This window comes from Heterocephalus glaber, unplaced genomic scaffold (assembly GCF_053883595.1).
Source record: "Heterocephalus glaber isolate CG9 unplaced genomic scaffold, H.glaber_assembly_v1.0 deba00001509, whole genome shotgun sequence".
Taxonomy (NCBI): Eukaryota; Metazoa; Chordata; class Mammalia; order Rodentia; family Bathyergidae; genus Heterocephalus; species Heterocephalus glaber.
The window spans coordinates 33,090,374-33,151,321 of NW_028258325.1; the positions used below are offsets into that span (position 1 = coordinate 33,090,374).

Here is a 60,948-nt window from a genome sequence, read left to right on the forward strand (position 1 = left end):
ACAAGCTCACTTAGCCCTGAGGCAGTGTTATCAGTACTAAAGGTGGCATCTTAACATCTGGCTTTCTCTTCTATTCTTTTTTTTGGTACCGGGGATCAAACTCAGGATCTGGCGCTTTCCAGGCAGGCGGCAGAACCACTGAGCTAAATCCCTGGCCCTTTCTTCTATTCTTAACTTGTTCAGAACATGGGTAAGGAATAGAGAGTGACTGATTGGGCAGCTGACCCTAATGCTATGATCAGGCGCGCGCGCACACGCACGCACACACACACACACACACACACACACGCACGCACAATATGCACACATTCATACGTGGTACAGTGAGACCCCTGACTGCTTGCAGCCTTTAACTTGCTATTCCCAAAACTCAACCTTGAGCTCAAGTGTACCAAGGTAGAAATATAAATCTCATACTCAAGCAAAGGAAAGAAAAACAGTCTTAAATGAAAGCCAGCACTGAAAACCTAGGGCAGTGCCTCTGTCACATTACAAAATTACCCAGGCATTGTGGCACTCACTCTACCTTTCAGGTCTCTCTGGATGGCATCTTCTTGTGGCTGCTCTGCTTTCTATCCCCACACCGCAGAGCCTGTGCTTTCTTTCTTTTTTTTGGGTGCCAGGGATCGAACTCAGGACCTTTCGAGGCAGGCGGTGGAACCACTGAGCTAAATCCCTGGCTCAGCCCGTGCTTTCTTAAGCCCAGGGTGCATGCTTCCCAGGAGAAGATGGATGTCAGAGGACTCGTGGGGCTGCCCTCTGGGTCTGAGCTTGAGGAGTTCATTCCCCAGAAGGGTCCTGAGTCCCCTTGATGACACTGTGGTGGGCGCCAGGAGGCAGTGGGGCAGAGGCTGCATTCCAGTCCTTGGAAGGTGCCAGCTCCTGAGGGACAGAGATGCCAAGCACGGGAAGAAAGTAAGTGCCTTGATCATGCGTGAGCCGATGGCTGAGGAAGACGAGGTCCTGGGCTTCCTAGTGAGAGAGAGGCTGAGAAAACCTTGGTCAGGGGGCCTCTCCTTTTTCCTGACAAGGCTCTTCTTTCCCATTGTTCATTTCCTCCCTGTTAGTGCACTTCCCCCTGGGCTGTGTTCACGACTCGCAGGAAACTATCCAATTCTTCCTGTATTTTCCATCTGCCTGACCTGAGTGGCTGGTTGGCAGGTTGCTTGGGCTGTGGGAAGCCCCTCCCCCACCCCCTTTCTCTTTGCTTTTTCTCCCCTCTGTGGTTCTGCAGCCAAGATGAGTAGGAATTTAGTCTAATGGAGGGAATTTTACTTCCCTTCAGCATTTGACAAGATAAGCTAGAGAGGGAAGCCACATCAAAAGAAGAGCGGGCTGCCACCATTAAGTGTCTGAGTGCGAATGAGTCAGCCGAAGCCTTTGTTTCCATATGGGCCTGGAGTAAGAACACGGCCAGTTAATTGTTTCCATTCACAAAGATATCCGTGACCATCTTATGGTGTATGTGTAAGATGCCCCATGACACAACATCATCCACACCTCCTTGTGTTGACAAATCAATCCTGGGCACAAAGTAAACTTTGGTCTGACTGCCACCAGAAAGATCTAGACCCATTCTTTAACCAGTGGACACTATCTCAGTAAGTAAAAGCCAGGGGGTCAGGTGACTTGAATTTAAAACCCTGAATAATTTTCTAAATATCAGTTTTCCTGTCTTGTAAAAATCATAATTTTTATCAGGCAAGATAATGCTAGTACCGAAGTCATGACATAATTATAAGGCTTGAATGAGGTAATGCCTGTGTACTTAGCACATGGTTGGGCCAAATGGAGACTCTAAAAGGCTCACCTCTGTGGTTTCTGGAGTGTCCTCAGTCTTGCAGGTGAAGCAAAATAAAAGCGAATGGGGAGATGTGTAACTCAGTTGAAAATAGGTTGTCCAAGGTGCACAGACTACTTAGACCCCAAGCTAGACTTTTCTCCCATTCCTTAAGCTCCTGGGGAGTTGGGTAAAGGCTTTCAAGAAGGGAAACAGAACAGCTGCTGTCTTTCTCCTGCTGGAGGCAGGAGACAAGGGTGACAAGGGAAGAGCCCTGTCCCCAGTGCTTGAGGCCAAAGCACCCACTGGAAGATGACAAGACCTTGGTGGGGGGATGGGGTCTGAGGCCAATTGTTGGAGAATGGATGAAAAGGAGAGAAAATGAAGATTGAGTTGGATACAGAAGGTTGGCACAGCCCTCATCCTCTGGCCCAGTCTCCCTCTTTCTGTCACCTCCTTGAAACTGGTAAGGACATGCTGCCTGGCTAGGTTGGGGCTGGTGAATTATGGCAAAAGTCTCATCCCTAAAAAATCTGCAGCCCTTATCTACTTCAGGAGAGAAAATTCTTTGGAGAAGGCCATGACCAAGAATGCACAGAAGGCTCTGGAATCGCTGTTCTCACAGGATAAAGTCTCAGGGGCTGGCAGGAAATCCGTGGGGTGCGGCTGCTTTTAGCATCTCAGGGAGTTGGAGGAGGGTGAACCAGCCACTTAGAATGGAGGATCTCTTCTCCTCCCCTGGATTTCGGCGGATTTAACCAATTAGACTCTTAAATGCAAGTGGGTTGTCATGGTTATGCTGGTTTTAACAGCAAGGCTAAGTGGCTTCCCTCAGGCCATGCTGATTTTAGCTGCTGACTTTGAATTTTAATTTCTCCTCCTTGGAGACCCTGCTTTGTTTGGGGGAAGGAATGGGAGACAGGGTGTTCTGGGAGCCGTTGGGAAGGTGGGTGAACGTGATTTGCAGTGATTTATGCTTTGTCCAAAAACAATAGGGCTTAGAGTCAGGTAGGTAAGACTGAATCCCAGTTTTGTCTGGTAACACCTAATGTGACCTCTGGCATATTGATCCTACGACTGGGAGGGTTGATGTGGTGCTGCTGTGGCAGCCATGGCTCCCAGTGAGGACAGGTGTACCAGGTCGTTTCACTTGTAGTATCTCAAGGGTACCCAGGAAAACCCCGGATGCTGGATGTCAATGCCATCCTGGTTTTCCAGAGGAAGGAACCCAGGCAAGAGCTTAGGGACTTCCTACACCAGCCTTTAGGATTGACATGTGCCTGCTTCCCCCATTTCATTTTGCTACTCTGTGTGGTGGCCACCGAGTTCCCTGTTCCTGGCTCATGCAGGCCACTTACTGTCCCCTCCTTTTGTGACATCCTCCCCTGGCTTTTCATGAAACTATCTCCTTCTCTTTGGGTTTCTGCTGGGGTCACCTTATGCAGGGGACTGGTCCTTTTCTAATCACCCTAGTCAATCATCCTAGTTACTTTATTTTCTTTAAATGACTCATTATCATCCAAAATTACCGTATTTATTATCAACGACCTCCATGTGAGCTCCTGTATAAATCTGCTTTCCTGCTAGGTTTCCCTGAATTTTACTCAACCCAGGAGCCTCTGGGGTCTGTGGATGGAATTTGGCTTCCATGAATTTGCACAGAAAGAAAATACATATATCTTGAGGGCTGGGGATGTAGCTCAGTGGTAGAGTGCTTGCCTAACATGAACGAAGCCCTGGGTCCAGTCTACTGCCACAAGAAAACTACAAAATTACATCTTTCTTTTCATTAACCCCTTACTAAAACTTAGCATTTCCTTCTATCATGAATATAGGCAATAAACTACAGTAGTATTCACCGACTTTGAGACTTTATTATATACTATAGTTTTATAGGTATCTTGAAATATCATTTATGTTGATCACTAATATGAAATCACAACATTTTTAGATCCCCTGATAGATCCTGTTATTTAATGCCATAATAAAGAAAGATGTGTGTTGCTAACCCTCAATTTTAAAACATTTTGGTAACAATTTCAACCTATTTGATTTTTTTTTAATCATCTTTTTTATTTTATGCATTTAAAAAACCTCAGCCTGAGAGAAGGTCTACAGGATTTGCCAAATTGCTAACAGGATTTATGGTACAAAAAGCTTAACTACTTCTGAGGCCAGAACCCTGCCTGGCACATAATAGAAGCTTGATAAAAATGCTTTTTGAATAAATCAGTTGGTTAGGTGGAGGGAGGTAGGGAAGAACAAGCTGTCCTAGGTGGAGGGACTGGGGAGTTCCTTTCAAGAAAAGGAAAAACATGTAGTTTGCACTCAGAGAGCCAGAAAGGAGTGGGAGAAGCTAACCAGGAAGTTGATTGGCTTTATCCTGTGGTAGTGGGAAGCCAGTGGAAGGGATGGTATTAAGCAGGGACAGGAATAATTACATTTTGGCTTTTAAAACTCTCTTGGGCTGCTGAGAGGAGAGAAAAACAAGAGAGCAAATGTGGACACCAATTAAGAGACTCCAGTGGGCAGGTTGAAGTAGGCGGGTAGTGGTGAAGGTAGAAGTGGAGGAATTTGAGAGTAGTTTTAGAGATGGACTAGACACTCTTTGAGCACTAATTACACATGAAGGCTAAGGGAAAACAGGATGTATAGAATGGCTGTGGCTTTCTTACTGGGTTTCTGAGTGGATGGTGGTTGCTTACTGAGAGGGAACACAGGCCTGGCAGCCTGCAAGTTCAGTGAAGTGTTATTATTTTCTTGTCAACGTGGCTTTGGCAAAATACCTTGGACTTAAATGATGGGGATCCAGGTTATTTCTGGTTCTGTCACTGCCCTAAATGTTCACATCTCCCAAATTTGCATGTTGACATCCTCACCCCCAAGATGGTGGTGTTAGGAACGGGTCTTTGGGCGGCGATCGAGTCATAAAGGTGGGATTAATGCTCTTGTAAAAGAGGTCCCAGAAAAGATCCTTGGCCTTATCACCTTGTGAGGCCACAGCAAGAAAGCACTGTTTGTCTATGAACTGGAAAGTGGGCCCTTAGCAGACAGAGACTGCCAGCCCCTTGACCTTGGGTTTACCAGTGTCCGAAACTGAGAAATAAATTTATGTCACTGATAAGCCTCTGATCTGTGGTGTTTTGCTACAGCAGCTCAAATTGACTAGGAGGGGCCTCTTTCTCAACATCTCTGTCCTTTCATCTGTACCGTGGAATTTCTGATATTGGTTCCACACACTTCGTAGGCTGGGGTGAAACTCTGTCCCCTCCTAACCTCCGCAGGTGACGTGCAAAGCATATGTCTTAGTTACTTTCTTGTAGCTTGGACAAATTACTCAACCCCCACAATTTAAAGTAGATGTTTATTTTGGCTCACTGTTTGTAGAGATTTGTTTGTAGTCGACTGGCTCCACGGCAGAGCAGCATGGCAGAGGGACACGGCAGAGGAGAAACAGTTGAGAGTGGGCAGGCAGGAAGCAAACATCAAGGGAGGTGGAGGGATATATTTATACAGCCTTCAAGCCCATTCCCACACTGACCCACCTCTTCCCAACAGGCTTCACCTGCCAGTATCACACCAGCTCTAAACCCGCCGGTGGACTAATGCAGTATCACACACTCATGATCCAAGCAACTCCCAGTAGCCCTACCTATGTGTGCATGAGGCTTTGGGGGGACATCTTGATATAAGCCATAACATTCTGCTACACTCCCCAAAAGACTCATGCACATCCCTTTATGCAAAATGCATTTAGTCCATCTTTAAGAGTTGCCAAGGTCCTAAGTTTCAGCATTGTTGAAAAGTACAATTCTAAATTCTCCTCTGAAATTTAAGGCAAACTTTTAGCTGTGAGACCCCATATACATGAAAAGAAAGTTAAACACTTCCAACATATAATGGCACAAGATAAACATTCCCATTCCAAAAGGTAGAAATAGGGGGATAGAAAAGAATGGGAACAAAGCAAGACTAAAATCTAGCAGGGCAAACATTAAATCCCATTGTTCCAAGTCCAGCATCCAGGGCAGTCTGTGACAAAATGTGAATTCCTAAGGGCTTGGGTGGCTCTGCCCCTACAGCATTACCAGTGGTTATAGCCCTCAGCCCTCTCTCTTAGGCTGGTTTTGTGCAATTGTGACTTTCCTCAGATGATCCATGTTCCTCACTTCTCCAACCTTCTCAGGTCTCCACTGCATTTTTGGCTACACTCACAACTTCACACGCTGTCCTCTCAGGGGTACGTTGCCTGGCCTCCCAGGCCTTCTTCTGAAATCTGTGGAAGCCTTCCTGACCCCACAACTCTTACATTCTGCATGCACCTAAAACCAGCACCACTTGGGTGATGCCAAGGTCTGCTGCCAGCTGGAGTAGTAGCCAGATGTACCAAGGTCAAGTGCTTGGATGGCTGAGCCCTATGAACCCAATCCAAGGGAGCAAATTCCTAGGCTGTGCCCATTCTGGAAAATTGTGCTCTGGGGTTCTCTTCTCAAAGCAAAGTATTACACCTTTGCAATTTTGAGGCTGCAAAAAGTGGAGTCCTTCTTATGGTAGCCTCAGGCCATTTTTTTCTATTGTTTTATTCCAAAACACTTAGCTTTTTAATGCTCATCTTTTCAGCAATCAAGTTCTTCTCTGCTCCATCTTGGCAGGCTGAAACTTTACTGGAGCTTCCTTTCTGGCCAAACTCAAAACTTTTAAAGTCATTCCGCTGGGGTGTTTTTTCTTGATGTTCAACATACAGCTAGCTAAAAGCTTCCAACAGTAGTCATGCCGCCACTTTAACATTAGACTTGAAATTTCTTCCACCAGATTAATTAGTCTACTACGCTTAATCTCAGCTTCCCGCAATATCTCTGGACATGAGCAAAATGCAGACAAATTTTCTGCCAGAGTATAACACTTGGCCTGGAGTCCAATTGCCAATGGAAACCTTCTGAGCCTGGTCTTTACTGGCTCCATTACACTCAGAATTCTGCTCTTCTGAGCTCTGACCCAAATCTCCCATCAAGCTTGGCTCACAGCATTTTAGGGCTTCTTCTCCAGACAGCATCTCCAAATCTTTCTAAACTCTTTCCACAAACCAGTTCCAAAGACTTCTGAACTACACAGTCAAGTAGTTACAGCAATGTCCCCGCTTCTCTGGTACCAAAATGTGTATCAGTTAGAGTTCTCTGAAGTAATATATATATTTCTTTCTATCTATCTATCTATCTATCTATCTGATACACATTTTAGTAACATATATATGTGATTTGCAAAGTGGACTTACAAAGGCTGCCTGCAGATTCAGCTGTGGAAGGTGCAAAAAGAGCTGAATGACACAGTCAGAGGTGAAAGACCTCGAGCTCACTGCAGAGTCCTAGTGGAATCTGTGCCAGGAAGCTGAAGAGTCTCTGTTGGAAGGCTAAAGGATCTGCACTGGAAGCCTGGAGATGGACATTCAAAAGCAATGGAGAAGACTAGAGCTCCTTTGAAAGAAACAGAAGCAAGCCTCCCTTCTTCTTTCCCTTTTTATTCCATCCAGGCCTACTGGTTGGTGCCACCCACGCTCAGGGTGGGTCTTCTCTCTTCAGTAGGTCTATCATGCAGTCATACCCAGAGCTATGCTAAGCTAACCAGCTGAGCATTTCTTACTCAAGTTGATACAACAGTTAACTATCACAACATATGAGCATATAACTTTGCCAAAAGAGTCTTAAAGTTGGATATTTTTGAATAATAGTTTGGATTTCATATTTATATTATGAAAAAATTAGTATTATCATTAATAATAAAAGCTAATGCTTCTTAATCCTCCATTATATGTCAGGCACTCTGCAAAGTGCTTTGTATACGTTATGCCTTTAACTTCTCCATGATAATGCTATGAGGTAGATATTACTACACCCAACTCCCCAATAAGAAACCTGAGGCTTAGAGTCCAAATAACTTCTCTGAAAGAAAAGAGATAAGTTGGAACTTGCACACACATACTCTGTACTCTTAACAACAATATCTTCCTGCTCATAGGATTAGTCACCCTGCTTGGTCCAGGCAGCTATTGGAGTCACCCCACCCTCTACAATCATCCCTGTTCCACATTCTTGAAATTTCCATGATTTCAGGAGAAGGTGAGCTCCCTTGCTGTGGGAGCTTTCGTTGGAGCTCCTGTTTGTATGGCTCTATCCAGTCCTCCATTCATCCTGCATGTATCCTCCCTGGTCTGTGCTCTTGGCCCAGCTGTGCAAACCAGTCTCTTCTTGTCATTTCTATCAAGTTTTTCACTCCCACAAGGCCTTTATGTTTGTAACAGATTTTTCCCCAAGTAAAAAAGGGGAGGTTTATCTGTATAGAAAAGGCAAATTTTAAAAATTGAGTGAGACTTATCTTTATTTCTCAAAATTCCCATAATGATTTCTGCTATCATAAGAGTTAAGATGTAGGCTAAATTGCCGAAACAACAATATTCACCTCCCACTCCCAAAAGACTACCAGAGTGTTATCTCTCTCTACCAGGCCAGAACTGAGCAGTCCAGGCTGTGTGGAAGCTGTGCTCCTCACAGTTACTCAAACCGCAGCTCCTTCTATCTCACTACTTTGCCATCTCCTGGGAGTGACTGTGTCCTCACCTACATGGTCAAAGTTGGGTCAAATCACATGTACATACAGCCCATCAGAAGGAGAACAGAACAGAAATGGAGGCAAGAACTTCCTTCTATGGAAGCAGATGTGCACATCACTTCTCTTCTCATCCCATTGGCAGGAATATGGTCACATGACCACACTGGCTGCAGTGCAGCCTGGGAAATGGAATCTCTAAGTCCCTGTATGCCCAGCTAGGGTACCCGCCTTTATACAAGCAGGGAAGGTTTTAGAATAAACAACTGGAGGTCTCTGCTTCAACCAACCTGGGTCCAGCCTTTGCCTACTCTTGTGTTCTCTCTTCTTTCTCCTTTCCTTTTAGCTCTATCCTTCTGTACCCTGTCCTATTCTTATTTATTTCTCAAGCACAACAGTTAAGTATCTCTCAGTTTTGCCTCTCCTGTTCTTGGTCTCAGTTTCCATCCCAAATGACCTATAAAGTTCTTGTCCTAAGCAAAGACTTTTCATACTCAAATTGGGAGTCTGGTGTTGGCTGTTAAGATATTTTTTCCTATCCTACTACATGGTAAAAATAAAGCCAGACATCATTTTAAGACACTTTCTCCAAAACACTGATTTAAGATTCAAAGAAATCCATTGGTCTGTAATGTAAACATCCCTCATCATAAGTGATTTAACAAACCCTCAAGAAACACAGGCTGTTCATTGCTTAAAATGAAACAATTTCACACTGAAACAAAGTGTAAAATCTGGACTTCCAAGAAAAGGTTTCTGATGGGGCAGCTGTTACTCTTGATGACTTGAAGAGTAGAAAAATCTCAGTGAGAGAGTTCTATTCTCCTTTTCCCCACTTTGCTAGGGCCCACCTGCTCTCACTTTAGCCAAACCACACAGACATTTAAAGTGTCTTCTATGAGTGGCGTATGTCATGTCTACTGGCATGTTAGTAGGCAAAGCCAGTTATGTGGACAAGTCCCAAATGAATGGAGCAAGAGCTTTTCTACTCCTTGACTTGAGGGGCCTGCAAGTCACCAGACAAATGATGTAGATGTATAACTTAATTGGGGGGCAGGGAATGAATACTGGGACACAATAATCAACTTAGCAGTCATTAGAGGTAGGACCAGGAATAGAGATTGAAGCCAAGATCTCTGAATGCTAGGCCATGTAAGGTCTTTATTAGAGATCTACATGGAATTATTGGAAGATTTTAAACAGAATAATGACGTTATCAGAGCTATGCTTTAGGAAATCCATTTAAGACCACAACCTGCCCCACGTTCTGAATCCATCACTGTGAGAGAAGTGTGGTGTCGTGGAATTAGTAACGCATTACAAATCGGCACTCTACTCTGTCTCTAGATAACTGGACAATGGAGCAAGCCACTGCATTGGGGTTCTCCAGATAAACAAAACTAATGGGATAGATCTGTATTTATTGCTACATTTAGACCTTATATATACATCTACATCAATATCTATCTACCTATTTATCTAGAAGTATTTATTTTAAGGAATTGGCTTACATGATGGTAGGGTCTGGAAAGCCAGTATTTGCAGGAGAGGCTGGCAGGATGGAGACCTGTGAAGCATCCTTGTTGCAGTTTAGGATGGAAGATGGTCTGTAGGCAAACTTCCCTCTTCTTTGTGAGGAATTAGATTTGTTTTCTACTACGGTCTTCAATCGATTGGATGAGGCCCACCACATTATGAGAGTAATCTGCTTTACTCAAAGTCCACTGATTCAAACATTAATTTCATCCAAAAATTCCTTCACAATGAAATCCAGGCCAGTATTTGGCCAAGTTTCTGAGTACTGTGACTTAGCCAAGTTGACACCTAAAATTAACCCCCACAGCCACTCACTCTTTTGTTCTCTTTATCTTTAAAATGGGCATCAGTTTGGCTGAGTAGTGGAATTGTCCAACAGGTGACTGGCTGCTGGGAAAGTCGTCAGTATGAACGCTGGACTGTGGGATCCCTGTCAGGATGGACATCGCCGGAGGGGGCCAGGCCTGCTTCTGCGAAAGCTCTAAGTGGGGAATCCTTTCTCAGAGACAGCACCAGTGAAGTGTTCCAGTGGCCCCACTCCTCCTTGCTGCCCAAGGTCGAGCTCTGTGGCCTTTTCCCTGCTTTGGAACATTTCCTTCTGATGCTTTGGTTTCTCCTTTTAAAGTGCTTCCTTCTGTGCTGTTCTCCTCAGACTTAACATCCTCCCTATGGCACCCATTGCATTCCTGACAGAGGCAGAGCACACTGGGCCCCAACACCTGCCCCAGCCTGCTCCAGTAGACCCATCCCTGGTGGCCTTCATGCTGCTGGATATCTGTCTCCGTGTCCCCTCCTTGGGACATCTTTGGGGGAGAAGTGTCCACTACTGCTCCTGCACAGCTAACATAATTTTGTCTACTGATTTACTACATTTTTTTTATTTGAAGAAAGGATTCCTTGGTGAGGAAAAAAACCCTTAAAGCATATTCTTTTGGTAATACCAAACTGCTTATGGTTTGTTATCTTCACCATGGTATTGGTCACTTCTGGGCCTTCATTTCTGCCTGTGGGAATGCCCATCTTTCTATCCTTGGGATTTGCCCATCCTGGATAGGGGCTGAATGTACCTCCCCTTTCCTCCTAACTCCTAATGTGATGAACTAGGAGCTGGGGCCTTTGAGAGATACTTAGATCCTGGGCATGTATAAGAAGAGGAAGGGACAGGAAGGCTCTCCCCCTGCCACCAGCACTCCCACCCCATCATGTAGGAATACAAATAGGCATCTGTTTGCCAGTCAGAAAATGGGTCCACACCAGACTCTAACTCTATCAGCGCCTGGACTTTAGACTTCCAGCCTCCGAAACTGAGAAATGAATGTCTGTGGTTGACGTTGCCAGTCTATGGTGTTTTGTCACAGGAGAGGAACCTCTGAAGACATTTTCTAAGAAACTCCACTTCTTAGAAGCTGCTCTTACTGTAGGTCATGGTAGGCTAGCATGCTGTGCACCCACTGAACCCTTACAGGGTGCTGTATGAATGTATTCTCATTAAATTGAAAAACTACTTGATAATGTGTATGCTTTGTCCATTAGGAAGTAGACTCCAGAAGACAAGACAAGAGTGGTGTCTTGATTCCCTCAGCAGCTGTCATAATTGGAGAGAGGGAGGGAGGGAGAGAGGGAGAAAGAGAGAGAGAGAGAGAGAGAATGAGTGTGTGTGTGTGTGTGTGTGTGAAAAGTGAATGATCATGGAAAAGGAATCTGTTCTCTTATGTCTACTTTTAGTGGCACCACCTCTGAGAAGCCTACCATGACTGCTTCTGCCTTCACTGCCTCCATCTTACCATTTAATCAACATCTATAACATTTTGCATATTTACACATGGCCAAGTGTTAATTCATCCTCCATCTTAATTTTCTCAGAACTAAAAATTTCAAGTCAATTTTTAAAATATTGAACCCTAAAGACTTAAAAATATTAAAATATTTTAATATTATACTCATAATCCTCCCATCTTTGCAATAACTACTGTTTTTTAGATTTCCCTTTATGGTCTTGAGTGAAGTGATTTTTTAAAAAAAGCAATGAAAGGGGGCCAGGGATTTAGCTCAGTGGTGCCACTGCCTGCCTCGCAAGCACAAGGTCCTGAGTTTGATCCCCAGTACCATAAAATAAAATAAAATAAAATAGCAATGAAAGAAATAAATGTTCATTATAGGATATGTCAAAAATATAGAATATAAAAGAAAAAATTAAAAAGTATCCATAATTTGCCAGGCATGGTAGTGCATGCCTATAATCCCAGCACTCTGGGAAGCTGAGACAGAAGTTTGAGCTCAGCCTGGGAACCTCAATAACTTAGCAAGACCCTGTCTCAAAATAAGAAATAAAGAAAGGACTGGAAATGTAGCTAGTGTGAAGGTCCTGGGTTCAATCCCAAATACTGAAAAAAAAAAATCTATAGTCCTGTGACCCAGAGATAGCCACATTAACTCCTTGGTATCATTTCTTCCAGACTCTTCTCCACATGTGTATGTGTATGTGTGGATTTCTGTAATACCCAGTGCTTGCTGAGCATGCTTTATTCTATTGCTGTAAGTAGTCTAAGCATTTCAACAATCCTTTGAGGAGCGTATTATTAGCTCCATTTTAGAGATGACAAAAGAGAAACCATGAGGTTAAGTTATTTGTTTCTGGTGCATGCTTAGCAAGACAGTGGAGTCCTGTGTGGCTGTGTGTTTGTATATGTAATATATAAATATCGGTATAAATACCTGATCTGGAGCTGCCAAGGGCTGTCACTTTTACATCCACAAGTGCTGAGGACAAAGTTAGCTCTAGGAAACACTTAGCAGGTGGCTGATGGTTAGCAACATTTGCATTGCTATTTTCCAGCCCAACATGCTGGAGCAGCCAAGCTCCAGGCTCTGCTTCGGGTTAGCTCCAGTCCTGCTTCCAAGAGCACATCAAGGGGCCATTCCTCCCAAAGTGTCCTCATTTCTGACTGCGGAGGGAGCTACCGAGTGCTTCTCAGTCTTGTTCCAATGCAAGGCTCTCTAGCCAGCCTTGGGGAACACTTGCAGTGACTCCTATTTCCAGTTCTTGTTACCACATTAGTTTATAATAAATTAATAAAAATGATCATTGCAAAACAAAGATATTTGATAAGTGCTGAACAATAATAAATTGTTATGTATTATGGAAATACTGTAACTGCTAAATGAATAGTTCCTAATGATAAAAAAAAAATCAATAGTAATATAAAGCTCATGGTAACTAACCATGATCTATAAGTGAAACCTTGTGAAATATGCTGAAGTGTTCTAGGTATTTATTGCAGCACCCCGCTTCAGATTCAGAAGAGACTGGGAGCGTTCAGGGTGGTGTGGCCGTGCACACCATTTCAGATTCAAAGGCACAACACAACCACCATCTTTGGCTGACTGAGGGTCAGAACCTGCTTCTCACGTGGGGTCTCTGATGAGACCAGTCAGATAGTGACAGAGGCTGGATCATCTCAAAGGCTGGCTCTGAGGACCAGAACATTTATACCTGGCCTCTTCATCTCTTGGCTTCCTCCGACCCTGGCAGGTAGGGGTGAAGAGTAAGCATCCCATAAGGACCCTTTTATTCTGTAGCTTTGGAAGTCACGTGGTTTCCCAGTTCTTGCCCCATTCAAAGGTCAAGGAATTGGACTTCACCTCTTGATAGGAGCAGTCTCGAGGAGCTTACAGACTTGTTTTAAAGTCATCACATGCAGCATTTCTGCAAACTTTGTGGCTCACACCGGAGAATGGCTGCTCCCCAGTTCAGTCCCCACAGTGGGCTCATTGTCTGAAAAGTCCTGGTTGCACACAGACCTGCAGCGCGCTGACTTGTTCTCAGAGGTCTCCAAGTTGCTTCACTGCCTTTTACGACAAACAGCTCTATGATGCCATCTATCTCCAGGATTTTGTCACTGTCTTCAAAACTTCCTGATTGTTCTGAAAGTGCTTTGTGAGACCTGCCATAAGTCCCCTACAAGCAGCTCTGAAAGGAAACAATTGTCACAGGAGGGTGAGTTCTTTTGTCCTGTGGGCTTCCTCTCCTTAGAGCAGGTGCAGAGGGGAGGCTGAGGGGACTTGGAAGGTGGTACCTGAAAAGAGAAGAGGACAGCCACTAGAGGAGAAAAGAGGGGGTGAATCCATCTTTTGGGCCATGATTATATTGCTAATAATATTTAGCATTTATTGAGCTCCTCCTGCATGCAAAGTATGCACCCTGCTTTATCTCATTTAACTTATGTTCTTTCTAGTCCAAAATAGTGGACATTATTTTCACCTTCTCTTTATAGATAAGAAAACAATGTCCAGAGTAATAAAGTGACTTGTCTGAGGACACACATTTACTAGTATAGAAAGTCTGGATTTGAACTCAGGTGGTTCTGACTCAAAAGGTCACACCAGAGTTTATGTGTAAGAACATGGGGATCAGAGCACTTGGACTTGATTCTTTGCTTTTGATTCTTTGATCTTTGCTTTCACCTTGGCATGTGTTTCAGTTTTCTCAAGGGGGAAGGGGGTTCAACACACATTTCATAGGGTTTTTGCATTAAGTAGGATGAGTCACTGAAGGTATTTAGCACTCGACAAATGTTAATTACTCCTCTGCCTCACTACTTGTGTCTGTTGGGGATGGTGATTACTCAGTATATACCACCAAAGCAGAGGTCTGAGGAAGTGTGGGATGAGGAAGCTGGCAGAGATTTGCACCAGACCCCAGTATTCAGCAACTCGTGTCCATTTCTAGAGACTCAAATCTGCAACGTGGGTGGAGGCTGGGACTTGTAAGGATACATGAAGGACTTAAAACCCTTCACTAAGTATTCAGTCCTTTATGTCCAGGCCAACCATTCATCAAACCAAATACAAATGATACATAACAGAAAGTGATTCAGAACTCAGAGGCCAAAGGAGGGATGGTGATAACTGCTCTCTACCTTCTTGCTGGCTCAAAACACCATCCACTGCACAGAGCAGCCAGACATGGGTCTCGGCTTTTGGTGTTGAACTCTGGACAGTGTGGGTACTGCAGCCACACTGTGTGGTCTCCAGCAGCAGAATTTTAGGGTGGGGTAGGCAAGGTGGCCCACCTGGTCCATTGAGGGTTGCTGGTCTGAATCAGCACTGGCTTCTGAACGAAAGAGGCTGGCAGGTTTATACCAGGGCCCCGTGCTTCTGTGTGCAGTCACACCCCTCCCTGCAGGCGGATTTGTGGGTGTGCTGAACCCCGCTGCACTGGCAATGAAACCACAGGGCTCTGTTTTGTTCCCCACCGGATACACCTGCCTGAAAGGCAGGGCTCACTCAGGCTGAAGGCTCATTTTGCTTTACTTTTAAAAGATTGTACTCTCCAGATAAACCCGAGCATGCAATTGCCTGCACTGAGGCTGAACAGTCATGAAAACCACTTTCTTTTATTTTCTTTTGGGGGGTGCAGGATGATTGTGTGCAATGTTTGTCCTTCACAAGGGCATTCTCTATGTTCACATCAGCCATTTCTCTGCAGAACCTGCTGTCCAAGAGCATTTTAGGGACACGTGGACACGCTTCAACAAGAGTATCGGGTCACCCACTGAGAAAGGCAGACACTTCTCTTTTTGTCGGTCTTTTTGATCAAGAAAAAGATCTTTGTTTGAAGCCAGTATATTTTAATATCTAATAGTTGCTAATCCCCCCCTTTACTTTAGAAAACAAAAGTAAAATGAGGCCTGCAAGGAAGCAGATGTCACAATGGTGTTAGATGTGCAAGAGATGTCTGAGGGGAAAGAGATGTCTGAGGGAAACTTGAGGAGAATCAAGAAGAAGAAACAGCAGAACATGCAGAAAGTTCTGACAATCACTCTGACAGGAGAGGAGGAGAGGAGGAAGGAGATTGGGTGGGAAACATCTAAAAGGGCAGCACAGTTACAAGAAAGCTTTAGCCAGACTGGTGAGGGAGGAGTACTTGCTCAGTATTCAGTCGTGGTTGGGAGCAGCTCACAGGAAATATGGGCCTCCGGTGAACACCGTAGTAGGCCCAGAAGGGCAGCATCGAGCAATAAGTCATGCTCTCCACAGCAGGGGATCCAAGTGGCACATTTTCATTGTGTCCATGCATATCTTCTCCATTTTACACATGACAGAGTCTCTTCCCGCCAGTTTTTTACCACTAACTACTCAGTCATTTTGTCCCAGAGAGAGGTTGATATTTTTCACAGCTAAAAGTGAAGTATCTAAAGGATACTTTGACCCACACCACACCAAAATCATGGCCAATTCATGGATTTGTTTTGCTTCAGTGCCTAACCACAGGCCAAATAAATGACTTCCTTTGAAAAGTCTGTCTGGATCACTTCTCTTTATTAACCCCATTTGCCTTTTAGCTCTAATTCTGGCTTGCAAAAATTTTGCATTTCAGGCTGAAATTTAAGTGCAATTGACACTTTCATGCAAATTAAGCCTAATATGGGGCCCTGAATCGCAGTTACTGGGCCATATCCAGTTCACAGGTATGTTTGGCTTTCAGTGTTTAAATACATTTTTTTTGAGTCAACGTGTTAAAATTAGGAGATTTCACAGGTTTAAAGAGATTGATTTCTGACTCCTCTTTTTTTCTGACTCCTTTTGAAAACCAGCAGATTTGAACCCTAAGCTTAAGTATTTGCATCATGGTGTTATGCGCTCTTCAAATGGGGCTCTTCTGTTTGGTCCACACTCCATCACCTACACAACATATGAATATGTCCTTGCACTTGGCAGGACTCACTGATTTAGTGTCCTGTGCAGAGAGTCCTAGCTGTCTCCCAATATTACATTATCACCTTCTCATACCTGACTACCTAGGACTACATTTCCCAGACTTCCTTGTAGCTACAGATGGCCATGTGAGTAACTTCTGGCCAATGGGATGAAAGTGGAATGAATGTTTGGAATTTCCAGGCTGTATTTTTAAGAAAAACAGAATGTTTTCTCTTGTTCCTTTTCTTTTTCCTGCCAGGTGGAAAATGAACAGGATAGTGGGAGCTGGAGCAGCCATCCAACATCACAAAATGGATGAGAATAACAAAGCAAACAGATAACAAAGCAAAATGGTCGGAGAAAATTGGGTTCCCAAGAGCACAAAGCTTCCTATCAGCTCTGGAAAGCTTATGCTAAGACTCATATCAGAAAAATAAGATTCTATTTTTGTGTATTTATTTTTAACCATGGCCTCAACTATCTTAACTAATACATATGTTTGCAGTTGTGTTGGTGGTTCATGGCTTAGACCAAGAAACTCTGAAACTGAAGTATGAAGGAAAGGAGAACTCATGATTTTCTAGTTTTTTCCCATGCAGGCAGCATCAGGTTACATTGGGCTAGAGCTGAGAGGAAGTGTAATCCTCTTTATGGCAAAGGCAACATTGGAAAACCCTTTCTACATGTTGCAAGCTGTGTTTGCAAGTTGCACACAGCAGTTGGCTGTGAGCAGGTTTGTAGAAATGGCCCCTAAGGGGCATGGTTCCCCATAACCCCAGGTCTCTAGTTCACAGGCTGCTGTAGCATAGGCTCACTTCTTCTCTCTCCACCTTATCTTTAAGGCCACACAAGAGCAGATGGCCCTCCCACCTCTTCTCAGTAGTGCCCTCTGAGTGGAAGTGAAGTAGAAACTTCTCGCTTGGCACTTTTTGGTTCTCAAGGGGTCGGCAGAGGCTTTCTGGTGTTAAGCATGAATCCACTGAGAATCCTGATGGTATCAGTCTGAGAAGCCTCTGCTGTATTATGTGAGTGTAAAAGGCCAGTTACGAAAATGATCTGTGACAAAAAGATGTTACTGTCTCCCCCAGAGGCAGGGGCTGGAAGGATGTGCTGTTGTGTTCCTTAGAAGGATGAATGAAAGTACTGAATGAATTTGAGTAACAATAATACTGAACTATTTAGTGTAGCCTGTACAAAATCCCTTCTGAGGCAGGACTATTTTCAGGAAGAGATAGGAAAAAAGAATTACTTGGTGAATTGTTTTTTTTTTTGTACTGGGGATCAAACTCAGGACCTTGCACTTTCGAGGGAGGTGGTGGAACTACTGAGCTAAATCCCCGGCCCTACTTGGTGAGTATTTAGGGATCATAAATCTTACATTCATTTTCTCCTCTAGTCTTCTCAAAAAAATCCTATGAAGCAGGCATATAACTAATTAAAACAACAACAATAACAACAACAACAAAAACAACAAAACAGAAATTCTAGCCAGACATAGTAGCACACGCCTGTAATCCCAGCACTTGGAAGGCTGAGACAGGAGGATCATGAGTTTGAGGCCAGCCTGAGCTACATAGTGAGAACCTCTTTCAAAAAAACAAAAACAAAACAGAAAGACAGAAATGCTAAAAAAAAAATGTTAAGAAACTTGACAAAGATTGCATAACTGGCAAGTAAAAGGCCATGATTCTGATGCGAATCTAGTGACCTACGTTCATGCCATACTGTGCAGACTATTGCCTTCTCTAAGGCTGGGCTAATCGGAGGAGGGGGCGAATGAGCTTGTGGTTAAAACTGGCAGAAAAGGGCTGGGTGTGTCCCTCAGAGGGAGAGCACTTGCCTAAATGTGCAAGGCCCTGGATTTGTGCTCTATCAAACAAACCAAAATCCAAAAAACCTGCCAGGGGTGGAAGTAACTGGATGGCAAGGTAGACTATAGTACATGTGGGAAATAAGAAAGTGGGAGAGAGACATGTTCAAAAGCATTTACATGCATGGGATCATCCTAAAGCCCCAAGGTAACAGAGTCAAGACAAGCACAGCTCGAGGTCTCTGAGAGAGGGGATTGCACAGGTGGCAGGCGGCTGATAGGCCTGGGGGGCTGATGGCAGGAAGATGAGCCCAGTGTGAAAACTAAAATTGACAGCATGCTTTACACTGAAGAATCTTGGTGAGTTACTGTAGATATGATACGGAGTAGAGAAGCAATTACAACTTAATATTTAGGCAGAAGAATTAATGATTCTATGTATTTAAATAAGTGTACTTTTCCCACCCCTGGTAAATTCCTTCATTTTTCCCACATAGCCAGGTTATTCTTTATAGAAATAGCCTCTATGTCCAGTTATACTGTTTGGAAAAAGCAAAGGAGAAAAAATAATTCCCAAAGCAATATTCTGGGATACTGAAACATCAAACATCAAGAAAAATTATGTCAGCCTTCCTCTTTTAAAAAATTCTCTCCTACGTTCTGCCTCCTCAGAGAGGCAATTCATCTTTATTTCCATTTAGTGCTAAATATTTTCTAATAGCATCAGCAAAATTCCATTCCAAGTCAATAGCTGGCTTTTCAGACAAGACAAATTCCTGTTCTGTTTGGCATAGTGACTGCAAGCAGATATTTTTACGTATTTCTTTCTTGCTGCCATCGATGGAAGCCTGAGCTTTCTCGATGAAGTGAGACAGATACGGTTCTTGGAAGTGGAGCTGCTCTCTGTGATATGGCCGTTCACACCGGGGTGATGAGGGCTGGGCAGCAGGGGCCCCGGGCATCTATGTTCAGACTACTCCTAGCCAGCACGATGCTCTCTCTCCTTGGCCAATCTATCCCGGCAATCAAACCCTTCCTGCAGAATGAGCGGGGCAGCTGAATGTCATTGTCTAGGCAGGAGAGGGGCAGGACTTCGGGCAGAAAGGGCTGAGGCAGAGCAGTCCCCCAAGGCCACCAGGAGTTCTGCAGAGCTCCTGTATGTGCTGAGCTGGAGCAGGCAAGGTCCAGAGATGAGGCCTGCAGGGCACCGTTCCGAGGAGGACAGGACATCTGATTTTCAGCAGGCTTCTTACTGATTTCATCCTGAGTGAGCTTGCAGAGCTGGTCTGTGGTTGGGAACTGAGTTTCGTTTTGTCTTTTTGCCCTGCTGTTCTCCATACGTGGCTTCCATTTTGTGATGTCCCAGGGTGGTGAGGGAATAGACCAAGGTGACTTCCCTGTCATTCCTCACCAGTAACGCCAACAGGTGGCCTTGTTCATGACAGCATGGATGCCTGCCAGAGTGAGTGTCGGGAAGGAAGACAAGAAATATGACCAGGTACTGTCACATGGAAGCTAGAAAACTCACTTACCGCTCAGCCCCCAGTCTCCTGCCCACCTCGAAGGGTCTGAGATGGAAAGATATTGCCGGTGCCCTGGGAAAGAGCCCCCATCCCTGTCACCTGGGGGGAGAGTAAACCAACCAGGCCTGGCCTATTACGCCTGCCCAACTCTTCCTCCTGTAGGATGGCAGCAGAGGGCGGTGTGTGTTATGTCAGGTAAAGAGGAAGTGTGACTTGGGTGGGACTGTGGGATTGTTCCACATTTAGCAATTCTTTGTGCTAACCTTTAGCAATCCTTGCTGACCTCAAGTGTCTAAGTGAAAAGGTGACATTTGCCAGTAATTACAATTTACCTTGAGCTGATTGGATTCTGAGCATGAAGGTCTTTTTTATTTCACAATAATTGAAAATAATAATACTGGTAGTGTGTTTTGTACTCACTGATAGGCCCCTTGTTGACTGCTGTGGTATGCCTCAGAGGCGAAGACTGCTGTCCTCAACAGATGTGGAATCAGAGATAGAAAGGAAAGGCAGAGCTGGGGGGAGGATGTGCCCATGGCAGAGGGATGCGAGCCTGCTGTCCTCCCTCCCGCCAGGGAGTGGCTCCTTCTTCTTTCTCCTCTTCTTCAGCTTTAGGGTTCTCGGCTCTCCTGCAGATAAAGTAGGAGCCACTGCCTTTCAAGTCAAGCAGACCTCAGATTCCTAACCCTAACCCTAATCCTAACCCATCCCAGCTCTGTGGAAAACTCTTCACCTCTCTGAGCCCAGCTTTCCCCATCTAGAAAAGGAGGATCATAATGTTTCCTCCTTCCTTGATCAGTGGGGGATTTAATGGAGTCATGCAATGTTTCTCCAAGTGTGCAATGCACTACTGGTGGCAACAAGATGATTTTGTAGTGACACAGACATTGTGTGTGTGTGTGTGTGTGTGTGTGTGTTACAGAGGATTGAACCCACACAGCCTTCACCTTATGCTACATCACCAGCCCTTTTAAAATTTTGTGCCTTGAGATAGGATCTCACTAAGTTGCCCAGGCTGGGGCTGAACCTGTTAGCCTTCTGCCTCGGCCTCCTAGAGTAATGAGATTACAGGCATGTACCACCACACTAGGCTTAGACATTTTGGAATGCAGGTACTAATTATACTACATGTATAATGTGCAAAGTTTAGGGCAAAGCTAAGTAAAAATAATGCAATCTCAGCAAAGACTACTTTGAAAAAATGCTGCACGCAAGCCAGGGATGGCAGAGAATATACTGAAGGGAAGAAATGTCTTCCAGGAAGTCTTGAACTAATGATGTGGTGGCTAAAAGCTGCCAGCCCAGCCTCCTCTGTGCAGGGAAGGGACTCTACTCTGGTCAGACTCTTCCACTCTGGCTGAAGAGGGTGACTCAGGACAAAGCCAACCAGGGAGGCCCAGGTTGGATGCAATGCTGGACACAAGGATCAGAGGTCAGACTCCTGTGAGGTCCCTGGAATGTCGCTTGGCCCTGCTCCCCTCTCCTGGCCACATGCTATGCTCTGCGCACTGAGAACAAGTCCAGGTGGCTGTGCACTGCCTTTCTGGCCGGCCTCTCCCCTCCCTAGCAGCCCCAGCACCCCAGCCCACCCTCCTCTGAGTGTCACTTCTTCCAGGGGCCCTCTGATTCCCTGGTGTGAGCAACTAGGAGCTTAGCTGTCCCTTGGGGACACTTGATGTAAAGGGGACACTGGTTTAACAGTTAGCAGATGAATTCATGCAGCCGGAAGTGAAGTGGATATTTATTTACATCAACTTCCTAGGAATAAACCCCTTCTCCCAAGCAATTGTGACAGAACATTTCAAAATAGTTTCTCTTTTGGTATTAGAATGATATTATTTTGCTTGTGAATGAAAACCCCAAATAACTAATTTTTGAAAAGAAAACATTTCTTCATCTCCCATATAAACAGAGGCAACCCAAGGCTGGTGGTTGACTCCCAGATCACCAGGTACCTTCCATATCTTGTTCCGCCTTCTCCAACATGTGGCTTCTACCTTGCAGCACAATATGGCTGCTCCAACTCCAGAACTTGGGTCAACATTCCAGGCACTGGTCAGGAGGAAAGGGCAAAAGAAGGGTTTACCTTAGTCCTTTAAAGCTTTCACCCCATCCTTTGTATCACACTGCGCAGGACTTGGACATGAAGTATTGTAAGGTAGACTGGGTGATGTGGCTTTTCTTTTTTCCTGAGGGCTTTTGTGCTCTGCTATCATTTGACATTTTATTATTGAGCAAAAGGATAATGGATTTTGGAGACAGTCAACATCTACAACCCTATAGCTGGGCGTGTGAGAAATGTTCAGACTGAAGTGAGGTCAGAGTGAAAGAGGCCATGGCATTTCTCTCCTGCCATGGTGGATGTGCTAATATAGTAGCACCACTAGGGCAAAAGGAGCTCTTCCTTCCAGTCACCTGAACCTGGGCAATGCCCCAGGCCAACCTCCAACCTTTAGTACGAGGCCAAGCCCTACTCTTTGGAAGCAGAGCTAAGAAAAACAGAGAGCCCTGAACCTGCCCTGGAAAATTCCAAAATTCCAAACCAGGACACGCGTGTGCCAGATCCTCCTGTGTGATCTACAGTAACCTTTCTCATCTAGTGCTCATTAAAGTTCATGCATATGGACTGCATATCATACATCCAATTATAACAGAGGGAATTATGGGAAAGGATGTGGGTGACAGAGCTGACCTGACTCAGCACCCTGTCAATCATGTTGTCAGTCATGCTCTGCAAGACCCAATGGGAGGTACCCTAGATCCCTAAATCCCTAAGCCCAGCACATCAGCGCTCTGCCCTTTTCCTTTCTGCAGGCCAGAGCCCAGTCACTGAGTATGCTATTGCCTTCATAAATTCTGCTGCTCTTTCCTTGCCACCATGTGCCACATCCAGTTCTTTTATTTGTCACGCACAAGAATCATACCTGTCCAGGGGCCCATCACCCATGGCGACAGTGCCACTGGAGCAGGAATCACACCTCAGACCCACAGCCAGGATCAGAAGTCTAGTCTGGCCTCTGCCCTAGCTGCCCTCAAGACCTGGAGTCAGTTGCTAATACTCCAGGGTACCCCTCTCTCTAAAAATGAGGTTACTTAAATTGGTCTCCAGGATCCCTTCCTGCTCTGACATTGTGACTTTCTATAATACTGTTGTGGCATCCATAATCAAGCAATTAAATGGAAAATGAATATACTGTAGTCCCCCCCATCTGCATTTTTCTTTTCTGTGATTTCAATGACCTGCAGTCAATGTGGCTAGAAAATATTAAATGGGATGGATGCACCTTGAGACCACAATGTTTAGTGAAATAAAGGTGACACACAAGCAGAAGTATTGCATGGTTTCTTTTATATGAGAAACCCAAAGTATAAGTAATTTAAAGAGCAAAATAGAAGATGGATAATAGGAATCAGGAAGATAGCTCTTTTGCAAATGGGAAGGAGACCTGGAGATCAGGGAGTAAAAGAATAAAGACTTGTTGTGTACATGTTTCAACTCTCTATGATGAATGCAATCACTATGCACTGCAAACATGTATTAATAAAAATTAATAAAAGTAATTTAAAAAAAGAAATATTAAATAGAAAACTCCAGAAATAAGTAATTTCCAAGTTTCAGGTTGCACACCATTCTGATCCTGCTGCCTGGGATAAAAATCAGCCCCTGTTCAGCATTTCCAGGCTGTACACACTGCCTGCTCTGTTGCAGGGTCACCGTGCTCGTGTTTAAGTCACCCTACATGGTAACCTAACCTGTCACAGCTCCTTTGTCATTCTCCTCACTTCCTCTCCACTCTCAGGCATGTGTCATTCATATCACAGGAAGGATGACTACGGTCCAAGATATTGTGAAAGGCAGAGAGAGAGGTGGGGGGAGAGAGCCTACATTCCAGTAACTTTTATTACAATGTATTGTTATTACTGTTCTATTGCCAAATTTATAAATTAAACTTTATCATAGGTGTATGCAATATGATTGAAAAATATGGTGAATGTTCAATGTTTAAATTTTAAAAATATTTATTTCAATAGGAAAACACATTGCCATTAAATCCCTCTCAAAATATTCCCCCTTCCTTCAAACACACTTGTCCCATTGTTCTAACACTTTCTGAAGCACTTCTGGAAGGCCTCTTTTGTGAGTGTCTTCAGTGGTGCTATCATGGGGGCCTTGATGTCCTGAATCAATTCAAAGCATTGACCTTTCATGGTCACTTTGACTTTGAGGAGGAGCCAGAAGCCACGCAGGGCCAGACCCAGTGAATAAGGTGGACGAGAACAGACCATAATGCATTCACAAGCCTGCCTTTCTGTTGGATGGCACTTGACAACAGCATTCACCAAATTTTTAAAAAATCATATCTTATAAAGACACTCACAAAAAAGGACTTCCAACACTGCTTCAGAAAGGGACAAGTGTGTTTGAAGCATGGGAGTATTTTGATGGGGATTAATGGCAATGTGTCTTTGACCATAACAAAATTTTAAAATTTAAGTATTCACTGTAAATTTCAATCATACCCTGTATGTGTATGGGAAAAACATAAATATATATGGGATTCAGTATTCTGCATTTTCAGACATCCACTAGGCATCTTGGACGTATCTTCTGAAAGTAAGAATGGGAGTACTGTCATCGTTCCTTCTCTTTGTGAACATTAAATGCTGAGGATAATTAAGAGCAGATAACCAGACACTGGCCCCCAGTAATCCTTTTAACTTGGCCATCCTTCAGCTGAACTACCTTTCTGCAGGATCTGGTTAGAAGTTGAGCCCTTGGCCAGGAAGATCTACTTTATTTTCCCACTGAACTTCGGAAGCAGAAGGTCTGAAGCAACTGACAAAAGCCCTTGCAGTTGAGGAGTCTCTGTTTATATCCGGGAGTAGTGGCTGCAAATACCCATCGAAAACCACTGGGACAGGAAGCATCTGCAGCCAATTGATAAAGAGGCATCTGCTGTGAACACTCTAATCTTGAGGAAATGGGGATCTCAGAGGCACCTGGATTAGCCGCAAACCAAAGGCGCCCTCTTAGAGTACCTTTCTGTTGCTAAGACAGCTATGTTTGAAAAACATCTCCAACCCTCAGCAAGGCAGGAAGAAAAATGGGCCATTGCTCAACTTCCTGACACACAGCCAGGGGTCCAACAGCTGAGCCTTAAGGAAAGGCTGTTCTGCAGACAAGTAGCCACCTGTCTGCCTGCTGCCTGTCCTAGTGGTTGGGGAATGTTTTCTAGCTCTATGGGACAGTGAATGAGCTGGGTGGTGGCAGAAAGGGGACAGATATGACATCCAGCTAGGAAATGTGGCACCAGACGGCACCTCTGCTGGGCCCTCTGTCCCAGGCAGAGCCTCACCCTGACTTAGAAGGCATAAAGAGATGGAAAGAGGGGAGGGAATGGTGATGATAAAGGGAATTAAGATGTATTATGTACATGTGCCAACTCCATACAGGGAATGTAAACATTATGTACTGCAAAGTACTGTAAAAGAATATATTTAAAATCAGAAAAAAAAAAAGTTGGCCCCTGGTATCCACGTATTCTCTTTTCTTGGATTCAACAAACTGCAAATCAAAAATATTCTGAAAAAAACCTACTTCTGTACTGAACACTTGAGCATTGCTCGGTGACTTTGGTCAGTTACCTTATTTCTTTCCTGTCATTAATCCCTAAACAAATCCAGCATAACACCTATTTATTTATTTATAAAATTAATTTTGTTGATGCTTTTGTTTGTTTTGTTTTTTGTTTTCGGTCCTGGGGATCAAACTCAGAAACTTGTGCTTGTGAAAATTAATTTGATTGGTGCATTTTAGGTATAAAATATAGTGACATTCATCATTGGAAATTTGTACCTTTACATAATCTCTCTTGGTTCTTATTTTTTTCCCCATTCCCCTGCCCTCCCTTCACCCTCTCCAGACACCTATTTATATTGTATTAGATGTTGTAAGTAATCTAGAGATGTGTTAAAGTATAAAAGGGAACAAGTGTAGGTTGTACTCAAATACTTTACCATTTTATATGAGGAACTTGAGTATTCTCAGATTTTGGTATTTGCAGAGCCCCCCCCATCTCCATGGATACCAGACGATGCTGAATAGATGGATATGAGCACTGTTCTTATTGTCTTCTCTGCCTCTTTCCCTTCCCCCATCCCTTCCCATTCCCCCTCTCTCTCTGTCTTCTTTTCTTTCTCGTGGTACTCGGGATTGAACCCAGGGCCTCATATGTGCTAGGCAAGTGCTCTATCCCCGAGCTGTACCTCAGCCTCAACATTAAAAAAAAAATCATTTATAAATGTTCAGGGTCTTTGAAACTTCCCTTATGATTTTATCCTCAGGAAATGGATATAATAAATATGTCACTCTACAAATATCACGACAGCTTTTATAATGGTGAAAGATTGAAGCAACCTAAGTGTCTACCCAGAGAGTGGTTAAGTAAACAAAGAAATCTTACATAATGAAACCTTTAAAAAAAAAAACAAGTGTCTGAAATTTTTTTGCCAGATGGGAAAATGTTGACAATATGCTAAATAAATTCAATATTAATCTTAATGTAAAGCCAGTATTAATTACAAAGATATTTAAAATGCACCAGGAAAAGAAGCCCGGGGGAAAATATTCCTGGAGTCCTCTGAATAGTGAAATTAAGGGATTTTTTTTCTTCTTTCTGAACCTTTATATCTTCATAATTTTTCAGTTTTTCTGCAATGAGCAATCATTATTTTGTGATGTGAACAAAAAAGAAAGTAAAATACTGAGAAAACCATGACATGCTTTGCTGGCATGAGTCAGGAGCTGAATTTTCATGTTTAAATTAGTTTCAGAAACAAGGAGTGGTTTCTAGGCAACCTGCTTGGGAAATCATGTTCATTTCCATTGTTGCTGAGGAGTGTGGCCGGTGGTTCACAGAAACTGTCAGAGACTGTGCCCTTGTGAAAGCAGACTCCTGCTGAGGAGAAACAAGCTCTGCCACCTCGCTTGGTCAAACTGAGTTACTGTGATCCTAGCGGAATCTAAAGGCCTGAGAATTATTTTGGGCATATGAGTAATGATTTCTGTAGGTGGCTACAGTAGGAGAGAAATGTAAGTCTGCAAAAGGTGCAGGAAACGAGGGGGAGGAGCGAGCCCTGCCCCCAGCACATACACAATGGCTTTCCTGAGAACCCATGGCTGCGAATTCAGTTGCTCTGCAAGATAAATTGTTACTTAAGAGTAAAAAGATTGCTTCATCATTGTATGAGCCATTTACTATCATTATGGACAATTCTGCTGAGCCAAAGAGCTTTTAATCAGGAAGAAGTGCTGAAAAATGGAATCAAGGTGACCATTCCCGATGGGCGTCCGGGGCTGGGCTGAGTTAAGACAGCGTTTGGGCCTCCAGGGAGATGTCCAGAAGGGGCAGGAGGTGCTGTTCTTAGCCCACAAGGTGTGCTTTGTTGACCTTGGCTGCATTTTTCAGCAGAAGAAAAGGTATTTTGCCTGATAAGTGAGGTCAGAGCCCAGCCTCCCAGTGGCTGTCTTTTGCAATTTAAAAAATTTATGTGATGGAGTAAACAGCAGGTGCTTTGGGTAATGATAGTGGCTGACTAGTTCCCTGCCTTTGACCTTGGCTTCCCTCAGGGTTTATCAAAACTCAAGGAAGTGAGAGAAAATCAGGAGGCCTCGGGAGGAACAGGCCCTCCTCCTCACAGAAAGGGGGACAGGAGGGTTGTTCTGCCTGCCATCTCTGGACCAATGTCTTGCATATGCAGCTCACTGGTTCTGACCCCGTCCACTCACCTCCCCTGGAAAATGGCCGACACAGAGGGGAGGGAGGCTGCTGTGGCTTGGATGTGGGCTCATGCTTGTCTCTGGGGAGCAGGTTAGGGCTTGTGAGACTGCATTGGTTGCCGTGAGAATGGGTTGTCTGGGTGTCCCCCAAGTTTGATTGGCTTTCACAGTTTGCTCTCTTGCTTCCTTCTTCCCCAGGTAACCTCCCTATCTTTCTCTCTCCTCCCTCTTACACATGCTCCTGCCATGTGATGCTATCCACCATGTTATGATACCATGAATTCCTCATCAGATATGGTTGCTCAAGCTTGGACTTCCAGAGTTGTGAGCTCTAGAAACCTCTTTTATCTATAAATCATCCAGCCTCGGGTATTTTGTTATAGCAACACAAAACAAATAAACGAGGGACTAACATTTATTGCTTCTCTTATATGTTAGGTCTCGAGGGAAGGCCCTTCTTCCATCTTTGTACTGCAGGGCTTAGCACAAATAGACTCCATAAATGTTTGTGGGGTTTTTGTTTGTTCATTAGGTTTGGTTTTGGTTTTTGTAGTGCTGGGGATTGAACCCAGGGCCTTGCACATACTGTGCAAGTGCTCTACCACTGAGCTACGTCCCTAGCCCCTAGAGTCTTAAATGATATATGGAGCCTGCCTTGGTTTGGATATGGTGTGGGTGCCCCCCAAAGGCTCATGATTAAAAGCTTGGGTCCTAGTGTATGGTGAGACATGGTATGAAACATTTAAGGCGAGGTGAGGCCTAGTCAGGGGTCGTTAAGTCTTTGGGGGAGCTGCCCTCAGAGGAGATTAAGGTCACTCTCATGTGACCCCTGAGTCTCTCAAGAGCAATTTCTTAGCAAAGTCTGACCCTGAGCCCTGAATCTCCTTCTGGCTTCCTGCCTAGTGATGTGCCTCTCTTGTATATGCTCCTACCATTGTTATCCCCCACGAGGTCTCAGCAGAGCCAAGCTGATCTGGAGATGTGCCCCTCAATCTCTAGAACTGTGGGCTCACTAAACTCCTTTTCTTCAAAAGTAACCTTCCTCAGGCATTTCATTACAGTAATGGCTAATAGACTAACACAGAGTCTGACGAGGAATTATTCTTCTTTCATTGAACGGGAAAACTTAGGTGCAGTGAGGTTGAAAAATGCTAAGATCTCTAGCTAATAAAGAGCAGAACAGAAACTCAAATCCCCAATTCCAAGGGTTCTGCTCTTCTTTTCATACTGAATGTCCCCACCTTGGTTGTGCAAGTCCAACCTATCAATGAGGTGAGGGTGGGGAGGCTCTGCCTCCTTCTGGTTTGTCCACCCTTGGGGCCCAATGTCCTCTCCTTTTTCTGAACCTCTCATTTGGCAGTGAGTCACCGCCTAAGGCATATTCTTCTTGCATTACTTGTTTAACTTTTTAAATGTGATTCAACTTTTCTTAGAAATTTGTCTTTCTCCTCCAAATAGTCTACATGCACCTTGGAGAAAGGGACAATGGATTAATTATTCTGTAAATGCTGTATTTGACTTTCGGTAAATATTTGCAGTGTGAGTGGAATTAGCACAGGGCTCTGATCAGAACTTCCTAGTGCCTTTTTGTACTGGGAAACTAGGAAGAGGATTTATTTTTTATCTCAAAACTTTTATTCTCCTCATAAAGGGTGACGGCGCTCCCTGCCCCACCCAACTCCTGCCAAGGGGCTTGCAACCTCAGATAAGTTGGAGTTTAGGACAGGGTGCATGCACTCAGCCTGGCTGCTGCACTGGGAATCTAAATTCACTGAGCTTCCTCCTTTCTGACTGGAATCTGTCAACTCCCAGGCCAAATGTGGATCTGTTCTGATAGGCTGGGACACTGATGGGCCTGGGAACAAGCAGCAAGCATCTCTGCTGGATGTTCCCTCATCTGGGTGTGCATCACCTCCTGTCAGGGCTGTCCCAGAAGATGCTGTGCTTGGCACAGATGTGCACACAGAACTCAGCCATGTCCTCCCACAGTGACACTGGGCAGAGCCACTGCTCAGGGAGGCCAGCCAGCCACCTGGGACCTAGGCAGCCTGGCTTTTGGCACTACAATCAGAGCTTTCAAGAGAACTTATTGGGCACCTCTTGTATGCCAGCCACTGGGATATCACAGCAAATAGACCATTGGGGAGCTGTTCAGCCTGCCTGGGAGATGAGCTAGTAAGCAACATTACTAACCCATAGGACAGACCTTGTAATAAAAGTATGACCAGAAACTTCGAGAACATGGAGGAAGTTGTGTAGGATCCTGCCTGGGAAGGTTGGAAAAGGCTTTCTTAGTTGGTGACTCTCAAAATGAGTCTTGAAAGAGCAATTGTTCACTCATTGGGCAAGGAGGGGATGAGTATTCTGAGCTAAGGGACAATGGCATGAAAGAGGATAGCACATCCGCCTGTTATGAGAGCTACGTGGGGATGACAGGAGGTGCATCCACCGAGGAAGGTAGCAGTGAGACTGTGAGGGTGCCACATGCCATGTTTTAGGGTAGGGCTTCATCTTATGTATGATGGGGGAATGTGGAAGGGTTTCCAGTGGGGAGAGATTGATAACATGGTTAGATTTCAAAAGATCTATGTAATGACAATGTGAAGGAAGGTTTAGAGAAGGAAGAGCCTGAAGACAGACCAGCCCCCTGGTGATACACAATAGTCTAGGACATACACTTACTAGGAATACTGAAGCCTTAGTAGCTGGGTTGGTAGAGTCTGGTGACAGATGGGAGGTGGTGGGATGTGAGGGGGTCCAGATAACTCTCAGAGTTAGGCATGGGGTCTGGGGAATGGTGGCTCCATTGACCAAAATCAGGAACACCTGGAGGGAAGGGGGGGGGTCAATTCTGCTATCTCCAAGGTACCCAGGGATGTGGGAAGTGGTGGGCACATGGGAATCTGAGCTCAGGAAAGATGCTGGTTTCTGATGGAGAGGGGCTGGATTGGGCTTCTCTCTCCAGAGACATTCAATAAATGACTGTTTGAGTAACTAATTAATGATTGCAGGGCATGGGAACACGCAGCAATGCTGCACTGTAAATGTGGATGCTCTTACAGTAATGGACTGATGGCTGCAGAAAAGCTCAAGCTAAATCACACTAATTTTTCAGCTATAAATAGAGCTGCCTCTGCAGTCAGGCTGTCACTAACACAAGGAGGAGAAACGTAGCCATGGAGATGAGGAGAGGGCTGGTCAGAGGGCATAGGGTGTCTCAGGACAAACACTAGTGGGTCCAGCAGAGAGGGAGGGGGCAGCCAATTCTCAGGTGGGAAAGAGATCCTACTCCTGGGTTCAGATGCAAGCAAGGTATCTGTGACAGGTAATCAGGCGTGTAGTGAATGTTTGCCCCCTGCTTTTGGAGATACAGTTTTAAGCTCTTGATATGTATGACCTCACTTGACCCTCAGGATAACCTTGAAGTATGTCCTGTATTCCGCCTCCTTTAGCAGTGCGTAAACAGAGGTCAGAGAGTTGAAATGGCAGAGCCCAGGCCACTCTGCTAAAAACGTGGCAGTTCCAAGCTTTGAACCCAGGCAGTCTGGGACCAGCACACTTTCATTGTCTTGTAACTACTAAGCTATGCTGCCACTCCTGTAAAACAGAATGGGCTGTGCCAGGGATTTAGCTCAGTGGTTCTGCCGCCTGCCTTGCAGGCTCAAGGATCTGAGTTGGATCCCCTGTTCCAAAAAAAAAAAAGGGCCTGAGGAGGAGCAGGTGACGTTGATCAGTGGGTACTAAGGACACGTGCACGGGGGTGAGAGGCTCAGCCATGGTGCTGCAAGGACGGAGGTCACAGCTAACAGTAATGCACTGTGTATCTCGGAAACTAGGAGAAAGGACACTGGATGGTCTCACCATGGAGAAAGGACAGACAATTGAGACAGATGGGTTCAACCTGATTTAAACGTTACACAGCATACATATCGAAAGATCACACGGTACCCCATTATAATGTACAGTTTTCATCTATCAGTTAAATCTTTTTAAAAGTTGAGCAATATCACTTTCAGGGCCTTTGTTTTCTTAGCAGTCCATGGATTTTGTAAAGGGTAAGAGGCAGAATTTATATTAAGACCTTAATTAGAGGTGTATATGTTTTGTGTGTTCTCTCATGATTGGTCTTTCAAGGAAGCATTGTGTGAAGATTTGTCTCAAATCTTTGCAGTCGAGCTCTGGGAGTTCTGTTTGCAGAGCATGGAAGATAACCAGAGCAGACTTTTAATTTAGCATTGGAGACCACTGCACATTGAAGCCAACATAATAATCATCATCCTGGGCTCACAGGTAGGAGAGGCCTTGGGCCTTTCTCAGTGCTGTAGTGTGGACATATGACTGAAAACTCTGTAAGCCAGCTTCCTATAAATGGCGCCATACCAGAAACTGTACAGGGACTTACAGGGGGCATAAAGGAGCAGCAAGATAGGTTGCATTGTCACAAAATTCACAGCCTGGGTGTCAGTCATTACACACAAACTGGCAGCAGAGATTGGGGGAAGCACATTCTAGGAAAACCACACTGCAGAAGTATTGCAGTGGCAGGAAACTTGACAAGCATGGTCTTTTACAAGAAGGTTGATGAGACCTTCTCATAAATTTATTAAGCAATTGGCATTCTTTTAAATAGTCAACAGCTAGCATTCTCCATTTATACAGTACATCAATAACTAATAAAGCAAAACTGAAGGTCTTAGGAAATAATTTTTCCCATTTTGGCATTGCGAGCCTAAATTAAATTCTATTTATTTCTTTAAAATTATAATGCAAATACATTGGATCTTCTTAAATGCATTAGATGTTTTAAAAACCTGATAAAACATAGTGATTTTCACATTGATTACAGAAATTATGCTATAAAATTTGATTTAAAAACTGCTGGGTTGGATCCCCAGCACACTAGATAGATAGATAGATAGATAGATAGATTAAATAGAATTGTCAATATCATGTGTCTTAGTTACTTTTCTTGTTGCTGAGACAAAATACCCAACACTCACAAGTTAAAGGAGAAAAGGTTTATTTAGCTTACAGTTTAGGTTTCAGTCCATAGTTGGCTGGTTCTAAGGCAGGGTAGCATAGCAGGAGGGCATTACAGAAGAGAAACAATCTATGGCATGGCAGGGCAGGCAGATGGCAGCAAGCAGCAAGCAATATCAGCAGCAGAAGCATCAGAAGCAGCAAGCAGCCAATCTGCCTTTACCTTTTATTCCATACAGGCTACCAGCCTTTGATTGGTGCCACCCACAACCGAGGTGGAGCTTCCATTAGCCACACCCTTAATCCCAGCATCATTCCTTTAATCCCAGTATCTCATTTTTTTTTTGGTCCCGAGGATTGAATTTGGGACCTTCCACTTGTGAGGCAGGTGGCAGGACCACTGAGCTAAATCCCTGGCTCCCAGTATCTCACTCTTAGTCCACACTCACAGCCTAATCCAGTCACCTTCAAAATTCCCCACATATGTCTGTGTGAGGCTTCATGGGGACATCTAGATATAAGCCATAGCATTTGTTTTTATTACTTTTTTTTTTTTTTGGTACCAGAGATCGAACTCGGGACCTTCCACTTGCGAGGCAGATGGCAGCACCACTGAGCTAAATCCCCGGCCCCCTATAAACCATAACATCAGGTACGTAAGATTGTCATCTCCATTGTTACATTTATTAATTCATTACTGGTGGTGCTGGGGATTGGACCCAGGGCCTTGTACATGCTAAGCATGCACTCTACTACTGACCCATACCCCTCAACGTTATTACCTAATTCTTATTTTTATTGTATACCTTTTGGGAGTTCCTATTTCTATATCAGTTTAGGTCTGCAACAATCAAACAGATCACTTTTCTTTCCTGCCCCAATATATTCAGACCTGCCAAAGTTGCAGATAATTGACTTTTGGTGGGGATACTGGACTTAGTTAATCAAACCTGCACAATTAGTCTTTAGGTTGAGCCTTAAAAAAAAGCCTTAATTAAAAAAATTAAAATAACTTTATTAGCAAACTTAATTTTGATATCATATACTTTTAAGTCTTTTTAAAATTCAAATAGATTTGGAGTTTTAGAAACTAGGAGCCAACATTCATCAATTTTTCACCATTTACATTCCCCCTTCCACAGTTCAGCCATTACTATGTCTCAATTTGGTCTGTAGTGTAGGTATGTTAATTAAAGGACGGTCGAAACCTCGCTACTCAAAGTGTGGGCCATAGGTCAGCAGCATCACTGCTGTGTGGGATTCAAAACTGAGCCTTGGGGAAGCAAGGAAATAGAAGAACTCCGAACCACCACTACCACCACCTCTGCCCAACTCTCCAAAGGTGAGGATGGAGTCACAAAGGGAGAAGAAAGCAAACACCAGGTAGCACAAATCTATGAAAAATTCATAGAAGAGATGAAGAAAATAGATGAATTAAAAGAGGAAATGAACCAAAAGTTCACAGCAATTTCACTCAATATGCCCACGGTGAATTTTGGGGAAATAGGTAAAAAACTGGGGGAGCTAACCAAAAGTCTGAATGACAGAGTCAATAAAGATATGAAATCTTTGACAAGATGTCAGACAGAAATACCTGAAATAAAAAATCGTATAGAATTCACGCATTGCAGAAATGACCAATGTGAAGACAGTGTCTGATATTAAGGACAAAGCGGTGCATCACGATAAAGAGCTCAAAAAAGCCAGAAAGAAAACAAGAGAACAAGAGAAGACTCTCCAACAGCTACTAGATGACAACAAGAAGGCTAATTGGAGTTAGGAAAAAACTAGAAGACAGCGAGGATGGATTCACTAATATGCTTACAGAAATCATGGAAGAAAATTTCCCAAATATAAGAAAAGAGTTTAAAATACAAGTAAGCAGTGCTTATAGAATACCAAACAATTATGATTAAAGAAAAGCCCACCAAGGCATGTCCTTATTAAATTACCAGATATCCAATTTAAAAAAAAGAACTTTTTAAAGACAGTCAAGGGAAAACAAAGAACATATATGTTGGAGGAAAGATGGCCTATTCAAGTGGTGCTGGGAAAACTGGTTATCTGTGGACAGAAGATTGAAACTGGACCCTTAGCTCTCACCATATACTAAATTAAAATCAAAATGGATCAAAGAAGTAAACATTAAACCTAATGGAAGATAAAATAGGTAAAACACTTGAAGATATAGGTGTGGGAAAGGATTTTCTAAACAGAACCTCAATTGCACAAGAAATAACAGCAAGAATTAACAAATGGGATTAAATCAGACTACAAAGCTACTGTACAGCAAAAGAATCAGTCAGTAGAGTAAAGAGACAAGGCGCAGGATGGGAAAAAATTTTTGCCAGCTACTCTGCTGACAGAGGACAATATCTAGAATATACAAAGAATTCAAAAAAATTAAGCCACCTAAAATTAAAGACCCAGTCAAAAAATGGGCAAGAGAAATGAACAGACACTTCATAGAGGAAAAAATACAAATGGTCAAAAAATATATGAAAAAAATGCTCAACATCTCTGGCCACTAGAGAAATTCAAATTAAAACAACACTAAGATTACATCTTACTCCAGAAAGAATGTCAAGCAAACAATAAAAAATGCTAGTGAAGCTGTGGAGAAAAAGGAGCTCTCCTTCATTGTTGGTGGGAATGTAAACTAGTACAACCATTATGGAAATCAGTGTGGAGATTTCTCAAAGAACTGAAAATAGAAATTCCATATGAACCAGCGATGCGATGCCCCTACTAGGTGTCTTCCCCAAAGAGGTTAAATCATCATACCACAGTGATACATGCATACCAATGTTTATAGCAGCACAGTTCATACATAATAGCTAAATTCTGCAAGCAGCCTGTATACCCATCAACAGATGATTGCATAAAGAAAATGTGGTATCTATATATAATGGAATATTACTCGGCTACAGAGAATGACACATTTGAGACATTTGTAGGAAATTAGATGGCCCTGGAAAACATAATGTTGAGTGAAATAAACCAGACACACAAGCTTAAATACTATATGGTGTCTCTCCTTTGAGTGAGGCGAAGTACAAAGAGAATAATACAGGATGAATAGAAATGGACAAGGAGATGGATCTCTTACAATAATGAAGCAGTCCAAGGGAACAAGGGTGAGGGGTGAGGAGGAGGGGAAGGGGAAATAAGTAGAATAAAGATAAGCCATATACAGAAACCTAAAAACCTCAATTAATGTAAGCATTATATGCCATAACATGGGCTAAGGTTAATAATGTCAACAAGAATGAAAAATGGGATATGAGAATTGGAGGAGGAGGGAAAAGGAAGGGGATTAAAAAAAAAAGAAACAAGCTTGGTATGTATATGTAATCACTCCCCAAGATGACTGACTATAAACTGCATGAAAACAAATGTACTAATAAATTTAAAAATTGAAAGAAAACAGCCTTGCCTTAGACTTGTTCACTCAGAATCTGCATTGGAACAAGACTCCCTGTGCTTTGAAATCGCACTTTGAAAGGAAGACAACTCAAATAAAAGGTGCATCTTCTAGAGATGCAGAAGCAAGTCTACCTTTGGCCTCCTCTTTGGGACACACAACTGGTTTATCACCTTGGAATCACAGTTTGAGGTCTCAACGTAACTGCTAAGATTTTCTGCTACATTGACTGAAGCAAAAGGGTCTGGGCTTGAATCTTGAGAAATCCAACACTGGGGGAGCGGGTGGATGAGGAGGATTTGCCTAGAAAGTTAGGAGGAAACTGCGAGGGTTTCGCTGTCATGGAAACCTGGAGAAATGACCATGTAAGGATAGTTCTTGTGAGCTTCTCTTGGCATAGCCTTTGTTCCTGTTGTGGTCATCCTGAATTTTACAGGAAGCCAGATGCCACACTGGGCAAGCAGGAGAGGCCGAAGGAGCCCTGTCATAGAGGGGCTCCAGGGTTGTCTCCTGTGCCCTTCAGGAAGGATTTGTGGTCACTGTGGGGTGTTGAATAAGGAAGGATCTGTTTGCAGGATAAAGTTCACTGAAGTGCTGCCAGGCTAAGGGTGTGAAGGGAAAGGGCGGTAGGTAACAAGCTGGGTAACAACGTGTTGGAATAACTGCACGACTTCCCAGCCACTTTGTGTTCAAATCCTTCACCACAGCACTTCATGCATGTATCTTTTTAAATGTAACCAAATGGTTTGAGCAGTGTTTTCAAAATTCCCTGGCCTAAAGGAATAGATGACATCCAGTTCTCCAGACCAGGGGGATGGGATTGTTAGTTGCCCTGATCTTCTCCAAGAATACTCTGTTCTGGTCTTGCAGAACTGTGCTCTGGTAGAAACTGATCTGGCTAAGGGATGGGGGAAGAAGAAAGCAGCAGCATTCTAGAAATTAAACTGAGTAGGACAAACTGACCAATAATCGATTTCTTAGCTTAAATCATTAATAGATTTTATTATCATTAGCTATGAGGGGAAAACACAAGATAACTGGATGGATTGCTAGGGATTTGGTATTTGCGGCTGTTAAAATTTCAGCTTGATTTTCTGGTGCTGTCTCTTTAGAGCTGGTTGAAAACAGCATATTTCAGTGTGACGTTTGTTCCAGCGTCCTGTGCAGGACGTGCAGGGAGTTTAGAGACATCTGCTGGCCGCCGCGGTGAAGTGCCCCGGCTTTGTTAGAGGATTTGAATAGTTGTCTACAATTGGTTTACTCCATTCTTTCTTCCAATTCCTTTAGTAGGGTTGAAAAAAAAAAATATATATATATATATATATATATTTAAAAATATAGACTTTGATTCTTTTAGTTAATTTTTAGAGCTTCCAGTCTTCTTTTCCTAAAACAAATCATTACTCAGGAGAGCTGACTGGCTCTATCTCTGGGCCTGAATTGAATAAAGAGAGGCATTTGCCTCTGGCCAAAATTTAAAGGTATGAAGTTTTAATGGAATATTTTTCTTTTTGCATTTTTTTTCAATTTGGACCCTGACACAGGGGTTGACATGTTTCTCAGACCAATTTGAACTCCTGGGCTAGGGTGATTTTCCTGCCTCAGCCTCCTGAATAGCTGGGACTGCAGATGTGTACCAACATACTCAGCTTAATGCAGTGATTTTGAAAGTCAATATTAATGCAAACATTTCATTATAAATAAAAGCATCAATACTATAATTTCTGGATTAGTGTTACTGATTCTCTTTTGTTTCAAGCTCTGATATGGACTCCCAATAGGTCTTGAAAAGAGCCACGGGCCATGGAGCTTAGCCTCTGGCCTGGCTCCTCCACAGTCAGTGGACTTAGGTCCCTGTAGCCTCCTCTCTTCTCATGCTTTCCCTGTCCTTGCTGTGACTTTTCTGGTTTCCTCTAGTTCAGATCAGGTGCGTGGAGCCCCGTTCGGTGGCCATGACAGGGGAGAAGAAATGGAGAATGGAATGTTAAAAGGCAGCCCAGAGGGAAAACTCAGAATCAAATCTTCCAGTTCTCCTGCTTTATTTTTCAGGATCAAGCCCTTCCCCAAGGGCACAGGTTTGTCCTCCTTCCCCCCAGAGACACTTCTCAGGAGCAGGTGGCTGTGTCACTTGCTGGGGTCTGATGTCCCCCAGAAGTTCATGTGCTGGAAACTTAATTCCCAATTCACCTGTCGATGGTGTTTGCAAGTGGGACCTGCGGGAGGTAGTTGGGGTCAGAACAGGTCATGGGGAGGGCTGATGGGTCTGATGGCCTTATAAGGAGCCGGATCTGAGCAGACGCCTTTCTTCTCTCGCTGGCTGCTCGGTGTCCTCTGCCTACTGGGACGCAGCATGTAGACCCCTCCCAGGCCGCCACTGTGCCCTTGGACTTCCTCGCCTCTGCAGCTGTGAGAAATAAATCTCTGTTCTTTATAAGTTGCCCAGAGTCAGGAATTCTCTTATAGTCTTGAAAAACACTAAGGTGTCCGTCCGTCATGCCCGGCGAGCTGCCTGCGCCCTGAGCACAGGTGGGAGGAGGAGGACTGCTCTGCTGAGAGAGCCCTTCCCTGCTTTCTGGTTTTAACACATCCTCTAGCTCCCCCTCAGCAAGACAGGGCAGGGGTGGGGTGGGATGAGCAAGGATCTGGACCATGGGGCACACACAGCTGCGGGAGCTGTGAGGACCCAGGAGTGCACATGGTTTGGTTTCCTGGTGCTGTCTCCACACTTCCTCATTTCTCTTCATGAGAATTATCAACCGTGAAACAGTGAGCTTCTGAGAACAAGAGAAGAGGGTCTCCCTCCAGCCTCCCCTGGAACTGTCATTTGCTCACCTCCTGCACTGTCATCAGGGAGATGTTGAGCAACTGTAACCACACAGTCTGGTACGGAAAGAGGAAGTGGAGCCAGTGGGGTGAGAACACTCTGGGCCGAGAAAGGATCAGAAACAAGAACCCTTGTGGCCTGGCCAGGAGGCTGGAAAGTTCCCAGGGAGGGGGGTTCCTCAGCACACGGCCAGTTCAGACCCCAGTTGGGTAAGGCATTATGACTCTCAAATATATTCCCTCAGGGGATTTCGGGGAGGAAGAGTGTGCCTGGGGCAAAGCAGGGATATCGGAGCCTGCTACCTTCCTGATCTCTCACCTGGGTGTATCAGATCCCCTGGCTCAGGTATCAGCTGTTCTCCTGACCCAGAAACATGAACTTGGCTGTTCCATGGCTACTGTATGGATCTCTATCAGCTCGAATGTGTTGGGCTTGTGTGGCTTCTCAAAGGGCATCACAAGAGCACTTTTGAGAGCTGCCACATGCCAAGTACATCCTTGGCAATCTATTGTTTTCTCTTGAATCCTCATAATATCCCTTTTGAATCATTATCACAAGTCTCACTGTGACAAATAAAAAAATGAGACTCAGAGAAATTATCACGACTCACACAACTAGTAAGTGATTGTCCCAGGACATGAACCAGGGCAAAGGACTCCTCCTTCATCCTTTTGCCCTTTTTGATGCATTAGGTTGCCAGGGATATGGGAGAGATGCTTCCAGGCCCTCTTCTGGCAACAGTGGCAAACCTGCTTAGTTCACCTGGGCGGTTGCTGCCTTTGAGGTATAACTGAGGTATAGAGTTCATGTTCTCAAGGAATTTTGCTTTGGCATAGGTTAAAATATGACACAGAAGTAGATTAACAGCATAAAGCTATAAATAACATGCTTGCTAACCATGAGTGCTAAAAAATCTGGTAAGCTTGTAAATCATAGGACATAGATTCATCATTCTTTGTCTGGCAGCTAGCCTTTTCTGCACTTTTTAATTCCTTACATTTCTTTTTCATTTTAGATACTACCTGCTCATGAAATTAATAAGTATCCTTTTTATATCTGGGCAGTACAGAGCCAAACCCAGTCTTCACTCTCTTGCAACTTAATTTCTAGCAGGGAGACAAATAATAAGCGTAGAGATGACCATGTCCAGGTGTCAGCTGGGCCTAGTGTGAGGGAAAAGTAAAGCAGGGAAAAGGAAGAGAAAGGGCCAGGGTGCTACTCAGTGTAGGGTCATCAGGAAAGGGCTTCAGAGAAGACAGCACGGAGCTGCCCCAGGAAGGAAGAGAGGGGGAGCCAAGAGGATATGGCCAAGGGCACCCCAGGCAGAGGGCACAGAAAGAGCTAAGGCCCGGAGCAGGAGTGGCCTTAGTTGTTGGGGGAATAGCAAGGAGCCCAGTGTGGCTGGCATGAGGAGGGCAGGAGGAGAGCGTTGAGATGGGAAGTCAGGGAGGCATCGTGTGGGGCCCTGAAGTCAGTGTAGGGACTTGGGCCTCCACTCTGAGTGAGACGAGAAGCCACTGCAGAGGCCTGGGGGTGCCATGACCAGACTCCCACTTCCAAACACCCCCTGCCCCATAGGAGAACAGCGAGTAGGGGTGAGGTTGCCCTAGGAGGCAGGGGGTGGAGCTGGTCAGCAGAGCCATGGCTTAAGCCAGGGTGACGGTGAACTCCAGATATGTTGTAAAGGGTTTGCGGACAGATTGGATGTGGGCGTTGAACACTGAATTGTGTCCTCCCCCCAATACATGTACCATAACCCTAATAGCACCAAAGAGTATAAGTGCATCTGGAGATGGGATCTTCAAAGAGGTCATTAAGGTTAAATGAGGGTCCTGAGGTGGGACGTACTCCAGCCTGCTTAGCGTCCTTGGAAAAAGATATTAGGACACAGACACAGCACAAGAAGATCATACGAGGACATACGGAGAAGATGACCACCTACATGCCAAGGACAGTCCTTAGAAGACACTAATCTTGGTGACAACTTATGCAGAAAATACTAGCTCCCCAATTGTGAGAAAATAAAGTTCTGCCCTTCTAGTCCCCAGTCCATGGTATTTTGTTGCTCAGCCATAGCTGACAAATACATGGGGTGTGAGAGAGAGTGGAGTCGGGGAGAATGATTGTCCAAAGTTTGATCTGTTTTGAGTCACAGAAGAGTTCGAGAACCGGGCTTTTCTTTCATGATGCTCAGAAGCCCCAAGAGAGCCTGACCTGTGGGTTTCACTGGAAAGAGTGTTGCAGTCTGCAGGACATCACTGACATTGCCAGAAGCTTTGTGGGGAAAGGGTGAGACATGGACACACACAGTTACAGAAGGAGGACTCACAGCCGCTCTAGCAAAGGCAGTTTTGCTTGCCCATTTCATAGTGAAACAGGGCACCCACTCTTCCTGCTTTCCCTGGAGAGTCTCCTTCCTTCCTTCTTGAATCTTGTTCTGTTTGAACCTCCATTTTTCCAAGCCAAGTGGATTTGGGTACAGATAGGGGAGCTGGATTACCATCCTGGAATGGAACAGGGCTCTGGGACTCTATACAATACTCTTAGTGAAACTGCTATAGCCCTGTCCTCCTGGCTTCATGGTCTGATTCAAGGAGACTGAGGAGACTCATGTGCATCTTGGAAACTCTCCTGCTCTCCACAGCTGCCAGACCCTGGCCTGGCCGTGGTCACATTCCTAATACCACCAGCTACATTGTCCATATCTACAGACTCTAAATCCTGGCCCATGACACTAATGGCCACTACGTGAAAGGGAAGACTTGTCCATTCTCCTGACACCAAGGAGGTTTGCTGTGTACTCTCCAGTTCCCTGTGGTTATGGATTTTCGTTAGAAAGTCTCCTGCTATGCACGAAGGCCCGTGTGGAGGACAGTAAGGGTTGCCTGGCCAAGCTGAACTCAGCATCTTCTGCCCACACCAAGCTCGGCCCTGCAACTCTTTCCTACCTGCAGGCAGTGGCCCTCTTGTTCCTGGACACTGAACCCCATTGCAATCTGCCTGAGCCGGGCTAAGTGGACTTACGCATTTGATGACCCATATCAGGGGTCAAGGAAGTAAGACCTGCTATCTATTTTTGTAAATAAAGTTTTATTGGATCATAGCCATGCTCATTCATTTTGCCCATGGCCGCTTTTACTGTACTAATAGAGATCACATGGGCTGCAAAGCTGAAAATATTGATTATGACAGAAAAAAATTGCCAATTCTGTAACATAATTAGACTGGGTAACTGTACAAAATGCCTAAGAGGACTAAAAAGACTACCACAAAAATAAGTAAGTAAATAAACCCACTGTGGGTTGACAATAATATTAACATTGCAACAAAAATGGACAACAATAAAATGGCAGGATTGATATTCTCCCATACACCATCCGTTTGTCAGATCAAACAATTATTCCCTAACCAGGTCTGTTGAGAAGTTGGGGATAGGGGAAATAAAAAGGAGGGAGAGAAAGTAGCTTGGAAGTAGGGAGAGGGAGAAATAAATAGTGAAATTGGAGCTATAGTTTACATATTTAAGTTGTTAGGGTGCACTTTTAGCCATTAATTGTAACTTATTTAGCACTTTTTATAGTTAAGCACTACTTTTAAGATTTCACATGCATGAATTCATTTATTGCTCAAAATAACCTTAATGGGTAGCTGCAGTTATAATTATCCCCATTTTATAAATGAAACAACGGAGGCACAGAAAGGCTAGGAAATCTGCTTAAAGTTCCACAACTAGTAATGGCGAGGTTAGACTTGAATCCAGAGTCTATGCTCTTAAACTGTAGATTACACCACTTCTGTTGATTAAGAAAACAGGGACAGGAATGAAAGCCTTTGAGTCTGATGTTTGGGGTTTTTTTTTGTTTGTTTGTTTGTGTTTGGTACCGGGGATCGAACTCAAGTCCTTGTGCTTGTGAGGCAGGCAACAGAACCACTGAGCTAAATCCCCGGCCCCTGCGAGTCTGGAGTATGCTGGAGTATGCTGTCTTTGTAGGTAGCCCTTGAGGCACCATGACTTTGAATCTCAGTGTCAAATGACCTAGCTCAGATCCACGGTCTCATGGGTAGCTGTGTTCCAGTTCTGTGTTTAATGAAATAGAGAAAACATTGCTGTCTTTAACGTGTGGGGCTAAGAACCCTTTTAAAACACGATATTTGACTTTTGCAATTTCTGTTACAAAAATATGAATAGTAGATTGAAGTTATTTGTCCTTGGTGTCCACCCTCTGCTGCAGGGAGAAGGCCTTTGAGTCTGAGTTCACAGGGGTCTTCAACAGACAGCTTCTGTCTCAGGGGATGGGAGCACCATCTCCCTCTGCCTGGGTGGCTCCTGGACATGTGACCCCTGTGGATGAAGGCTCTGAGAAGCTTCAGCCAAGAAGGGCTCCATGAGGGATCAGGGACCCGGGAGAGAGGGGTGGGGGGTAGGGAGGGAGGGAGACCACTGGAGGTGGACCCCATCAATCCACAGCTCAGCCTCTAATGGGAGAGAACTGCACTTCAGCGCTCGAGGCCGGCATCAAGTGAGATGGAGCACCACGGCCTGACAGTTGGGTTATATGAGCACATTACGGAGACAGACCCTATGTGGACCCTCTCTCTGCCAGGCTGGACCCATATGGGTGAACTTTCTTTTTCTTCATTTTGCTTTTCTGTGCTTTCTAATTTTTCTATGACAAGCACGCACTGCTTATGCAACACAAACTATGTTTAAAAACTGGCACGATCTTCTAGGATGCATTTAATGCCCTGGTATTGTATTTTGAAGGTTGACATATGTCTCTACATGGGCCTGTCTGTGGGGTGTGGCTCCCAGCAACTCTGAAATGGGTTAGTGGTGCTCTGGTGGCCTTGTGACAAGGGACAGCTGTTTCTTAAAAGGTGCAGCTGCTGAAAGGATCTTTGTGCTCTGGAGAAATGTCCTGAAGTGTGGGCCCCTTTTCCCAGCCAGTGTGTCCTGCTCCCCTGGGGGATGATGGTGAGGCATGGTTCAGAATCGCTACCATGGGCCCAGCAAAGGTAGCTGCTGGCGTGAGAACCAGGAACTCCACAGCAGGTAGCTAGGTACTCTGTTAACTGGAATTCATACAGCAACAGTTATGACAGATCATAAGTTCATCCTGAATCACTGGGGCATGTGGGTGTACTCTGGAGGGTCCAAATTTCTGGACAGCAGACACTTATTAAAATTACTTTTGTTGAATCAATATGGGGGTTCCTCAAAAAACTAAAAATAGAGTTACCATATCCCCCAGCTTATACCACTCCTTGGCATACACCTGAAAGAATTAAATTCAGCATGCTGTAGGGTTAATTGCACACCCATGTTTATTGTGACACAATTCATAATAGATATGGAGCCAGCCTAGGTGTCCATCAACAGATGAATGGATAAAGAAAATAATAAATTTTACACACACACACACACACACACACACACACACACACACACAGTGGAGTATTATGTGTCCAGAAAGAAGAGCAAAATTATGTCATTTGCAGGAAAATGAATGGGACTGTTAAACAAAATAAGCCAGACTCAGAAAGACAAATATTGCCTTGTTTTCCTTAATATAGAGTATCTTTAAAAATGTCAGTAAAGTAGAGGGGAGGCTATTATTGGAAAAGGGGAAGAGAGTAAGAAGAGCAGGTATAAGGGAGGGCAATGAGGAATGGATATAAGTATGTTATATGCATTTATGAAAATATCGCATTGAAACTCAATATTTTGTAAATTTAATAAGCACTAATAAAATATATTTAAAGATTACTTTTGTTATATGAATTCACATTTAAGAAAATCAGTCTAGAGTTCTGTCTGCTTTTCACTCCTATTGAACCCTAAATAGTGAATTTATGCCCTGTGTGGTGACACATGCCTATAATCCCAGCACTCTAGGAGGCTGAGGCAGGAGGACTGCCAAGTTTAAGCCTAGCCTGAGCAACTTAACAATTTATCTAGACCCTGTCTCAAAATAAAAAATAAAAAGCCTGGAGATGTAGCTCAGTGAAAAGGCTCTGGGTTCGATATCTCAAAAAAAAATAGTGAGTCTACCTGATTACTTCTTCCATGTGATATCCTGGGAGTTATGAAACCATATAGTACAGGTCTCTTTCCTTGTATAGCAAGGAGCTGATGGAGAGGTAGTGATTGGGTAGAAAATAAACACATCCCTGGAATAACAGCCAATGGTCATTTTTAGAGTGAATCTGAGAGAGAGTTTACTTTCTATTCATCAGTTTTTTGGCCTCAAAAGGGAAAATGTGTCTCCGAAAAATCACTGGTTTAATTTGATTAATGTTAACATTGAGAGACAGCATCATCCTTCACCATTATTTAAAAAAAAAAAAGTTAAAAAATGTCCCACATCACTGGTCATTCAAGAAATGCAAATGAAAACAACACTGAGGTTCCATCTCACTCCAGAAAGAATGGATGCTATCAAGAAATTAACCATTAAAAAAAAAGAAATTAACCAATAACAAATGCTGAAAGGGCTGTGGGGAGAGAGAAGCCCTTCTGACTGTTGGTGGGAGTGTAATTGGTGCAACTAATATGGAAACCAGGGGCCAGGAATTTAGCTCAGTGGTGCCATGTCTGTCTATCTGTGCCATAAGCACAAGGTCCTGAATTCAATCCCCAGTATAAAAAAAAAAAAAAAATCAGTATGGAGATTCCTCCAAAAACTGAAACTAGAGGTTCCATTTGACCCAGCTGCTCCCCTTTTTGGTATTTTCCTGAAAGAGTTAAAAGCATCATGCCATGGTGATATATGCACACACATGTCTATAGCACAGTTTGTAATAGCTAAATCTTGGAAACAGCCCAGATGCCCATCATTGGATGAACAGATAAAGAAAATGTGGTTTTTATATACAATAGGGTACTACTCTTCCGTAAAGAAGAATAAACTTGAGATATTTTTAGGTAAATGGATGCACTTTAAAACCATACTTTTAAGTGAAATAAATTGGACACACATGTTTAAATACCACATTATTTCTCTTGTGTGAGAAACTGAAAGCACAGATAAGGTCCAAAATGGATGACAGGTACAGGGAAGTAGGAAGAAAATGTTCAAATGGGAAGGGGAACAAGGGTGGGGAAGAGAAGGAAGGGAAAAGGAAAAAAAAAGAATAGAAGGAAAAAATAGAAACAAAGCTTTTGTAAAGAAGGAGAGGAAGGGTTGAAGGGAGGGGAGTGAATAGGGAAAAAAGAAGACACAACATATATTATGTACAGGTACTAATTCCCTATGATGAATGTGCACCAGCTTGATTAATCAAAAGTATACCAATAAAATTAATTTTAAAATAAAAATAAGATTCACATGGAAAAAATAAAGATACCTTTTGAAAAAAAGAAAGAAAGAAAAACAGCGCAAGTGGCCAGCTGAATGAACTGAGTTAATCTGGGAGTAATGAAGACTACCAGGATGCCAACCTCAGAGGCCTCGGGCAATCAGCAAGCACAGCAGCCAACAGTGCGTGTTTCCTGGGCACCGATGCCAGGGGCTGCTCTGAGTGTTACAGGAATAAAAGGACAAGGCAGAGAGTCTCAGCCTGAAAGGAAGTCACACCCTTACCAGCACTCAGTGCTATGTTGACAAAAGATGAGAAGGAGGACAGGACTGTTAGTGTGGTGAGCGCCATAGGTTGGTGGATCCTCTCATTGGCCACCCACTGCTGGGCCTCAATTTCCTCATGAGAGAATGAGGCATTAACTCATCTCCAAAGTACCCTCAGCCTCACAGACTGCAGAGCAGAGGATATGTGGAAGGGAGTCCAAGACTGGGCCCTTGGATCAGTGAGACAGACCGGGTTGGGAGGAAAATAAGGTCTTCACATTGAGCATGAGGGAAAAGGCAATTAAGAAGCCCACTTCACTGACAGCTCAAGTGTCAGCTCCACACGGAGGATGCGCTCCTGAAGAGGGATGGGGTGACTCATCAGATGGCTGGAACCTAATGAGACAGGGCTATCCAATTTCTTCACTCTGATTCTAGCCCATTGCATTATGTTAATTTGGTATCCACTGCTGTTTCCCCAGGCAAGAGGAGGGACAGGCGTGAGTTCTCAGGCCCATTAGCAATTGGATATTGGCATTCTTCTGTACGAGCAAAATTAGATCACATATAAGACATGACTCTGAAGTTATATATCATAGTCTTCAAATCAAAGGGACAGCATCCTTAGAGATACCACTGGTTAGGCTTCATTCTCGTGCTGACTGGGTTAGCCTTTGGACCAGTTTTAGAGAGCTGGTAAACCTTGATTGGCTTGGTAAATGTAGAAATTCTGGATCTGCAAAGATAACCAACAAAGTCAATAGCACATGCATAATGCTGTCCAGTGTACAGTGTGCGTCACCTACAGTGCAGTGGTTGCTCTGGGGCAGCTTGGGAAGGCAACTCAAGCAGAATGAAGGTACTCATAAGGGTCTGGGCTGGGGGTCAAACCCAGGAGGTGGATTCCAAATGCATTCACAGTGTTGCTGCTTCTTCACGGAGTAGCAACACTGAGAATGGATTTGGAATCCATCCAGCACTCCCCCTCGCGCATATACTCAGACACATTTGCTCTGCAAGATTGGTGCCCAGTGGTTCAACTGGAGTGATAAGAAGCAGAGGCAGCGAAGAAAGCCATGTGCCAGTCTGTTTTAGAGACTGTGAAGCTGTTTCTCCTTCCCTCCGCCTGCTGCCGGACGCTGGCCGGCCACTCTGGTCGGCTGCACTCCAGGAGGTAGGCATGCACTTGATGCCCGCTCCTCCCTCCTCTTCTCTGGCTGGGATGGATGCTCCTGCTGAGGGTGTCGAGGGACCCTCCTCTGGTGTGGCTACCCCCCAAGCAGCAGTGCCTGGCACACCCTGGGCTCTGGGCATCTCTGCTATTGGAGCTGCCATCTCAGATTACAGAAGGGAGGGCGGGTTCCTCTGGATGTCAGGCTCTGGGTCCCACGTACAAAGCAGGCCTGTGTACTCCGTCAGCCCAGGTAAGGCCACACAGTGAAGGCTGTTGTGCAGGGATCCTTCCCACTCACAGAGAAGACCACGCCGCCTGGCTGCAACAACCTAGAGGCTCAGGAGAAGAATGAACTGGCCCCATGCCTGCTTCTCATTTTGCTGGATTTATTTTGCTGCTTCCAGACTGAGAGGTGAGCTGTTGATGGTGAGTGTGACTGTTTCTCTGGTGGGAAGTGGGGTGGGCCAGAAAAGTCCAAAGAGCTGATCTAAGTGCATGGAAGCGTTTGTGCATCTGCCTGACTCTTGCCGATCTGCATAGTACATTCCAGGAAAACATCTCACCCACCCATCCATCCGAAATGTGCCCCTAGTCCAGCCGGGCCATCCCCTATTCTGCACCTCAGCCCCATGTTCTTTGCTTGAAATACACACAACACTTTGAATGATGGTCTGGGTCTCTCTTTTTGAGTAGCTGTAGATACGGCAAATGGAAAATACGCTCAGAAGTTGTTTAACGACCTGTTTGAAGATTATTCCAATGCTCTTCGTCCAGTCGAAGATACAGATAAAGTCCTGAATGTCACATTGCAGATCACACTGTCTCAGATCAAGGATATGGTGAGTAGTGTAGAGTGGGAAGACCTTGAAAAGGATCTTAGAATGACACAAGCATGCCTCCTGAAGGGGATATCCTGATGCGGAACTTGAGAAGGACCAAACAGGCAGCCCTATGTACAAGTTGTTGGGCAAAAAGAATCCAGGGGAAGGACGCTTTCTATAAAACTAATAGCACTGTGTGTTATGCACTGTTCACTAGTTGCTGGGGAGGAAGAAGGAAGTGATCAGTGACTACTTAATTGTTGGCGGCTTCTTCTGGGGAGCTGTCTTAGTCACTTTCTTGAGATGCAATACCTGACACCCACAGCTTAAAGGAAGAGATGTTTGTTTTGGCTCACGGTTACAGCCCATGGTCAGCTGGCTCCAAGGCAGAACTGCATGGCAGGGGCATAGTGGAGGAAGAGCTGCTTGTGTCATGGCAGCCAGGAAACTGAGAATCAAGGGAGGGGCTGGGAAGGGCCATATAACTTTCTGGCCACCCCAAGACGACCCCGTCTTCCACCCAGGCCCCATCTCCTCAGCTATACACCCCATAATCCAATCCTCTTCCAAAGGTCCCACCTAGAATCCCATGAAACTTTGAAAAGGGAACAGGTAGGTAGGAAACAACATGGCAATGAAAATGTTCTTGAATTAGATGGTGATGGTTGCTCAATTTTATGAACGTATTGGAACCGCTGCACTGTCCACTTCCAAAATGGCTAAAATGGTAGTGTTTATGTTATGTGAATTTAATATCAATTTAAGAGGGAAAAATGATATTTTAAGTTAGTATAGCTCATTTAGTGCATATATGTTTGATTACACAAAGTTATGAGACTTGGGGAACTTCTCATCTGTACATGGAAGATAGTTCCCGATTTCTTCATTCAACTGTGTCATTAGTTCATCCATTTTTCAGAGAAAATTGAGCAGTTGACCTATGCAAAGACCTGAAGACTTCAGTATTTGTTTACTTTACATTCTAAACACTAAATTAAGGAAGGAAAAAAAAATGTGGCTTTGGTAGTCAACCAAGGGGATAAAATAAAAAAGCTTTCACTTCTTAATGGAAAATAGATGAGTGTTCTTGAAATTCCCTTAGTGAAGAACAAAGGTACTGAAGACAGAAGGCAACTGGCCCAAGTGTCTACTGGATAGAGTGACATCTGATTCATTGTGCAGGATGAAAGAAACCAGATTCTGACTGCCTATCTGTGGATCCGCCAGATCTGGCATGATGCCTATCTCACGTGGGATCGAAACCAGTATGATGGGCTGGACTCCATCAGGATTCCCAGCGACCTGGTGTGGAGGCCAGACATTGTCCTGTACAACAAGTAAGTGCCCAGAGCTAAGACTTCCTGTGAGGGACCTGCTGATTTAATAGAATTTAAATGTAAGGAAAAAAAATGTGAAAAACAAGTATGAAGTATTAATCCTTGTTCCTAGGCCCCTGCAATAATGGTCATGAAATCTCAGATAATAAAATAATAGGTCATAAAAGATTAGAGCTCAAAAGAAACTGTCAGATTCAATCTACATTGTCCCTTTTCAAGTGGGAGACTGGAAGCTGCATTAGTTTGCTAGCACTGCCATAATAGAGTAGCACAAACGGGGTGACTTAAAGAGCAGAAGTTTGTCACCTCACAGTTCTGAAGCTGAAGTGTGGAATCAAAGTGTTGGCAGAGAGCCTGGTGTGGTGGCACTCACCTGTAATCCCAGCCCTCTGGGAGGCTAAGGTAGAAGGATTACAAGTTCGAGCCCAGCCTGGGCAGTTTAGCAAGTTAGTGAGACCTTGTCTCAAAATAAAATAAAAACAGGGCTAGAGAGGTGCAAAGGTCCTGGGTTCAATCCCTAGTACTGAAAAAAAGAAAAAAGTATTGGTGGAGTCAGTTCCTTCTGAGGGTTATGAGGAGGCAGAACCTGTTTCCTAGCTTCCGGTGTTCCTGGAATGGTTCAGAGTGTCACCCTGATGTGTGTCTATATCTTCACACAGTGTCCCTGCTCTAGGCTTTCTGTGTCCAATTTCCCTGTTGTATAAGGAGAACATCAATACTAGCTTAGGTGCCCCCCAACTCCAGCATGACTTTGTCTTAACTAATTATGTCTACAATGACCCTAGTCTTACATAAGGTCTCATTCTAAGATGCTGGTGGACCAGCACTCCAGAATACAAATTTTCTGAGCACACAATTCAGCCCACAAGAGTGGCGCTCACTATTCAAGGTCATGTAGCAATAACAATGATGCTATTAAAATTAAATGGGAAGGGGCCGTCTAGAGCTGGCCGATGGATTCTAGCCTCTGGGGGTGGTGGAGGCTGAACTGGACTATTGGACACCAGTTGGCTCTTTGCTATTTGAGAAGCGAGGGGCCTTGTGTAAGTGGGTGGGTAAGGCTTATGCTTCCCAAACTGTGAAGTGCACCCAAATCACTTAAGGATCTTATTAAAATACAGGTTCAGATCCAGTAGGTCTGAGGTGGGCCTGTGGTTCTGCATTTCTACAAATTCCAGATGCTAGAAGCACTGCTGGTCCCTGGGCTGCACTGTGAGAAGGAACCAGCTCTCTGTTACAATTGGAGCTCCATTTCCCCATCTGTCGTTGAGATAGGTCCTCTCCCTCTCCCCCCGCCCCTCTCTCCTGGAACCCAAGTTTCTGTGGGTTGGGCAGATTCCTCTGAGGCTCAGAACAATGTAAATGAGGGGCAGCTAGGGGGTTCCCCTGGGTGGAGCCTGCTAGTGGGCATGGATTTCCCTTAAGGAAGCAGCCCTTGGTAGGGAAGCCTGGACTTAGGCCTCACTCAGTACTCAGTGCAGGATGCAAGGCTCAGACCTCTTGAATCACAGCCAGGAGCCCACTGTCTGCTCTCCCCTCACCAGGGCAATCTTCCGTAATCCTTCCAAGCAAGAAGCAGTGATTATCTCTAAGATTACATACAAATGGCTTTTTTTCCCCTCTGTGCTTTCCAAATGTTCCAAATATACATGGATAACTCTTACAACATCAGCAAAAGGTTATGTTTAATATTCTGGTTCCCTAAGTGGACAAAATCAGATTTTTGTGTTGGCAAGTTTACCTTTTGTCTGGCTGTTTAAGTCATTAGACCTGGACCAAGGGAATGGTATTGGGAATGGACGGGAGGGAACCTGACCAGAGATACATTAAAGGAAGAATGCAGGAGAACCTGGCCCTGACGCCCTACAGGAGATGGAGGGGCAGGGACGCAGGAGAGGTTCTTCTGAGCTTTCAAGCCAGAGTAACAGGGAGAATCATGACACATTGCTAAAGATACTGACATGATGGGCACAGGGCAGTGAGCTTTCTGGGGTAGGGAAGTCTGTGAAGTCTTCTAACAAGCAGCTGTCATTGTCCTCCTCTGACCTCCAGGGCTGATGATGAGTCTTCAGAGCCTGTGAACACCAATGTGGTCCTGCATTACGATGGGCTTATCACGTGGGATGCACCAGTCATCACCAAAAGCTCCTGTGTGGTGGATGTCATCTACTTCCCCTTTGACAACCAGCAGTGCAATCTGACCTTTGGTTCCTGGACCTACAATGGCAATCAGGTAGACATATTCAATGCCCTGGACAGTGGAGATCTCTCTGACTTCATCGAGGATGTGGAATGGGAGGTCCATGGCATGCCTGCTGTGAAGAATGTCATCTCCTATGGCTGTTGCTCTGAGCCTTACCCAGATGTCACCTTCACCCTCCTTCTGAAGAGGAGGTCCTCATTCTACATCGTCAATCTCCTCATCCCTTGTGTCCTCATATCTTTCCTAGCTCCCTTGAGTTTTTATCTCCCAGCAGCCTCTGGGGAGAAGGTCTCCCTGGGAGTCACCATCCTGTTGGCCATGACCGTTTTTCAGTTAATGGTAGCAGAGATTATGCCAGCCTCAGAAAATGTCCCTCTGATAGGTGAGTTCACGGGTCTTACACTCTGTGACTGGAGTTGTGTGTGCACCTTCAAGCTAATAATTGGGTCAATTTAAGATTCATGGCAGGCAGTCACATAATTCATTTGGTGTCTGCCCTCAGCAAGGTTGCATATCGATATGGCTGTTGCTACAAAACTGGTTTTATGTTCTCCGGGTTTGCACATAAGAACAACGAGAGGTTTGGTAGTTTACAGCAGTGGTTCTCAAAGTGGTGTCCCTGGGCTCAAAACATCATCACCTGGGAAGTCTTGGATATGCAAATGCTCAGGGACCATCTGTTTTGGACATCTGTCCGAACAAGCCTTCCAGGGATTCTGAGGCTCTTTCTGCTCAAGGCTGAAAACCACTGATTTAGAAGTGAAAGTTCTGATTTTGAATTCAGAGAAGACTGCATTTGAGTGCTGATTTCACCACTCCTCAATCAACCTTAGGCAAGTTACTTAATCTCTTAGCTTCTGCTTCTTCATCCGCAAAATTTGTATAATTGCTGCTTCCTGAGTTATTGCTTAGTGCAGAACCTGGCAAATCATAAATACTGTGTCAACTGGCACTTTTAATATCTTTTCACGTTGTAAGGGCTGTCCTCTCAGGAAGAATGGCAAACATGACAGAAAGAGGAGCTTGAGTTTCAAGCCTGACGCCGACCCTTCACAGAATAATTCTCCACTTTTACTGGGTATAAGAGCTGTGGGAAGGTTTCTTAAAATGCAGATCCCTACACCCAAAGAGTTTGGTTTAGCAATTTTGCCCAAGATTTGAGAATCAGAGGTCATTCTAAAGCAGACTGTATCTTCAAAAATCTGAGGTCATGAAATGACCTCCAAGGGCTGGGTTGTAGCTGGAGTTGACCATCCCTGCCTCCCCACTCCTTTACCTTCCTTGTTCTTAGGTTTCTCCTATCATCTTTAACATCTCCTTCTTGCCACTGGGGAGATGCTCCAATTCAACACCTTCATCTGAACAACCTGCTATTGCAATAGATGCTTACTGGAACCAAAAGCTAGACCTAACTTTCAGTTCATTAAAATAAGCAAAGAGGAGAAATTTCAGGACTCCAAGGGACCTAGACACCATTATCAGAGATTTGTGTGATCTTTTGCTCTGTACAGAATCCAGTTACTTCACATTCAGACATTACTACATTTGTTTCTCTGGAGAGTTCTTTTTTTTTTTTTCAGATGTCTCCTAGCGACACACACACACACACACATGTGCACACACCCACGTGTACAGATACATACACACATACTTTTAAAAGAAATAAACAAGTTTTTCCTCTCCTAATAAAAAGGAAGAGGATTTTTACTTACCTCATTTTACTTACCTTTCGAGGCAGATAAGCTTGACAGTGATGATAGCCAGCCATCTTGCTTGAGGCTGGATGATTGGAAGGTCTCTTTTCCTTTTTTTTCTCTTAAATTCTTTTATTGGTACATTTTAGGTAAACAATACATTTACATTTATCATCGAGTACTTGTACCTGTACATGATATATCTTGGTTCTTATTTTTTCCCCATTCCCTGTTCTCCCTTCACCCCCTCCACCCTTCCCTATTTACAAAGACTTTGTTTCCATTTTTTCCTTTTCTCATAATTTTTCCTTTCCCTTCTTTCCTTTCCCATTCCCCTCCCACTTCCCCTACCCTTTTGGACCTTTTCTTCCTAAGTGAAATAAATAGGACACACATATGTAAATACCGAATAGTTTCTCTGGTGTGAGAAACTGAAAGTGTAAATAAGGTCTCTCTTCTTTAGCAGTGACATTTGACAGCAAGTTGGCACAATTTCCAGAGGAATCTGAAAGCATTACTTGTTCTGTTTCCATGATAATATGAAATTTATATTTTAAGAACACGTACATGCAAATCTTGAGAATATTAACAATCACAACTTGCTATTTATAGCATCTATGAAATATGTTCTTAATCTCACAAAAACATTTATGTTTTCTGAATTAAGCATAGAATTTGGCTCATAATCATAACTGTGGCTCATAATCTTTACTAAGAAAGGCTATTCCTTGGGGCCGGGGATTTAGCTCAGTGGTTCCACCACCTGGCTCGCAAGTGGAAGGACCCGAGTTCGATCGCTGGTACCAAAAAAAAGAAAGGCCCTTTCTAAAACTTAACCAGAGGTTTGTAACAAATAATAGATGTTCAGGATTATAAACATTATGAAGTGCTTCATCTTCATCTGTCAAGATAGTCATGTAAGTTCCCTCACCCACTAATGTAGTTAATTACATCAATGGGTTTTCTGATGTTGAACTTCATATTCCTGGACTGAACTCTCCTTTGTTATGATATATTATCATTTGAAGACACTACAGAATTCTGTTAGCTAATATTTCTCTATATGTCTCTATGTGCAGTGGGTTTAATATTCCTTTTTTCATCACTTTTAGAATCAAGTTGAAATTGACTTTATGAGTAAGGAAATTGTCTCTCCTTTTATATTTCTTACAACTTGTATAAGATATAAATTTTGTTCCTTAAAGGTGTAGTAAAACTCACTTATAAACTCCTTTGGTTCTGGAGCATTTTTTTGCAGGAAAAGCAGGTATTTGATTACCATTTCTAGTCAGTGTTTTTCTTCTTATATTAATTTTACCATCTTACATTTTTCTAGAAATGCCATCTAGATTATTAAATATATTATCATATGGATACCTAAAATACTACTTTGTTGTTTCCTAAATCTCTAGTTTCTCTCTCTCATTTTTCTCTTATTCTGATTGACTTTGTCAAAGTTTTGTCATTTTTATTTTCTTCTTCTTTTTTTTTGAGAAAGGTCTCACTATGTTGCCTGGCTGACTTGGACCTCCTGGGCTCAAGTGATCCTCCTGCCTCACCCTTCTTAGTAGCTAGGACTATAGATGTACATCAACAGGGTTGGACTTATTATTCTTCAAAAAATTGCCCTTGGTTTTGCTCATCTTCTTAGTTTTTTGTTTTATATTTTATAAACAGAAGGGCCCATATTGTTTCTTTTGCTTCCCTCTTTCATGAACATTTGCTTTATACAATCATATTTTAAAGACACGGTAACACAGTACCCCCTTTCCTACTCAACAGTGATTGTCTTCCATCTTGGTGAGGTCTGAAGACAATACTAGTGCTGGTCAGTTTCCCTGAGTCGAGAGTAGAAGTTTTTCACATCATGATCTCAGCTAACATTTGCAAGCCTTTGGAGCCAGGGACAGTGCGGAGAACTTGCTGAGTCCCATCTCTACTAAGATGAGTTACACCCATATTTCTGAGCCAGAAGCAGAAGCTTGGCAATTTTATAGATCTTCCTGCTGGTTACAAGTCTAGTGGGTGACAAGGCTAGGATTTGAGCTTGTTACCTTTGCTGCCAGGTGCTTGCGTGCCCTGCTGTTTCTCCCCTGTGGTGCCTGTTTGCCATCCCAGCCTCGGAGTCAGCTGATTATGGACTGAAACCTCTATGAACTATAAAGTTAATAAACCTCTTCCCCTCCAACTTGAGAGAAAAGTAACTAACACAGTCATTAAGCCCACAAAACACTAATTTGGATACGGTGACTGTTGGTAAAGGCATTAGAATGTATTTTCAGGGCTAGATGAAAAATATTTCCAAATCATTTTAGAATCTTACAAGGTTTATGTGTATAGTTAAATTTATCAAAAGGATAAATGAGGGGCTGGGGTTATTGCTCAGTGGTAGAGTACTTGCCTGGCATGCATGAGGTTCTGGGTTCAATCCTCAGTACCACACACATACCAAAATAAATAAATAAATAAATACAGACAGACAGACTAGGATTTGAACCCAGGATGTCAATTCAGAAGCCTATACGAGACCACTACAGTCACCTCCCTAGAAAGGGTATTTGTCTCTCTCTTTTTAAGCAAATACGAGGACAGTGTTAAAGCAAACTTAGGTGTTGCTATTTTGATTGCAGGCAAATACTACATAGCCACGATGGCCTTGATCACAGCCTCTACCGCCCTGACCATCATGGTGATGAACATCCACTTCTGCGGGGCTGAGGCCCGGCCAGTGCCGCACTGGGCCCGGGTGGTCATCCTGAAGTACATGGCCAGGATCTTGTTTGTCTACGATGTGGGTGAGAGCTGCCTGAGCCCACGTCACAGTAGGGAGCGGGGCCACCTCACAAAGGTTTATGGCAAACTTCCCGAGTCAAGCCTGAAGACAGCCAGGAACAGAGACCTTTCCAGGAAGAGGGAAAGGAACAAACTCTTAAAGAACAACCTGGGGTGCCAGGGTGAGGTGCCTCAGGATGCCGAGAGTTACTGTGCGAGGTACGAAACGCTGACGAGAAATATAGAGTACATTGCCAAGTGCCTCAAAGACCACAAGGCCACCAACTCCAAGGGGAGTGAATGGAAGAAGGTTGCAAAGGTCATAGACCGATTCTTCATGTGGATTTTCTTCATCATGGTGTTTGTGATGACAATTTTGATCATAGCGAGGGCAGATTAGGAGGCATTTGATATGGGGGAGAAATCAATAAAATCCCCTGTGATCCACTGCAATGTTCCTCTAAGCCAGATTGTTGTTCACACATAATTTAGGGGTCATGTTATTTGTGATTTTTAATTTAACTTCAATATTGTAGCTACCTGTCACGTTAAAGTAAGCAAGAGATCTACAATTTTAAGGGTAGAATAAAGGGGAAATAAAGAAGGACTCCTTTCATAGCTTACCAGAATGGTGGGCAACTTGTGCCTTATTTATGCAACTATTCAGCTCTTCAGTACTGGCAATAACAAAGCATAGTACGTAACTTTTCAACAGTTAGAACAACAAAAAAGTGCAAAACAAAACAGATTTCTTTTCCCCCTAGTCCCTATTAAAACATGCTTTTAAAAAGGAAACTTTTTCTGGAGTGGGAAATTTTAAATCTAATCTCAAATAGTGGCAAAAGGGTTTTAACCTACATAAAGTCTAAGGATTCACAATTTAAAGGGGAAGAGAACTTCTTCAAAATGGTGACATCATATATGTTGGTGGTGTTGTAGAAACTCTAAAGATGAGGTCATTCCTGCATTGTCTTTCATTAAAATGAGACAGATGAGGTTGTTCCTGCAGTTAGTCTTTGATTAAAGTAAGGGAATCTGCAAGTTAAACTCATTCAATCGCTCCCTCAACTACTCACCAGACACTTATTAAATTTCCCCTACAAATAATAAGGCTCTATGGCTTACACTTGCCAGGAGTGTCAGAGCAAATATTATCAGAAGCCTGATCGGTACTGATCTTCACAGTTCTGTGAGGGCCAGGCCGGTGTCGCTTTTTTTTTTTTCCCCAGAGGAATGACCGTGCTCCTGGAAGTGGGTATAAATGACCTACCTCCTCCATGGGAAGATAGACGGTAAGTGGAGCCAGAATTTGTCCCTTGTGCTGTGCTCCAGGTTGATCAGGGCCTGCTAATGCCACACTGCTTTTGGCTACGACAGATTAGAATTCAGAATAGGAGAGATGAAGGGATCCTCATTCTGAATTCAAAACTCTCCACCAATCTGTGCAGACTTCTTTCAATCAAAAGGCCAGACCCAATCTTCAGACTGTGAGTGAGTGGTTTCCTGGAAATGCAGACTCACGATTGCTAATTAGATGATCTTCAGGCAGGGAGATTATTTTCGATTACCCAGGTGGATCAAGGGGACGTGAGCAGACTTAGAGGAAGAGAGAAGCAGAAGGGAGCAAACCCGAATGGGGTCGTGAGTTCTCAGCCAGGGTCGCTGGCTTTGAAAATGGAGCAAGCAGCCTCTAGAAGCCGGAAACGCAAAGAAATAAATTGTCCCTGGGAGCCTCTGGAAGGAAAGCAGCCCTGCTGGGCATTGATCTTAGCACAGGTGACCCGCTACAACTCCAGAGAGTATTTTTTAAGGCACTAAATTTGCAGTAGCTTATTAGGGTAGCAATAGAAAACAGGCAGTACCCAATGAGCACTGCTGTGTGCTGCGGCTTAGATATGTTTGCCAGAGTCCCTCTCCAGGTTCATGGCCCTGGGTGGTGGTATTGGGAGGTGACGGTACCTTTAAGAGGTGGGCCCAGGGGGCGGTCCTGAGGTCATCAGGGGCGTGGTCTCTGAAGGGATGGAGGCTTCAGTCTCTGAGAAATACTAGGGAACCACTGAAGGCTTTTAAGCAAGGGAGTGACAATGTCAGATTTGTGTTTCTGAAATAAGACTGGGGTGGCAGTTAAGAGATTTTAGAGAAGAGAAAAAAATCAAGGAGATCTTGGATGTTTATCATTTCAGGAAAGTGATAATGAAGGCTTAATCTAATATGGTAGGGGAAAAAAATAGAAAAGAGGACAGACCGATCACAAAATGTTTGTGATGTTGAAGAGGCAAGACTTGATGATTGGCTGGATAAGGACTGGTGTTTAAGAGAGTTCTGGAGATGAGAATGCCTCAGCCAGCATTAGAGTTGATTGAGGAAACTAGTGAGTGTGGTAGCAAATGCCTGTGATCCCAGCGTCCCGGGAGGCTGAGGCAGGAGGATTACAAATTCTACCCCACCTGGATAACTTAACAATTTAGCAAGATCTTGTCTCAAAAAGTTAAAAAGTGCCTGGGTATACTGCAATGCAAAGGCCCTGGGTTCAATCCCCTGCCGAACTGCAGGTCAGAAGTCAAGCTCAGGGGCAGAGCAGGCTCATTTGAGAAAGAGTGGTGCAATCAGGGCAGTGAACCACGAGACAGGCAAGATTGGGAGGGCGAGCAGGGTTGGGTCATGTTTTGCAAAGTTTAAGAAAACACCAACCATGTCCCTTAGTGCCTGGCTGCTTTGGTGTACTGAGTTGTACCTGGGTGTTTTGAGGTCCTGACCTTTGTTCTTTCTTCTGTGTCTACTTTTCCATCCAAACCAACCCTTGCCAGCACAGCCATGGGCAAACTTGGCAAATGGACTGCCGTGGGCAAACTGGAAACACAAGTTCTAACCTATCTGAAGCCCTCGTGGTGAGGCCACCTGTAAAGTCACTGATTCCAAAGGCCACCAGGGAGTCTGCCTCTTTCTCTCCTCCTCTCAGATGACACCTTTTAAACAGGACCTGGCTGTTAGAACTTCTCGAGTTGCTCATTGTAGCTAAGCCTCTCCAACCCTCACAAAATAAAACCCTGTGACAAAATCACCTCCGCCTCTGCATATTTCCAACGCTCTTCTCAGCCAAGGTTCCTGCAGCAGACAGGTGATATGTTCAAATTAGGACAACCCGGGGAGGTTTAGCAGAGGGCCGACTACAAAGGGGTCGGTGGGCTGTAGAGAAACACAAGCAGGCCAGAAGAGTGCTCTGCTGAAATGGAGGGACAAAGGGGAAACAGCCTCACAGTCCCTTACTCTTGCCTTCACTCTGCCTACATTTAAACCTGACTTCTGGACCAGGTATGGTGGTGCACACCTGTAATCCAAGCGCTGTGGGAGGCTGAGGCAGGAGGCTCCCCAGTTTGAGGCCAACCTGGGCAATTTAGTGAGTGTCTGTCTGAAAATAAAAATTTTTAAAGGGCCAAAGATATAGCTCAGTGGTAGAGCGCTTGCCTAGCACGTACCAGGCCCTGGGTTAAATCCCAGCACGTCAAACATACAAGCCTGACTTCTTTCCTCTCCAGTCGACTGAAACAGCTCTTGCCACGATCAGGTGGAACTTGGTAACTGCCAAGTCCCTGATGCCTCAAGACCTCTCTGCTCCTTTCATCACAGCTGAGTGAGACCTTTTGCTTCTTACGGGTTCGTTCTCAGGGGCCCCCACTGGCCAAGTTGTCCCTTTCTGGTAAAGATCGGAGGCCAACTGTGTCCCACTCTTAGCCCTCTGCCCCCTCTGATGCTTACTGCCATTACTGTCTTATTGTTTCTCAAAACCATCCATCTGGTCTCAAGTCTCCTTTTAGCTTCAAACTCCATACGATCTTTGTGTCCACTAGGAATCTCCATTCACATGACCTTCACACTGAACACGTCCCAAACTGAGCTCACGCTCTACATTGTCACCAGTCTCCTCTTCCTCCTGTGTTCCTGGGTCATTTCATGGCATGCTATCCACTCCATTACCTGGGCTAGAAATCAGGTAGTCGGTCCTGCTGGACCCTTAGCTAACTGGGCACCAAATCAATCACTGATCCTGTCACTTCTACTTCTCAGTTGTTTTCAAATCTGTGCACTTTGCTTTAGGCCCCTGACAGCTGGTCTATTTCAGGTCTTTATTGTCTTTGCCTAGACTGTTGCGGTGGTCCCTAACTGGACCCCTGGGTTCCAGTTTGTTTCTTCCCCCTCTACCTAACGTATCTCACTGTTGCCAAACCGATCTTGTAATTTTTCCACTCAGAACTTTTAAATGGCAAACAAAATGCCTACAGGATAAAATCCAACTTCCTTAATATGATACAACAGAGATTAAAAGTGTGTGTGTGTGTGTGTGTGTGTGTGTGTGTGTGCTACTCTGGGAAGAGGTGTCCTTGTCCTCACCCTGAGAGCATAAATTACCTTCCTGCCAAAGAAAGTA

At 44.2% G+C, this 60,948-nt stretch overlaps 1 protein-coding gene across 1 annotated transcript; it reads left to right on the forward strand.

Annotated features, from left to right (window-relative positions):
- Positions 1–13,241: 13,241 nt before the first annotated feature.
- On the forward strand, positions 13,242–60,121 carry Chrna9 (cholinergic receptor nicotinic alpha 9 subunit). Its single transcript, XM_021262260.2, has 8 exons — positions 13,242–13,913; positions 33,275–33,360; positions 47,542–47,695; positions 47,941–48,107; positions 48,389–48,534; positions 49,699–49,853; positions 51,906–52,438; positions 56,381–60,121. Exons 4-8 carry the CDS (start codon positions 48,044–48,046, stop codon positions 56,920–56,922), a joined length of 1,440 nt encoding a protein of 479 aa, XP_021117919.1. The 5' UTR covers positions 13,242–13,913; positions 33,275–33,360; positions 47,542–47,695; positions 47,941–48,043; the 3' UTR covers positions 56,923–60,121.
- The last annotated feature ends 827 nt before the right edge of the window (positions 60,122–60,948 follow it).

Coding starts and splice junctions, on each gene's coding strand:
- Chrna9 (XM_021262260.2), top strand. CDS start 48,044: ATGAACTGGCCCCATGCCTGCTTCTCATTTTGCTGGATTTATTTTGCT. Junction 48,535..49,698: donor TGTCTCAGATCAAGGATATG/GTGAGTAGTGTA, acceptor TTCATTGTGCAG/GATGAAAGAAACCAGATTCT. Junction 49,854..51,905: donor GACATTGTCCTGTACAACAA/GTAAGTGCCCAG, acceptor TCTGACCTCCAG/GGCTGATGATGAGTCTTCAG.